This window comes from Heloderma suspectum, chromosome 3 (assembly GCF_057233095.1).
Source record: "Heloderma suspectum isolate Gila_16-S chromosome 3, 16-S_ref, whole genome shotgun sequence".
NCBI lineage: Eukaryota > Metazoa > Chordata > Lepidosauria > Squamata > Helodermatidae > Heloderma > Heloderma suspectum.
The window spans coordinates 60,862,112-60,934,200 of record NC_139460.1 but is presented as its reverse complement, the minus strand read 5'-3'; the positions used below and the strand labels follow the sequence as shown (position 1 = coordinate 60,934,200).

General features: G+C 47.0%; 1 long non-coding RNA gene across 1 annotated transcript; it reads left to right on the top strand.

Moving 5' to 3' along the window:
- The first annotated feature begins 30,825 nt into the window (after nt 1-30,825).
- On the top strand, nt 30,826-48,521 carry LOC146349734 (uncharacterized). Its single transcript, XR_014788816.1, has 3 exons — nt 30,826-30,958; nt 46,571-46,694; nt 46,799-48,521. It is a non-coding gene; the product is annotated as an uncharacterized LOC146349734 (long non-coding RNA).
- Nucleotides 48,522-72,089: the final 23,568 nt, after the last annotated feature.

The window sequence follows — 72,089 nt, the reverse complement described above, 5'->3', positions numbered from 1 at the left end:
TTACTAGAGGGAATTCTACAGGGAGTGCTTCTCATTTCTGCAGTAACTGCTAGTTACGTACTAAAAGACCAACCCTTAATTTTCCTCCCCATGACATTATTCTCAGGAACAAAATAATAATAAAAAAACTTTTAAAACTTATATTCATTAATTAATAAAATCTGCAAATAAGCAAGTTCAGACAAACTAATTAAAAGTGAATATTTCAGAAACAATGTTACATTTACTCAGCATGTCACAAATAATCTTTATTGCAGCTTTAGGAGTGTGTATTTTCATATAGTACATAATTAATAACGAACTGTGCAACTCATTTATCAGAGTTCTTACAAGCATATATAATTGGTATGCGTGTTTGTTGCCTACTTATTAAACCTCACCAAATATTTTGAACTAACAGCTGATACTGAAGTTAACGTAAATGTAGTGTCCTATTAACATGTCTAGGATTAATTAAACCTATTATCATACAAAAAGTAATTTATACAGACTGTTATGGAGTTGTGTACTGAACCAATGTTAAGCATAAGGACATGAAATTTCAGTTCTGTTGTGTGAAGAAAGGGGTGCTGAGAGGAATATCTTGCTCACCCACTTCATAGGAGGTGGAGGTGGGATTCTAGTCTCTCCAATGAATGAAGATTTTCCCATGGACATGTGGGCTGAGCCACACCTTTTAGTCCATATGCACATAGGAGGCTCTATGCCCTGCATGTCTTGACCTTATGTCTCAGCTGGAACAATTTGACAGACAAGAAGCAAGGAGAAAAGTGTAAATGGCCCCTCTCTTCTGGAGGAAACTCCTTCTCCTAATCAGCATGACAGCTTTCTAAGCAGAGTTCCTGAAGCCAGATATCAGAATATATACTGTGGAGGAATTTAAGACACAGTTTTCTGATTTTCTCAAGGTCTGGTTTATTCCCAAAACAACACAGCTGTGTGGTAGTTTCAAGCCTGGGCAAGAGACGACACCCCATTACCACATTCCATGTGGTTATATACTATTCTTTACATAGATGAGTACATCTGCACATGCTCAGAGATTAAAACTACACAGCAATAGCATAAGCAAGTGAAGCAATTCAATATACACTAGCCATTTCTTGTAGATAAGCTTATCAGTGAAAACAAAAGCACATATTCTTAAGCAACTCACTAAAGTGGAGTTTACCAGTTTGGGGTACATCTTGACCCCCCCAAAATTTGTGGTTATCAGTTCTACACACAGAGCAACTCCTTCTGCATTCTCTATGCAGCTCTCACTTGGTCTTCCTGCAGTTCACCATGCTTTGCAACATTTTTATCGCACTCTGCTCTTGAGATACACCTTGGTTCCTGCTTCCTATGACTATACACTTTCTGGTACTTTTCTGCACTTCTCCACAAGCTTCTACTCCAGCTCTCCCCAACCTGGTGCCCTCCACACTTCCCCCCTTTAAGTCTTACTAGACTCTCATTTTTATCTCCAAAATTCTTCGAATTTCTTCATATTCTGCTTGTCCTTCTGTTTCTAAATCAACAGACTCTCTCTAATCTGTCAGAACCACTTGATAGGTAGAACTTTCTTTCTGCTGCATGATGCGCAAAAGCCTGCAAGTTTAGGCAGGCTGAGCAGTGCACATACTCCTTGTTGTGCTAGCATTAAATCTGGCACTAAGGGCACAATCCTATGGCAACTAGACAGCATCTAGACGGCCATAGGATTTTTCATTTTCTGGGAACCGATCATGGAGCCAGCTCTCTAAAGTCAGTTCCCAGAAAACTGACTCCCTGCCCTCTCCCCTGCCGCCTTATAGGTGGTGTGGTTCATGCTCGGCGCCGCACTCACAAGAGCAGCATGGAGACGCAGAAAAGGGGGTGTTCCTGGGGGTGGGGAGGGGAGGGATGATGGAAGTGCCATTATGACACTTCCTATGTGCCGTCTGTCCCTCTCCCGACCCTGCCCTGCTCTGAGGTGCTCTGGCTAAACAGTAGGGATGGCGGAGAATTTCTCCCCGAAACTTCGGGGGGCCGAGCGCCAACGTGTTCGGCCCCCCGAACACGTTTCGGGGAGAAATTCTCCACCCCCCCGCCCCCCACCCCCCCCCCGGGACGGGACTTACCTTCCCTGAATGTCCCTCCCGGCGGCGGGTCCGGCTGGCGGTTCGTCCGGTGTTCGAGCGGGGCGGGAGTGGCAGCCGGTCTTTCGACCGGCTGCCACCCCCGCCATTGCAATGAAAGAAAAAAAAAACACGCCCCCCTGATAGGCTACGTGACGATTCACGTAGCCTATCACGGCAAGATTTGCAAAGTCAGCCGTGATAGGCTACGTGAATCGTCACGTAGCCTATCACGGGTGACTTTAAAAAAAAAAAAGCGCGTACGCGAATGGCGGCCCCCATAGGGAGCCGCCATTCGCGTTCCTTATTTAGTTGCTGTAGTCTACGTCAATGTTTACGTAGACTACGGCGAAAATAAGGGCAACGCTTTGCCCTTATTTTCGCCGTAGTCTACGTAAACATTGACGTAGACTACAGCAACTAAATAAGGAACGCGAATGGCGGCTCCCTATGGGGGCCGCCATTCGCGTACGCGCTTTTTTTTTTTTTTTTTAAAGTCACCCGTGATAGGCTACGTGACGATTCACGTAGCCTATCACGGCTGACTTTCCAGATCTAGCCATGATAGGCTACGTGAATCGTCACGTAGCCTATCAGGGGACGTGTTTTTTGTTTTTGTTTTACTTTCGAGTTCGCGGCCGGGCGAGGCGGGAAGCCTCCTCCCCGGCCTGAATTTCGGCCGGGCGAGGCGGGAAGCCTCCCCCCCCGGCCTGAATTTCGGCCGGGCGAGGCGGGAAGCCTCCCCCCCCCGGCCTGAACTTCGCGGGGGGAGCAGCGAAGCGCTCCCCCCCACCGCGAAAAAGCTTCGGCGAAAGGTAAGGGACTTTCGTCCACCCCTACTAAACAGCTGAAATCGGCCATCTAGCTGCAAATGCAGGGTGGCTGGAGTGTGGAGAAGATCCCCTCTGCTCTCCACCTGCCCTGCATTGGATAGTCGGTTGCCTCTGAGTTCCAAGTAGGGATGTACGAAAGTCACTTACCTGGTCTCGCAGCTTGCTTCGTGGTGGGGGGGAGGCGCTTCGCTTCTCCCCCCGAAGTTCAGGCCAGGGGGGGAGGCTTCCCGCCTCACCTGGCCGAAATTCAGGATGGGGAGAAGCGCCCCGTCTCCCTGGCCGCGAACTTCAAAAGAAAAAAAAGAGAAAAAAAAGCCCCGTGATAGGCTACGTAATGATTTACGTAGCCTATCACGGCTAGATCTGCAAAGTCAGCCATGATAGGCTACGTTAATCGTCACGTAGCCTATCACGGGTGACTTTGAAAAAAAAAAAAGCTCGTACGCAAATGGCAGCCCCCATAGGGAGCCGCCATTCGCGTTCCTTATTTGGTCGCTGTAGTCTACGTAAATCTTTACGTAGACTACGGCGAAAATAAGGGCAACGCTATTTGCCGCCGGGAGCGACATTCGTGAAAGGTAAGTCCCATCCCGGGGGGGGTGGGGGGTGGCGGGGGGGTGGTGGAGAATTTCTCCCCGAACCTTCGGAGGACCGAATGCGTTGGCACTCGGCCCCCCGAAGTTTCGGGGAGAAATTCTCCCCCATCCCTTGTTCCAAGTTGGCCAACTATCCCCATAAGATTGTGCCTGAAATGATTTTATATTAGGGATGGTGGAAAATTCCACCACGGATTTCATTGAGGCCAAATGCACTGGCATTCAGCCCCCCAAAACCCGTGGCAGAATGGCCTCCCACCCCCGCCACCTCGCGGAATAGCCCTGGAATGAAACGTACTTGGGGCGCCGGTGGTGGTGGCGGCGGTGGCTGCGGCTGGTCTTTCGACTGGCTGCTGCAGCCGCCATTTGCGTCCTGTGAGGCTGCCATGATAGGCTACGTAAGTATTTATGTAGCCTATCATGGCAAAGAGCAGGGACGCAAACGGCGGCCGCTACGCCATTTGCGCCACTGCTCTTTCCATGATAGGCTATGTAAATACTTACGTAGCCTATCACGGCAGCCTCGCAGGATGCAAATGGCAGCCGCTACGGTGGCTGCCGTTTGCGTCCGCAGCAGCCCGTCCGCGGACAGAACTCCGGCTGTGGATGGCCCTGGCCAGTGGCTCCATGGAACCGCTGCAGAGCAGAGCCGGCCAGGGAGGATTCCAGGGGGAGGGACGGAGCGCCTCCCCTCCCACCGTGAATCACATCTGAGAAAAGGTAAGTGACTTTCGTACATCCCTATTTTATACTGATATTCCTGCAATGCCATCTACTTGCCTCTGTAGGGCCAATAAAGCATCTGCAGTTGAGTTTCCCAAAATTTCAAGAATGGCTGACATGTTGACAATAGCCTTCTCTAGCTCAGACACACCTAGCCATGGGAGGAATATATGGATAACTTGGTGGTATGCTGAACTAGTATATACATATATTTTGTGCAGGCTGGCTTCTTATGTTACCAGAAAGGCAGTGGTAAGTGATCAAATTTGTGGTTAGGAAAGAAAGAGGGCTTTTTCATAACTAAAACCAGGGCTTCCCATCTCAAGTTTCTTCTAGCACATCTCTTTCCAGACAGCTGATCAGTCCTTGGCACGTTTGCTCAAGTGTCTGGAAAGAAAGGGAACAGAGACATTTGTCAGTCCATAATGGTCTCAGAGCTGGCAGTACACTTCCCTCACAGGCCAAACCCTGTTCTCACAGGGAAGGGCTTCACTCAACTGGTTTGAGTGTTCCTCCTTTGCACCGCTCACCCATCGTACCCTGCTCTTGATGCCCTTCTTGAGAAACTTACAGGGACTCTGATGGATATATCTGTCCTCAGTAGGGATGGACAAATCTGTCAGTTTTTCTTTCTCACACATTCAATTCCTTTAAAAAACAAACAAAAAACTCAAGCGTTACCCATCCAGTTTATGAAGTAATTTGGAAATTTAATTCAGTTCTTATAAGAAAATTAATCACAATTCTCACACATCTGTACCAGCCAGATTCAATAGGCACAACTATTCCCCACATGGGGAATGCCATGTTGTACATACCCACTTGCCATGTAGTTGCTAAAGATGAGGAACCCATCAGAAAAAAAGAGGTGGGACATCTGGTCGGTGCCATGTCGCTCTGGCAAGCGTTCTGTGGAGGCTCCACAGGTCGCCCCCTCGAACAGCTTTTAAAAGGTTGAAAAACCTTTTCATCTTCCCCTGGAATTAAAAGGGGAAGCTAGAGTACCATCTGGATAAGATCTTGGAAGAACAACTCCTTTTGCAAAGTGGCAGAAGGGCTGGACTCTAAGGTCAGTTTTTTCCAGAGTGTCATCTACTCAAAGTTGTTTCGACACTCCTACGTAGTGAGGAGACTTCAGGGCTGACGAGCACCAATTTCAGTTAGTAATTTGGAATTGAAAATAACAACAACATCTGAGGACCTGCAACATCTGAGGACCTGCAACATCTGAGGACTTGCAACATCTGAGGACCTGCAACATCTGAGGACCTGCAAAATGTTTATGTGACTGTCGATGTGACTGTTTGTTTCTAACTATTTCTACCTGCCTTATCTTTGGAAGAGGGGGATGGCAGCATCAAAGGGAAGGAAGAAAACCAGCAGACCACCGACAACCCCCCCAGCCCCCCCCATTGTCACAGGCTTCTAAAGATCCTGCAGATCTAGGGGAGGTACTGGTGGCAATCCCAATTCAGCACTGCAAGCATGGTTGAATACACAGGGCTTCAAAGCCAAGGTGCTTCCAGATGGAGGGCTCCTAGTACTACCAATTAGAAGGCATTGTGCAGGTACCACTAGGGATGGCATGGGTGGGCAGGTCCAAGAACCTGCCAAATCCACCCACATCCATGCCCCCAAACCTGGCTTGGTGAATCCCCCCACTCCCCCCACTCCACGCAAGAGGCCAGGACTTACGGCAACTGTTCAGTCTCCAAGCAAGGCCCATTTAGGCGCAAAGTGTGGACTCTGTTTTTTTCATAGATCTACTGTTGCACATCAGTGGCCATAAAGGGTCATTGCAGCCATATTAGAGGCCTCCAATATGGTTGAAATGGCTCTTCACAGTCACTGTTGTTCACTCCTGTAGATCTACAAAAAATTCAGAGTCCCCATCTTGCTCTAAAATGAGGTCGCATGGAGACTGCATCAACAGCCAAACAAATGGATGCCACATGCTGCTGCTGAGCCCCCCCCCCGACTAGGGATGCTGGGGAAATTTGGATGAGCTCGGATTTCTGAGAATCCAACCAGAGGAATCTGCTGTGGAGAGACCCCTTCAGGCCACGTGGAGTCCATGGGCGTCTGGATTTTTTTAAAAAACTTTCCCAAAATGCACACATATAAATTCATAGGAAAATACATAGGTTTCTGCTGAGGAAATGTTGAATGGAATGGCAGACAATATGCTAAATGTTACGTACGAAGGAAAATTATGTAAATACTTATGTAAATACTTAAATAATTATTTGCGTATTTTTCCTAGGGATGGACGAAAGTCCCTTACCTGTCCTCGAAGCTTGCTTCGCGGTGGGGGGGAGGCGCTTCGCTTCTCCCCCCGAAGTTCATGCGAGGGGGGGGAGGCACCCCGCCTCGCCCGGCCGAAATTCAGGCTGGGCGGGAGGCGCCCCATCCCTCGCCGGCTAAATTCAGGCCAGGTAGAAGCGCCCTGTCTACCCGGCCGTGAAAAAAAAAAAAAAACACCCCCGTGATAGGCTACGTAACGATTAACGTAGCCTATCACGGCTAGATTTCCAAAGTCAGCCATGATAGGCTACGTTAATCGTCACATAGCCTATCACGGGTGACTTTGGGGGAAAAAAAAGCACGTACGCAAATGGCAGCCCCCATAGGGAGCCGCCATTTGAGTTCCTTATTTGGTCGCTGTAGTCTACGTAAAGATTTACATAGACTACAGCGAAAATAAGGGCAACTCAAATAGCGTTGCCCTTATTTTCGCCATAGTCTACGTAAATCTTTATGAAGACTACAGGGACCAAATAAGGAACGCAAATGGCAGCTCCCTATGGGGGCCGCCATTTGCGTACGCGCTTTTTTTTTTTCCAAAGTCACCTGTGATAGGCTACGTGATGATTAACGTAGCCTATCACGGCTGACTTTGGAGATCTAGCCATGATAGGCTACGTTAATTGTTACGTAGCCTATAACGGGGTTTTGTGTTTTTTTTTTACTGCACTTGTAATGGCGGCGGCGGCAGCCTGTCGAAAGACCGGCTGCCACCCCCACCCCTGACGAAGACCCAACGAACCGCTGCCGGGACCCGCCGCCGGGAGGGACATTCGTGAAAGTTAAGTCCCATCCCGGGGGGGCGGGGGGCGGAGAATTTCACCGCCGATTTCGGGGGGCTGAATGCATTGGCATTCGGCCTCACCGAGATTCGTGGAGAAATTCTCAGAAATTCTCCGCCATCCCTAATTTTTCCACATGACGAAAAATATATTCACATTCGTCTGTGGGTGGGTGATGGAACAAAAGGCACCTGACAATCCATGAAACACACATGGAGCAGATTTTACACAGTCCATACATCCCTATCCCTGACAGCCCCACTGGCGCACCCCACATTGCTTACCGGGTTGAGTAAGTAGTGGGATTCAGTGGGCAAAGCACAGGAGGGCATGGAAGGTTCTAGCCATGCTAGTTACTTCTTCTTTTCTCTCTCCTTAACAGATTTTGTGCAGTAAAAAAAAATAGACAGAAGAACCTGTGGGGAAACCCAGGAGAGTTTTCAGTGGCTATTGTCTGGACTTCCCATAGAATTCCAGGAATGAGGCAGGGCAATGGGGCAATAAAAGCTTCATCTGGAAGCAGCTTCAGCCTATTAAGACCTAATCACTCAAAGCCCTCTTCTTGGATGGACTAACCTGTCTGTTCCACTTTCTCCCACATTAGAATTTTTTAAATCTCAAGTTCTTTCTGTTGAGTTTATGAAGAAATTTGCAAATTTTGTTGAGTTCTTCTTGGCATCTCGCTTACCTTGTAAGAAGAGTCAGGATCAGACCAAAAGTCCATCCTGTCCGGGGTCCTGTTCCTTACATTGTCCAGTCAGATGCTGTTGAAAAGCTCACAAACAAGGAGTAAAGACATTAGGCCTCTCCTTTTGCTCCCTAGCAAATCAAATGGTATTTATGACAGTGTTTCCTTTTCTCCAACTTATTTATTTATGCTTTTGTGCTTTTATTTATGCTTTTTATGCTTTTGTGCATACATAGTGGTTTTACTCTTTGCTGCAGGTTTCATTCTGCACTTTTTTATTTTTTTGTTTTAATGTTTATACTTGTTCTTAATGTATTTTACACCATCCAAAGAACTTCAGTTTAGGGGTGGACGAAAGTCCCTTACCTTTCGCCGAAGCTTTTTCGTGGTGGGGGGGAGCGATTCGCTGCTCCCCCCACGAAGTTCAGGCCGGGGGGGGAGGCTTCCCGCCTCGCCCGGCCGAAATTCAGGCCGGGGGGGAGGCTTCCCGCCTCGCCCGGCCGAAATTCAGGCCGGGGAGGAGGCTTCCCGCCTCGCCCGGCCGCGAACTCGAAAGTAAAAAAAAACAAAAAAACACGTCCCCTGATAGGCTACGTGATGATTCACGTAGCCTATCACGGCTAGATCTGGCAAGTCAGCCATGATAGGCTACGTGAATCGTCACGTAGCCTATCACGGGTGACTTTAAAAAAAAAAAAAGCGCGTACGCTTTTTAATAAAGCGTTGCCCTTATTTTCGCCGTAGTCTACGTAAACATTGACGTAGACTACAGCAACTAAATAAGGAACGCGAATGGCGGCTCCCTATGGGGGCCGCCATTCGCGTACACGCTTTTTTTTTTTTTTAAAGTCACCCGTGATAGGCTACGTGACGATTCACGTAGCCTATCACGGCTGACTTTGCAAATCTAGCCGTGATAGGCTACGTGAATCGTCACGTAGCCTATCAGGGGACGTGTTTTTTTTTTTTCTTTCATTGCAATGGCGGGGGCGGCAGCCGGTCGAAAGACCGGCTGCCACTCCCGCCCCGCTCGAACACCGGACGAACCGCCAGCCGGACCCGCCGCCGGGAGGGACATTCAGGGAAGGTAAGTCCCGTCCCGGGGGGGGGCGGGGGGCGGGGGGGAGGATTTCTCCCCGAAACTTGTTCGGGGGGCCGAACACGTTGGCGCTCGGCCCCCCGAAGTTTCGGGGAGAAATTCTCCGCCATCCCTACTTCAGTTATGAGGTGGTTTAAAAATACAGTGAATGAACAAATGATGCACCTCTTCTATGGATGATACTCAGAGAAGGGTCTCATCTGATGTCCTTAATGCATGGACATTTGGGTATGGGAGGAGATGCTCCTTCAGGTATTTGGGTCCCAAACCATTTAGGGCTTTAAAAGTATGCACCTGCACCTTGACCTGGGCTCAGAAGTCAGTAGGCAGCCCATGCAATTATTTCAGAGTTGGTATAATATCACTCTACCGGGTGCAATCCTATGCAAGTTTAGCATGGCTGGCTAGGTAGGGCATGCTGGGAATTGTAGGACTTTTTCTGCCTAAACATGCATAGGATTGCACCCTAAACTCATCAGAATTCTAGACACCAAATTATGCACTAGTTACTGCTATGACAGCAGCTACATATTTATTTTATCTTATGCAATCATATGCTTCCTAGGCTGTATCATGGCAAGCATGGTGGTGGCATAGTCCCTGCACATTTCTTGAGAATTAAAATGTGGTGTTCTATAGATTCAATAGAAATCTAAGAACTTACTCCTGAAATCGATCCTGGAAGATGTTGAAGCAATAATGTATTGCAGCATAATGTTCACAGAATGCCTTCAGAAAAGCAGAATGGATGGTGCTGCTATGATGGGAGTATACTACTAGAGACAGTGTGAAGTTTGTAATCTCCAAAAGAGTGTGTGTGTGTGAAAGAGAAAGAGAGAGAGAGAGAGAGAGAAAGAGAAAGAGAAAGAGAGAGAGAGAGAGAGAGATTTCCAAAGATTTAGCCTGGCTAAGGGCATTTCTACACCAGCCGAAAATCCTGCATTTAAAATGGGGCTTTCTGCTTCCATTTTAAATGCAGGATCACAACTGACTCCCTTACATGCACTTCCTTCCCCCCGCCCCCTTCTCCCCATATCTGAGTCTTCCATTATCTTTCACTGATCTTGCTCCTCTTCTTCCCGCTTTAACTCATTTCACAGAGGAAACTGAAGTGGACCATAACAGGGTAATTTGATAGCTCATTATCTGTGATCTATTTAAAAATGGAACAAAGGGCATTTAGTGCAGGAGGGTCATGGCAGGGTCACGGCATCATGTAAAGAGCCCACAAACTTCTGTGAAGGAACAATCTGAATTGCAGGATAAAAGCCTGGTGTGAAGGAACCCTAAGTGAAGATTCAGTTTGGCTACATGAAGATCATTGTTAGGGTCAATTTACCTAAAAGCAAGTAAAGTGTTTGTCAGTGTGAATGAGATGTGAACTGTTAGGAATCTAAGCAAAATAAAGGAACTGGCAACACGAGATTAAATAGGTAGCTCTTTCAGAATGCTGAAAGGAACTGGAGAAGACTTTTGAGAACAGCGGGATAGAATGAAATGGAAAGTGCTCTGACTTCTGTAAAGGTGGATGGCTGTTTCCTTGGAAATTCATTATTGCTGTTGTTGCTATGTAGACATTTTAAATTAAATAAATAGGGTATCTTCTTTTTACCTCCTACATTCCCCCCTCCTATTTGCTCCTTATTTAAAGGGCCAGAACATGAAGTTGAGTCTTTCCGGTTCACAGATGCCAAACCTGTTACAGGTCACAGTGCAGTCAAGATGAAGATCCAAACAATCCTACAGTTAGCTCTTACTATGTTGAACCAATAAAATCAGATTTACTACCAGCTACTCACAAATTTATTATTTTATTGAGTCACCTTTCAGCAACAAAGAGGTATCACATAACCCATTAAAATTTTCACTGAAGCACATTTTGCTTCTAATTTCAATGTAAGTCAGTTTCCAAAGCCATTCATTTTGGAGAGATACATACTTCCCTTTCAAAAGTTTAAACTTCCCTGTACATCTGGTTCTAGTGCTCTTCTTTGCTACGAGAAATAAATTAATCTTATAACTTATCTGCAAAAAAAAATTTCTATGCTAAAGTAAAAAGAAGATAAAGAAAAAAAAGTAAAATAGTTATACCAGTGTGTGTGTGTGTGTGTGTGTGTGTGTGTGATGGTGGGGGACTTCTGATATTCTATATTTTTACCTTTGTGAGAAGTGAAACATTAGTGATACATAATATATTTTAGTAACCCACTTTGTATCAGAAGGTGCCAATGAAGAAATTGGAGAACGTGTAGAATCACAAAATGAAAAATTGCTACTCTAGACCACAATTTGTCACCCACTGACAGTTGTGCCTGGTGGCAAAAAAGTTCATTATGAAAGATAAGTTGAGAGCTCAACGCACAGAGAGAGAGAGAGAGAGAGAGAGAGAGAGAGAGAGAGAGAGAGAAGATATAACCCTTTAAGGCTGTTGATGTACAATATAATGCCTTCACGTACCTCCATGTGATAGCAGATTTTCCTTTTTGATCAAATTATCAAACTCAAGGAATTATAGCAGATGGGATGCTTGCAAATGCTGATGCTTAAGAACATTCAAACGTTAGATGAAGATAGGGTAGGGATGGTGGAGAATTTCTCCCCGAAACTTCGGGGGGCCGAGCGCCAACGTGTTCGGCCCCCCGAACAAGTTTCAGGGAGAAATTCTCTGCACCCCCCCCGCACCCCCCCCGGGACCGGACTTACCTTTGCCGAATGTCCCTCCCGGCGGCGGGTCCAGCCGGCGGTTTGGCGGGTGTTCGTGCGGAGCGGGAGCAGCAGCCGGTCTTTCGACCGGCTTCCGCCACCGCCATTCCAATAAAAGAAAAAAAAAACACCCCTGTGGTAGGCTACGTGACGATTAACGTAGCCTATCACGGCTAGATTTGCAAAGTCAGCTGTGATAGGCTACGTAAATCGTCACGTAGCCTATCACGGGTGACTTTAAAAAAAAAAGAAAAAAAAAAGAAAGAAAGAAAAAAGCGCGTACGGATAATGGCGGTCCCCATAGGGAGCTGCCATTCCCGTTCCTTATTTGGTCGCTGTAGTCTACGTAAAGATTTACGTAGACTACAGTGACCAAATAAGGAATGCGAATGGCGGCTCCCTATGGGGGCCGCCATTAGCGTACGTGCTTTTTTTTTTTTAAGTCACCCATGATAGGCTACGTGACGATTAACGTAGCCTATCACGGCTGACTTTGCAGATCTAGCCGTGATAGGCTACGTTAATCATCACGTAGCCTATCACGGGGGCATTTTTTTTAAAAAAAAAACAACTTTGGAGTTCGCGGCTGGGCGAGGCGGGAAGCCTCCTCCCCGGCCTGAATTTGGGCCGGGGAGACTAAGACGGCGAAAATAATGGGAACGCAAATAGCGTAGCGTCTACGCTATTTGCGTTCCTCTTATTTTCGCCGTCTTAGTCTACGTAAATGTTTACGTAGTCTAAGATGTGCCAAAATAAGGAACACAAATGGCGGTGCCCATGGGCACTGCCATTTGCGTACGCACATTTTTTTTTCTTTTAAATCAGCCATGATAGGCTACGTAAACATTTCCATAGCCTGTCACGGTGTTTTTTAAAAAATCTAGCCATGATAGACTACATACATCTTTACGTTGCCTATCACTTTTTTTGTTTTTGATTTTTTTTACTGGAAATGGTGCGGCGGCAGCTGGTCAGAAGACCGGCCGCCGCTGCCGCCGCTGAACCGCCACCAAACCGCTGTCGGAGCTGCTGCCGCCAGGAAGATCCGCCCCAGGTAAGTCTCATCCGGGGGGGGGCAGACCGTTCCGCCACCGATTTCAGGGGGCCGAATGCGCTGGCATTCGGCCTCCCCGAGATTTGTGGCAAAATTCTCTGACATCCCTAGATGAAGATTGAAGTGAAATTGAATAAAAGAGTGCCAGTATGAACAAAGAATATTGGTGAAAACATGTTGCTGCTGAATCCTGCTCTGGCCAGTTTTCAGACTTCACCTTAAGCAGGAGTGAGTGGATTTGCTGTTGGTGATGAGAGGCATTTACCAGAAACCGCAGCTGATTCCAGCTCGTTTCCCCAATGTTTTGGACCTGAGCAGAAACTTTAGGAATTTATTTATAATTTATTTCTTTATTAAATATATGTTTAATATGGCCAATAACTAACATTCTCTGGGTGGATTACAAACAGCTAAAAGGCTAAAATGCCATACAAACAGTTACAAATATAAAATACAAATCAAATATTTAAAAGAATAAAGTTAACAATAACTGTAAAGGAGAGTGGTTTGATAATGGATGGAGGATCACTCAACAGTAGCATTTTAAATATACATTGACTAATGGAAATCATAACAGTGGGTTGCATCCAACCCTGACCAGCCATCAGCTGAACAGAAACTGCTGGTGGAATCGTTTCCCCTTCCAGACTCTCCATGTTTTCCCCAAATCTTCTCTTCTGGGTTGGGACACCTTCCAGTGCAGATTTGGAAGGTATATGGGGGGGGGGTCAAGGGGGAGGAGAGCAAGGGGAATTCTAGTTGCATGAGTGGAAATCTATTTACACTACAGAGCATTGGATTTATGGCAAGGTCATATCTATCAAATTCTAATCCTTGGACTGTTGACGCAAGAGTTATGGATGCTTTGCAGTCACAAATTGTTTATTTTTGGAAGTTGTCTTTATTATAAAAAAGTTATTTGCCATCTGGTGATGTATTCTATTTTCAGCATAGTTTTTTGTTTGTTTGTTTACATGTTTCTGTGTGCAGTGTATTGTAAGAATTGTATTTCAGCATGAAAAACTTCAAATGCCATGTTCAGAAGCCACAAAATGTGAAACCAGAATAATGTGACCATTTATTTTGCAGGGGCTTTTGCTGTACTCCTTTTGAAGGAGTTGTCTTAGTAGAAAGAGAGGATTCATGGGATATTTGCAGGGACAATACTATTTGCAGGGACTCAGTGGTTGGAGGCCATGGAGGGGAACAGGAAGATATGAAAAGATGTATAAATTCCATCTCTTGAAGTCTAGAAGGCCATATCTGGTGTAGCAGTTTGTTCCTAAATGTGCCCAGGTTTTCTACACAGTATAACACCCTTCTTCTTTCTTCTTAGCTTCCTACGATTCTGCTCGTCCACTGCATTCTGAACTGTGTAACTCGATTCCAAGCTATGGGCTACAACATACAGGACATTCACACTGGCTATGCATAGTCAAAGCTTTCCTATCAAGTGAAACTTTATTAGATATCGCTTTATGCTTGCCTGAACAAAAATAAGGGTAATCTCTCTTTATAACTGAGGTAAAGAGGACAGCTATCTAAATATAATGGGGTTTTGGTCAATTGATGAAAGACATGGGTACACTTTTTCTTGTACTCTCTGTTCCTCACCATTTTGTTGGCTCCCTTATTCCCTTCTCCTGCATCTGCTCTTGGAAGAGCATCCACCTCTCTCTCTCTCTCGGTTCAAATTTCCATTCTTCAAAGCCTTCTTTGGATTAGTGATGTGAGTGACTGACAAATCTGATTCAGTTCATTTTAGACAGGAATTTACCCAGTTCGCATCTTCTGGACCTGATCGCAATCTGCGGCCAAAGTCCATAAATTGCCGAGATGGTGATGCAATTTGTGGACTAAAGAAAATGCATTTGAAAATGTGTACATTTGAGAAATATGCATGAAAAAGTGCATAATTTTGAAAACTGCACACAAACACACTTTAATCAATGGGAGAAAGAGGCATACTTTTCAGAAAAGCACACACTTGATGCGTATGTTTGGGAAAATGTGCACTGAAATATGCACTAATTTCCATGTGAACAAAAAGGAAAGGTCAACCAGATACGGACATGAGCTGGAATGAGCTTCAAGGTAGAATTTGGAAAACCTTGATGAGCTCAAGTTTTGTCAGTTATCACATCCTTACTTTGGAGCTTTTTTGTGCTTTCTTCTACCACTTCATCCTATCTTACTCATCCAGATATGTTTGTCTAACTTTCTGGGCCTCTGTGTAAGGTAGAAAAATGTCCTTAAAACATTTAAGGTTGTGCATTTATTAATAAAGAGTTTTTATAAAAGTTTTATTTAAAAACACAGAGGACCTGGATCTGATCTCTCCCCATTCCCCCCACATTAATGCACATCCTAGTTCTATTATAGGTCGTGTCTTCTTCTCTCAGATGACTACAAGTGTATTTTGCCTTTTTTTTCTTTAGCCCTTTGTTGTTGTTTATTCGGTCAGTCGCTTCCGACTCTTGGTGACTTCATGGACCAGCCCACGCCAGAACTTCCTGTCGGCCGTCACCACCCCCAGCTCCCCCAAGGTCAAGTCTGTCACCTCCAGAATATCATCCATCCATCTTGCCCTTTGTCGGCCCCTCCTCCTTTTGCCTTCCACTTTCCCTAGCATCAGCATCTTCTCCAGGGTATCCTGTCTTCTCATTATGTGGCCAAAGTACTTCAGTTTTGCCTTTAATATCCTTCCCTCAAGTGAGCAGTCTGGCTTTATTTCCTGGAGTATGGACTGGTTTGATCTTCTTGCAGTCCAAGGCACTCTCAGAATTTTCCTCCAGCACCACAGTTCAAAAGCATCTATCTTCCTTCGCTCAGCCTTCCTTATGGTCCAGCTCTCACAGCCATAGGTTACTATGGGGAATACCATTGCTTTAACTATGTGGACCTTTGTTGTCAGTGTGATGTCTCTGCTCTTAACTATTTTATCAAGATTTGTCATTGCTGTCCTCCCAAGAAGTAAACATCTTCTGATTTCCTGGCTGCAGTCAGCATCTGCAGTAATCTTTGCGCCTAGAAAGACAAAGTCTGTCACTGCCTCCACATTTTCTCCCTCTATTTGCCAGTTATCAATCAGCTGGTTGCCATCATCTTGGTTTTTTTGAGGTTGAACTGCAGCTTTTGCACTTTCTTCTTTCACCTTTGTCATGAGGTTCCTCAGCTCCTCATCGCTTTCAGCCATCAAAGTGGTATCATCTGCATATCTGAGACTGTTAATGTTTCTTCCAGCGATTTTAACTCCAGCCTTGGCATAGGGATGTACGAATGTTCTGCCACGGATCTCGGGGAGGCCGAATGCCAGCGCATTTGGCCCCCCGAAATTGGTGGCGGAATTGCCCCCTGCCCCCCCACCCCCCCCAGGATGGGACTTACCTGGGGCGGATCTTCCTGGTGGCGGCGGCTCCGGCGGCGGTTTGGCGGCGGCGGCAGCAGCTGCAGCGGCCGGTGTTCTGACTAGGGGTAGACGAAAGTCACTTTCCTTTTCTCGCAGCTTGTTTGCGGTGGGTGGGAGCGCTTCACTGCTCCCCCCGTGAAGTTCAGGCCGGGGGGGGAGGCTTCCCGCCTCGCCCGGCCGAAATTCAGGCCGGGGGGGAGGCTTCCCGCCTCGCCCAGCCGAAATTCAGGCCGGGGAGAAGGCTTGCCGCCTCGCCCGGCCGCGAACGCGAAAGTTAAAAAAAAAAAAAAAGCCCCCTGATAGGCTACGTGATGATTCACGTAGCCTATCACGGCGAGATCTGCAAAGTCAGCCGTGATAGGCTACGTGAATCGTCATGTAGCCTATCACAGGTGACTTAAAAAAAAAAAAAAAGCGCGTACGCGAATGGCGGCCCCCATAGGGAGCCGCCATTCGCGTTCCTTATTTAGTTGCTTTTGTCTACGTAAATGTTTACGTAGACTACAGCAAAAATACGGGCAACGCAAATAGCGTTGCCCTTATTTTCGCCGTAGTCTACGTAAACATTTACGTAGACTACAGCGACCAAATAAGGAACGGGAATGGCGGCTCCCTATGGGGGCCGCCATTATCCGTACACACTTTTTTTTTTTTAAGTCACCCGTGATAGGCTACGTGACGATTGACATAGCCTATCACGGCTGACTTTGCAAATCTAGCCGTGATAGGCTACGTGAATCGTCACGTAGCCTATCAGGGGATGTTTTTTTTTTTTCTTTGATTGCAATGGCGGGGGCGGCAGCTGGTCGAAAGACCGGCTGCCGCTCCCGCCCCGTTCGAACACCCGATGAACCGCCAGCCGGACCCGCCGCCGGGAGGGACATTCAGGGAAGGTAAGTCCCGTCCCGAGGGGGGTGTGGGGGGTGGGGGGGTGCGGAGGATTTCTCCCCGAAACTTGTTCGGGGGGCCAAACACGTTGGCGCTCGGCCCCCCGAAGTTTCGGGGAGAAATTCTCCGCCATCCCTACTTCTGACCGGCTGCCGCCACCACCATTTCCAAGTTTAAAAAAACAAAAACAAAAAAACGTGAGAGGCTACGTAAAGATTTACATAGCCTATCATGGCTAAATTTTAAAAAACACTGTGATAGGCTACGTAAATGTTTACGTAGCCTATCACGGCTACGCTATTTGCGTTCCCCTTATTTTCGCTGTAGTCTACGTAAATGTTTACGTAGATTAAGACGTGCCAAAATAAGGAACGCAGCATATGCGCTTTTTTTTTATTTTTTCATCAGCCGTGATAGGCTACGTAAACATTTACATAGCCTATCACGGCTGACTGCAGGGATGCAAACGGCGAAGGCTACAGCCGCCGCTATTTGCGTCCCTGCTAGCCAGTGGCTGGATGTCCGGCTGCTGGCGGAGCCGGCTGGTGGCTCCACAGAATCCCTGCAGAGCGGAGCCGGCTGGCCAGGATTCGGGGAGGGGAGGGACAGAGGGCCTCCCCCCCTGGCCAGAATTTTGGGGGGAGGGACAGAGCGCCTCCCCCCCCAGCATCAGCATAATCCGCGAACAGGTAAGTGACTTTCGTACATCCCTACCTTGGCTTCATCAAGCCCAGCATGTCACATGATGTGTTGTGCGTAGAGGTTGAATAGGTAGGGTGAGAGTATATAGCCCTGCCGTACTCCTTTCCCAATCTTAAACCAGTCCGTTGTTCCGTTGTCTGTTCTTAACATTGCTACTTGGTCATTATTAGGGATGGCAGAGAATTTCTCCCCGAAACTTCGGGGGGCCGAGTGCTAACGTGTTCGGCCCCCCGAAGAAGTTTTGGGGAGAAATTCTCCGCACCCCTCTGCCCCCCGCACACCCCCCCAGGACGGGACTTACCTTTCCCGAATGTCCCTCTCGGCGGCGGGTCCCGGCGGCGGTTCGGCAGGTCTTCGACAGGGGCAGTTGCGGCAGCCGGTCTTTCGACCGGCTGCCGCCGCCGCCATTCCAATAAAAGAAAAAAAAACGCCCCCGTGATAGGCTACATGACGATTAACGTAGCCTATCACGGCTAGATCTGCAAAGTCAGCCGTGATAGGCCACGTTAATCGTCACGTAGCCTATCACGGGTGACTTTAAAAAAAAAAAAAGCGCGTATGGCTAATGGTGGCCCCCATAGGGAGCCGCCATTCACGTTCCTTATAATCGTCACGTAGCCTATCACGGGGGCGGTTTTTTTTAACTTTTTATTTCGCGGCCGGGCGAGGCGAGACGCCTCCTCCCCGGCCTGAATTTCGGCCGGGCGAGGCAGGATGCCTCCCCCCTGGCCTGAATTTCGGCCAGGCGAGGCGGGAAGCCTCCCCCCCCGGCCTGAACTTCAGGGGGAGAGCAGCAAAGCGCCTCCCCCCCACCGCGAACAAGCTGCGAGACCAGGTAAGTGGCTTTCATGCACTCCTAGTCATTATACAGATTCCTCAGGAGGCAGACAAGATGACTTGGTATCCCCATACCACCAAGAAGTTGCCCCAATTTGTCATGAAACAGTCAAAGGCTTTAGAATAGTCAATAAAACAGAAATAGATGTTTTTCTAAAACTCCCTGGCTTTCTCCATTATCCAGCAGATATTGGCAATTTGGTCTCTTGTTCTTCTGCCTTTTCTAAACCCAACTTGTACATCTGGCAATTCTCGTTCCATGAATTGCTGGAGTCTACCTTGCAAGATCTTGAGCATTACCTTACTGGCATGTGAAATAAGTGCCACTGTTCAATAGTTTGAACATTCTTTGGTGCCTCCCTTTTTTGGTATGGGGATATATGGGGATTTTTTGATATGGGGATTTTTTCCCCAATCTGGTGGCCATTCTTGTGTTTTCCAAATTTGCTGGCATATGGCATGCATCACCTTGACAGCATCATCTTGCAAGATTTTAAACAGTTCAGCTGGGATACCGTCATCTCCTGCTGCCTTGTTATTAGCAATGCTTCTTAAGGCCCATTCAACCTCACTCTTCAGGATGTCTGGCTCTAGCTCACTGACCACACCGTCAAATCTATCCCCGATATTATTCTTCCTATACAGATCTTCCATATATTCTTGCCACCTTTTCTTGCTCTCTTCTGCTTCTGTTAGGTCCTTGCCATCTTTGTTTTTGATCATACCCATTTTTGTCTGGAATTTACCTCCGATGTTTCTAATTTTCTGGAAGAGGTCTCTTGTCCTTCCTATTCTATGATCTTCTTCCGCTTCCACGCATTGCTTGTTTAAAAATAATTCCTTATCTCTTCTGGCTAACTTCTGGAATTTTGCATTTAATTGGGCATATCTCCCCCTATCACTGTTGGACAGAAGTTCCTTCTTTCCTTCTTTGCTTTCCTTCTTTCTTGGGCTGCTTCCAGTGTCTTAGCAGACAGCCATCTTGCCTTCTTGGTTTTCTTTTTCTTTGGGATGTTTTTTGTTCCCGCCTCCTGAACAATGTTGTGAACTTCTGTCCATAGTTCTTCCGGAACCCTATCTACTAAATCTAGTCCCTTAAATCTATTCTTCACCTCCACTGCATATTCATGAGGAATATTAGTGAGCTCATATCTCACTGATCTGTGGGTCTTCCCTATTCTCTTTAGTCTGATTTTAAATTGTGCAATAAGAAGTTCGAGATCTGAACTACAGTCAGCTCCAGGTCTTGTTTTTACCGACTGCATAGATGTCCACCACCTTTGGCTACAAAGGATGTAGTCAATCTGATTTTGATGTCAACCGTCTGGTGAAGGCCATGTATAAAGTTGTCTCTTACATTGTTGGAAGAGAGTGTTTGTTATGCACAGTGAGTTGTCTTGGCAAAATTCTATCAGCCTATGTCCTGCTTCATTTTGTTCTCCCAGACCATGCTTGCCTGTAATTCCAGGTGTTGTTTGATTACCCACCTTAGTATTCCAGTCTCCTGTAATGAAAATAATATCTCTTTTTGGCGTATTATCCAATAGGTGCTGCAGATCCTCATAGAACTGATCTACTTCTTCAGCATCTGTGGCTGGAGCATATATTTGGATCACTGTGATGTTAAACGGCTTACCCTTAATTCAAATTGAGATCATTCTGTCATTTTTGGATTGTATCCAAGCACTGCTTTAGCCACTTTATTATTAATTATGAAGGCTACTCCATTTCTTCTGTGGTCCTCTTGTCCACAGTAGTAGATCTGGTGGTCATTTGATGTGAAGTGGCCCATTCCAGTTCACTGACACCCAAAATATCTATATTTAATCTTGCCATCTCCCCAATAACCACATCCAATTTGCCCTGGCTCATAGATCTTACATTCCAGGTTCCTATGGTGTGTTAATCTTTAGAACCTCGGATTCATCATTCACCACCAGCACCATTGGCTGCTAGCCATCCTTTCGGCTTTGAGCTAGCTGCGTCATCACATCTGGGGCTAGTTGAATGTATCCTAGGGATGTATGAAGGTCACTACGTAAACATTTATGTAACCTATCACGGTGTTTTTTTAAAAATCTAGCCGTGATAGGCTACGTAAATCTTTACGTAGCCTATCACGTTTTTTTTTTAACTGGAAATGGTGGCGGTGGCTGCCGGTTGGAAGACCGGCTGCCACAGCCGCCGCCGCCGCCGCACAGCCGCCACACCGCCACCGCCGCAAATAGCGTTGCCCTTATTTTCGCCGTAGTCTACGTAAATCTTTACGTAGACTACAGGGACCAAATAAGGAACGCGAATGGCGGCTCCCTATGGGGGCCGCCATTTGCGTACGTGCTTTTTTTTTTTTTTCAAAGTCACCCATGATAGGCTACGTGACGATTAACGTAGCCTATCATGGCTGACTTTGCAAATCTAGCTGTGATAGGCCACGTTAATCGTTACGTAGCCTATCACGGGGGTGGTGTTTTTTTTTAATTTTCCTTGTAATGGCGGTGGCGGCAGCCAGTCGAAAGACCAGCTGCCACCCCCGCCCCTGACGAAGACCTGACGAACTGCTGCCGGGACCCGCCGCTGGGAGGGACATTCGTGAAAGGTAAGTCCCATCCCGGGGGGGGGTGGCGGGGGGGTGGCAGAGAATTTCACAGCCCATTTTGGGGGGCCGAATGCGTTAGCACTCGGCCCCCTGAAGTTTCGGGGAGAAATTCTCCCCCATCCCTATAATCCTTCCCCAGGGATCCTATTTAGTCTGACCTTTCTGCCATGACCTTCCCATCTTGTGTGTCTCTTCACAGTTTAGCTCCTGATGTCATTGAGGTGCTCAAGCTCCAGCACCACGACAAGGTAATGATCTCCTTTAGTTTAATTAAATTTAAATATCTGAATGCTTCTCCAAGATGGCTACTTTAAACTAGTACTTCTAGTGCACAGTATAGAAGTCTGCTCCCAACCCCATCACAGCTGTTTTAATCTGGTCATGTCCATTGCTCAAATTTATTGTGTTCATTTTGCATATGGCATTCGTGCATACTAGCAAATGTACCAGCATTAACGTGGATGGAGGTGGAGAAAGGCCCTGCATAGTACACAGATATCTGAGATGCATTGCATCTCTGTTCAGTCTCCTGCATTTGTTGACTTTTAGTCTGAGCATGACAGAGCATTATCTTCATGTTGCAAGATGGGCATAAGTAACTTATCCTCACAGTGCAGTGAATGTTCACATTTGAGGACATGAATCTGAATAAGCATATTAAGATGAATGTACTTCTAGGTCTGATCGGCATGCAAGATACCTGACCTTGTTAGATTTGGGTGCCTAATAGTTTGTGCTGGCAGAGATTGCAGTCCATAACCTCAGCATAACTCCACTGTTAACCAGTCATCTTTATCATGATTTGTTGATTTGCCCACTGTTACACTAAAACCTGAGACCGCTGCCTTATTTCAGAAATTATTTCTCCATCACTTTATAGACTTCTTATGCTAAGCATTGCTTGACTTGTATATGCTTTGTTTATTATGCTTCCTACAAGAGGCCTGCATCTTCCTCCCAGTTTTTGAGGTCAAATAATATTTTAGTTCTTGAGCACACTCCAGGAGAGAGCGCAGGACAGAAAGGCCTGGTGTGCTATGGTCCATGGGGTCACGAAGAGTCGGACACGACTGAACGACTGAACAACAACAACAGTATTTTAGTTAATGCCTCTCTAAGTAATAAAGCTTACACTACTATCTTTCCTCTGGATTTTTAGCAAGAAATATTGTAGGATACTAAGTAGTAATAAAATAGGGTTGCCAACTGATTGGCAAACAACATCCTAAGTTGTTTGTGGGTTCTTTCTCCTCACACACACATTTATATGTAAGAGATGGGAAAGTTTTCATATAATTTTCCCATCCCTATTTATTTCTTTATTATTAATTTTAGACATCTGTACATTGTGCACCTATACTGTAACTTCTTCACAGGACCATATTGTATCACCTGTGAGGATAATGCCTATGTCAAGTGGACTATTTTTAACTACAACTCATTATGGTGTTGATCCTGAAGAATAGCAAATACATAAGCTGTCTGTTTCTGAAGAAAATATGGCTTGCATTCTTGTTAAGATCCTAACACTGGGAAGTGAGCATCTTCTCCAAATTCTGGCAGCTTTATGACTCATGTTCATGCTATATCTGTGGCTTAACAATGATAACACATGGACAGATGATAAAAGGATGACATTTTCTCTGAGACTGACTAATATCTGATAAAATATCCATGAAAGGAAAAACTCAAGCAGCTGACATCTCCCTAGTATCTCCCCAAATCCAGCAATACCTTGGAAGCATCCTGCTAACAGACTGACACAGTAAGCCAGCAATATAATGTCATGGCAGAGAGAGACAACAAAATGACAACATCACTGCATATTAGAAGGCCGAAATAAAACACACACTGGGAATGCAGAGAGGTCAGAAGGGAGCTTTGAGGTTAAGCTTTTTAAAATTCTAACATTTTTGTGGGATGACTTATTTATTACCTGTATGAGGGTGTCTGATCTTAATATTAGTGGGCTTTTACAATTTTTTTTATTTATTATTATTAAATTTATTAATCGCCCATCTGGCTGGTCACCCAGCCACTCTGGGCGATGTACAGTGCACAATAAAACAGTTTAAAACAATAAAATTCTACAGTAAAAACATTTTCTAAAATACCCTAACCCACTCCAAATGCCTGCCTGAACAACCACATTTTTAATGCATGACAGAAGCTCATTAAAGAGGGGGCATGGCGGAGTTCCCTAGGGAAGGAGTTCCACAGAGTGGGGGCCACCACAGAAAAGGCCCGCTCCCTCGTCCCCACCAGTCTAGCTGTCCTGGCTGATGGAACAGAGAGAAGGCCATCCAAGGCTGATCTTGTTAAGCGGCCTGTCTGGTGTTGCTGGAGGTGCTCCTTAAGACAGGCTGGGCCGGAACCATATAGGGTTTTAAAGGTCAAAACCAACACCTTGAATTTGGCCTGGAAAACAACTGGTAATCAGTGCAACTCCTTCACCACTGGAGTGATGTGATCTCGCCAGCGGCTGCCTTTGATCAGGCGAGCCGCCACGTTCTGTACCAGGTGCAGCTTCCGAACTGTCTTCAAGGGTAACTCCACGTAGAGCGCATTACAGTAGTCTAAACGAGAGGAGACCAGGGCATGTACTACCGATGGGAGCAGATGGTCGGGAAGGAAGGGGTGCAGCCGCCGTATCAGATGGAGTTGATACAGCACTGTCTGGCTCACAGCTGATACCTGAGCTTCCATGGACAGCTGGGAGTCCAAAATGACCCGCAGGCTGCGGACCTGGTCTTTCAAGGGTAGCCATACTCCATTCAACACCAGGTCAACATCCCCCAGCCTCCTCTTGTCTCCCACCAAAAGTACCTCGGTCTTGTCAGGGTTCAGCTTCAGTTTATTCCTCCCCATCCAGCCACTCACCATCTCCAGACATTTGGACAGGGATTCTGCAGCCAACCTTGGAGAAGATTTGAATGAGAGGTAGAGCTGCGTGTCATCCTCATATTGATGACACTGCACCCCAAACCTCCTGATGATAGCCCCCAGTGGCTTCACATAGATGTTAAATAGCATCGGGGAGAGGATGGAACCCTATGGCACCCCACAAGTGAGTGGCCATGGGTCTGAAACCTCCTCTCCCAGTGCCGGAGAGGAAGGACCAGAACCACTGCAATACGGTGTCTCCAGTGCCCAACCCCTCCAAGAGGATACTGTGGTCAACGGTATCAAAAGCCGCTGAGAGGTTGAGGAGAACAAGGAAGGAGCATTCACCCCTATCCAAAGCCCTCCTCATATCATCTACCAAGGTGACCAAAGCGGTTTCTGTCCCATGCCCAAGCCTGAAGCCCGACTGAAATGGGTCTAGATAATCAGTTTCTTCCAATTGTGCCTTCAACTGCATCACCACTAGGGGTGGACGAAAGTCACTTACCTGTCCTCAAAGCTTGTTCGCAGTGGGGGGGGAGGCACTTCGCTGCTCCCCCTGCGAAGTTCAGGCCGGGGGGGAGGCTTCCCGCCTCGCCCGGCCGAAATTCAGGCTGGGGGGGAGGCGCCTCGCCTTGCCCGGCCGCGAACTCCAAAGTTTTTTTTTTTAAAAAAAAATGCCCCCGTGATAGGCTACGTGACGATTAACGTAGCCTATCACGGCTAGATCTGCAAAGTCAGCCGTGATAGGCTACGTTAATCGTCACGTAGCCTATCACGGGTGACTTAAAAAAACAACAAAAAAAGTTCGTACGCAAATGGCGGCCCCCATAGGGAACCGCCATTCGCGTTCCTTATTTGGTCGCTGTAGTCTATGTAAAGATTTACGTAGACTACAGCGAAAATAAGGGCAACGCAAATAGTGTTGCCCTTATTTTTGCCGTAATCTACGTAAATCGTTACGTAGACTACAGCGACCAAATAAGGAATGGGAATGGCAGCTCCCTATGGGGGCCGCCATTATCCGTACGCGCTTTTTTTTCTTTTTAAAGTCACCCGTGATAGGCTACGTGACGATTAACGTGGCCTATCACGGCTGACTTTGCAGATCTAGCCGTGATAGGCTACGTTAATCATCATGTAGCCTATCACGGGGGCGTTTTTTTTTTCTTTTATTGGAATGGCGGGGGTGGCAGCCGGTCGAAAGACCGGCTGCTGCTCCTGCCCCGGATGAACACCCGCCGAACCGCCGGCCAGACCCGCCGCCGGGGCGGACATTCGGCAAAGGTAAGTCCCGTCCCGGGGGGGGTGCGGGGTGCGGGGGTGTGTGGAGAATTTCTCCCGAAACTTGTTCGGGGGGGTCGAACCCGTTGGCGCTTGGCCCCCCGAAGTTTCGGGGAGAAATTCTCCGCCATCCCTAATCGCCACCATCCGCTCAGTCACCTTGCCCCAAAATGGCAGATTGAAGACTGGGCAAAAGTTGTTCAGAACTTGAGGATCCAAGGAGGGCTTCTTTAAGAGCAGTCTTATCACTGCCTCCTTGAGGGCTGATGGCATCACTCCCTCCTCAAGGGAGGAATTCACCACTGCCCTGATCCCCTCACCCAGTCTCTCTCTGCAGCCCATAATGAGCCAAGATGGGCAAGGATCAAGTAAGCAGGTGGTTGGCCTTTCAGATGAAAGCAACATGTCCACTTCATCAGGAGGAAGAAGCTGGAACCAATCCCACAAAACCGGTTTGTCACAGGCCGCCTCTTGCTCACTAACTGTATCCACAGTGTGCCGAGTAACACACCTAATCTGATCAATTTTATCTGCAAAGTGCCTTGCCAAGGCCTCACAGGAGGCCTTAGAATGCTCCAGTGGTTCCAGAGCCACAGGACCGACCAGGCTCCGGACCACCTGGAACAGCCTCCTTGGACAGCACTCTGCAGATGCGATAGAGGCAGCCTAATATTCCTTTTTTGCTGCCTTCACCACCACGTGACAGGCTGAAGATACAGCTCTAGCCCATGTCTGATCCTCTTTGGAGCGAGACTTCCGCCACCGGCGCTGTAGCCATCTCACCTCCTGTTTCAGAGCTCGTAACCATGGATTGAACCATGGTGCAGTCTGAGCCCTGTTCAGGGGGAGAGAGTGTTTCAAAGCCACCTGATCTAATGCCCCAGTGATTGCAGCATTCCAGCCACCTGCCAGGGTCTCGACCAAGTGGCCATTGGCGTGCCCCAGGGAATCCCCAAGTGCATTCAGGAATCCATTCAGATCCGTAAGATACCTGGGGCGGACCATTTTAATGGGTCCTCCACCCCTGTGGAGGGGTTGTGGAACCGAGAAGACCAACGTCACCAGATAGTGATCTGACCATGACAAGGGGGTGGTGGACATACCCCCGACTTCCAGATCACTCCCCGTTTCTCCAGAAACAAATACAAGGTCTAGTGCATTACCAGCTACATGGGTGGGCCCAGTTAGAATATGGTGCAGCTCCCAGGAAGCCATGGTCTCCATGAAGTCCCGAGGTGCTCCTATGAGGATGGCCTCCGAATGTACGTTGAAGTCCCCCAACACCAATAAGTCAGGGGACTGTACATGCACATCAGAGACCACCTCAAGCACCTCAGCCAGGGAGTCAGTCATGCAGTGGGGTGGACGGTACACGAGCAGAATCCCCAGACTGCCCTTTGGGCCCAACCTCCAGTACATGCACTCAGCAACCTTGGTCTCCCAGAGAGGGGGTCTGGTAAAGACCAAGGACTCTCGGTAGATAACAGCCACTCCCCCTCCCCGATCCCCAGCCCTCGGCTGCTGTGCATACGAAAATTCGGCTGGACACATGGCTGCAAGTTTTGGAGCAGCAGCCTCGGCCAGCCAGGTCTCCGTAATACATGCCAGGTCTGCACCCTCATCCAGGATCATGTCATGGATGAGGGAGGTTTTCTGGGTAACAGACCTGGCATTGCAGAGCAGCAAACGAAGGCCAGAAGATGGAGTCATGCCTCCCCCAGCCATCCTTTGGCTCTGGACAGGCCCGGAGCAGGGGACAGATACTACACAACTCTCCCTTGTTCCCCTTACCTGGCATGGCCTGCCCCTAGTGCTCCGCCAGCACCTGTCGCCCAGCCTCGGTATGTTCTGGCCCCCAACACTCCCCCCACTGCCTCCACCAGGTGGACACATGCCCCCCCGCTCCCACCTATCAGGCAGGCTACCCACCCCTAAAAACACAACAAAATCCGCCAGAAATTAAAAAAACAAAACAACAACAACAAATCAATTAAAAAAAACAATTAAAAATCCCCTTAAAAATAATGCCAGGCAGGAGGCCACAGGGAAGGCCTGGTGGTGGTGGTGGTGGTGGCGGTGGTGGCGGCGGCGGCGGCGGTGGCGGCAGCAGTGGCAGCAGCAGTGGCGGCAGCAGCAGGAGGTCCGCCTCTTCCCTGGTGGTGGCAGCTTCTCCTGCAGGCCCTAGCTCTCCCAGACCACCTCAGCCAGCCAGCTTATGTAGCCCCTCCAGGAAGAGGTAGGTGGAAGCAGCACAGCTGGCTCGGTACCTGTGGGCCTGGTCCTGCAGGGACTGGTGGTCTGCCAGGCAGAAGTCAACAGGGAAGGCCTGGTTTTGGTGGCGGCGGCGACGGCAGCAGCAGCAGGCCCGGCAGTAGCAGGCACGCCTCTTCCCTGGTGGTGGCAGCTTCTCCTGCAGGCCCTGGCTCAGGAGAAACTTCAATGAAATTTGAAACTACAATGAAACTTCAAGCTAAGTTTTGTATTAGAGATGCATTTATGGTTTGTGCACACATTATATTTTTATTGCTAGACCAAGAGGTAACTGCAATGTCAATTCCTAAGTCTCTCTAAGTCCCTACTAGAAGTAATTAGGGGTGGATGAAAGTCCCTTACCTGTCGTCGAAGGACGTTCGCGGTGGGGGGGAGGCGCTTCGCTGCTCCCCCCGCGAAGTTCAGGCCAGGGAGGGAGGCTTCCCGCCTCGCCCCGGCCGAATTTCGTAGCTTCGCAAATAGCGTTGCCCTTATTTTCGCCGTAGTCTACGTAAACATTTACGTAGACTACAGTGACCAAATAAGGAACGGGAATGGCGGCTCCCTATGGGGGCCGCCATTATCCGTACGCACTTCTTTTTTTTTTTTAAGTCACCCGTGATAGGCTACGTGACGATTGACGTAGCCTATCATGGCTGACTTTGCAAATCTAGCCGTGATAGGCTATGTGAATCGTCACGTAGCCTATCAGGGGGCGTTTTTTTTTCTTTGATTGCAATGGCGGCGGCGGCAGCCGGTCGAAAGACTGGCTGCCGCTCCCGCCCCGCTCGAACACCCGCCGAACCACCGGCCGGACCCGCCACCGGGAGGGACATTCGGTGAAGGTAAGTCCCGTCCCGGGGGGGGTGCAGGGGGCGGGGGGGGTTCGGAGGATTTCTCCCCGAAACTTGTTCGGGGGGCCGAACACGTTGGTGCTCGGCCCCCTGAAGTTTCGGGGAGAAATTCTCCGCCAACCCTAGAAGTAATTCACTAAAAAATAAGCAACAATCATCAAGGACCTTTAGCTAGGGATGTCAGAGAAATCCTCAACAGAACCAAACTAGTTCAGATTTTCATGAATCCGACTGGCAGATTCTGCAGCGGAGCGGCTTCTCCCCCTGTCATGCAGATTCTGTGGACCTGTGGACCAGTTTTCTAACTTTCCTAAATGTTGCACAAATTTCATCAAGAAAAATATGTAAAATAAAAAACCCAGCCAAAGTTTTTTAAAAAACCCATAGACTAAAGCATGAAAATGCTCTTTTGGGGGGAATTTGCACATTTTTGCACATGCAGAATTGTGCAAATGTGCATCTGCACAAAGTTAGAAAAAAAAATCTGATTCCAGTGATGGGCTGATGATGGAATTGAAAGGTGCCTGAAAATCTGTGAAACACAGACAGGACAGATTTTACACAATATGTACATCCCTAACTTCACCCTAACCTTGGACACTTGGGAATTTATCCCATGCTAAACTAATTTACTATCAGAAAGCAAGACCCAAACTTAGAAGCACGGGCCAATGCTGGTACCATCAATGATGCCCAAAGTAAATCTGTACATCCTGGACTTCCCAACCAAATCCCAAGAGCCTCAGCAGGCAACCAAGCTAGGATCAGAACTTTAGGCATCTGCCACAGTGATTCCTGCAGTCTGAGGTAGGGCAACCAAGCAGGCTTCCAGCTAGCAAACAGGCAGGCAAGGGCCAAAACCCTGAAGGAACTGAGCATCTAATACAAAGCCAAGCAGGATTTCTCATAACACTAGCTAAATATTCTCTCCAGTCAATCAGACTGCATCTGATAAGGGAGAAACCGATGGAATGGTGACACTAAAATAAAACCAGAGAAATCAAACTCATGGTTTTGATCTTGATGCATACCTTAGATAGTGCATACATGCTAGTTTCACTATCCAATGAATTCAAAAATTTCAAATCTCAAGTTCTTCCCATTCCAGATACGAAAACAATTGGAAATTTTGGTAAATTGCTATACCTGAAATGAAATTCTGACTGATCTGCAGCAGCTAAATTGAATAGGTACAGCTGTTCCCAGCATGGAGAGGACCATGTTGTATGAAAACTGACAATGTTCAATTGCGATTTTCAATAATTCAATGTGGTAGAAAAAAATATTAACAGATCTGCCCATCCCTATTAGAGATGAGGAACTTCTCAGAAAAAAAGAGGTGGTGACCTTAATTCAGCATCACAAAGATGGTTGAATACACAGGGTTTCAAGGCTAAACTTTTAAGAGCTAAGCCTGGTCGGCAATGGACAACTCTCTATTTTGCTTTCTCCTACATTTGATTTTTTAAAAACTCAAATTCTTCCCATCCTGAATATGAATAAATTAGTAGAGTCAATTTCCGCACCTCATTCTGCTGCATGTGTAGTCAATGTGTATACTGGTCACCAAAATTAGACACAAAAGTATATTGGTTGCCAAGGTTCGACACAAAAGTGTGTTTAATCTTTTATGTTATTGCTATTTCAATTTGTGTTGAGGGACTAAGGCTGCAGTCTTATCCACACTTGCTTGGGAATGAGTCCTAAAGAACACAATGAGATTTACATCTGAGTAAACATGCACAGGATTTGGCTGCACACACTCAGTCAAATGCAAACAATGTCCAATCTATTGTCCCTCTCCAGACCACCATGTTTGCTTATGTTCAGCAGCAGCAACAGCAGCAGCTACACATTCAATAACTGTCCAGGAGGAGGTGCACAGTAACTAGGGTTGGCGGAGAATTTCTCCCCGAAACTTCGGGGGGCCGAGCACCAACGTGTTCGGCCCCCCGAACAAGTTTCAGGGAGAAATCCTCCGAACCCCCCCGCACCCCACACACCCCCAGGATGGGACTTACCTTCACCGAATGTCCCTCCCGGCGGCGGGTCCAGCTGGCGGTTCGGCGGGTGTTCGAGCGGGGCGGGAGCGGCAGCCAGTCTTTCGACCGGCTGCCGCCGCCGCCATTGCAATAAAAAAAAAACGCCCCCTGATAGGCTACGTAATGATTCACGTAGCCTATCACGGCTAGATTGCAAAGTCAGCCGTGATAGGCTACGTCAATCGTCACGTAGCCTATCAGGGGGCGTTTAAAAAAAAAAAAAACTTCCGTGTTCGCGGCCGGGCGAGGCGGGAAGCCTCCTCCCCGGCCTGAACTTCGCGGGGGGAGCAGCGAAGCGCCTCCCCCCCACCGCGAACGTCCTTCGAGGACAGGTAAGGGACTTTCGTCCACCCCTAACAGTAACAGAAAGAAACAACAGGAACAGAAATCAAGAAGCTGCAGTAAAAAGGCCAACTCCAATCTTTGTTATTTGGAGCGGAGTGCTGGAAAACAGCATAAAAATCCCAACCCAACAACTGAATGCTCACATCAAGTTTGAAGCAACTTTGTTCGATTTCGTCTGAGTCTCATCCAAAGTTCTGTGCACATTTGTAATGTGGGTTGATCCTTACTCCTTAAATAGAAATAGCAAAGTAATGACAGTGGGATCTCCCATTGGTAAGGATCAACCCACATTACAGATGTACACATAGCTTTGGATGAGTATAATATATATATGCACACACATACACGTATATTGGTATATATATCCCATATATATGGGGTATAAAGGAGATAGATTCTATTTCTGTCACCTGTCAATTAACAATTTACACTAACATTGTATTTTAGGAGCATTATCCCTACACTTTTTAATGTACAGCTTTATAGCAGTATAAAACTTCTACAATTGGAATGACCATTTAGTTCTAATCTCTTTTTAATTGGAAGGATGTGAACCATAAATTAGTAAACATAAAGGCATTTTCATGAAAGAGCTCTTATCTCCTTCTGTGGTTAAAAAGAGAGAAAAGACTATGGATGTTTTACTAATTACTTTTTGTGGCTATCTCTTTAATAGCCATAGGGACACATACAAACCATTTTAATTAAAAAAAAAGAGTTAAGACACTAAGGATAATGCACCAATAACTAAGCTTATTAATACACAGAACTCATTAATTGATAATTATGCTTTGACGTAAGTGTAATTGCATTGATTTACTATAAGCAAGAGATGCCTGCAGGTGTTTCCTGAGAAATGGTCTGGCAGAGCCCATCTGTACACCACTTAGCTCAAGTGGCTTTTATCTTTTTTTTTCGTAAGTAAGTCCTCCATCAAGAAGTCTTCATCTGTGGTTTTATTCTGGTTTATTCTTTAATTTTTGTTGTACTTTTGCCTAATTGACAAATATTCACATATGGACACCATGAAGTGAACTAAATTGATTTTTTAAAGTAACAATGATAAATAAATGTCATTAGCTGGAAGCAAATACATCATGTGCATAAGAACAGAAGAAGAGCCATGCTGGATCAGACCAAGGGTTCATCTAGTCCAACATTCTGTTCACACAGTGGCCAACGAGCTGCCCATAGGAAACCTACAAGCAGGACATGACTGCAAAAGTACCCTCCCACCCATGTTCCCCAGAGGCATACTGCTTGTGATCCTAGAGGTAGCATATAGCCATCAGGACTAGTGCTATTGAGAGCCTTATCCTCCATGAATTCATCCAATTCTCTTCTAAAGCCATCCAAATTGGTGGCCATCACTACATCTTGTGGTAGCAAATATCTTAGTGCAGAATCATCAATAAAATAATCATCAGATGAGACACCACTTGTGCAGATCTGAATTTACTCATAATATTAAAAGTAATGGTGATGGCAGATCCAAGCTGGTGAGGAAGTTGTGATTGGTTTCCAGTGTTGGTCCAAGGACAGCAATTGTCATTTTGTACTGGGAATTGGACTGTCATACCACCAGGCCATGATAGTTGCTGTCTCAGTACACAGGCTTACAAGAGCAGGATATTTGTACCTCCTGCTATTATTGTCACCATTAAGGAAGGGCTGTGGCTCAGTGGTAGAGCACATGCCCTGCATGCCGCAAGTCCTGTGTATGATCCCTCACATATTCAGGCAGGACTGGGGAGGACCCCTGTCTGAAACCCCTCTGCCAGCCAGTGTAGGCAAAACTGAGCTAGAAGCACCAAAGGTCTGACTTATAAGGCAGTCTCCTATTTCCCTATTTACCTTTTATATGAGACAAAATCAATTTGCCTCAGTATGATACTGTCCTATACGAGAGGTAGTTAGATATATGTTGGTGTTTTAGTGACATTTTAATATAGTTTTTGTTCAGGGAGAAGCCATTAGTAATGTCTTTGTGGAACTCATTTGTATCCTCAGAAACATCCATTCCTGGCCATTGCATTGTCAAAGCTGATCTAGATATCTTTATGGGGACCAAATAGAATAGACATAACTTCTTCCACATAGTTCACCTTCCCCAGTAAATCTGTATCACCTAGATGTTAGCAAGTAGTACTAACCCAATTTCCTGTTATTGCAAATGATCACTCCATTTATGTTAGACATTATCAAAATAATTGTCTTCTGCAATCTCATTCTGTATTTTCATACCCTGAACAGATGGTTCTGAACTTTATGTAGGTGATTAATTAAACAGCACGTAACAGGAGTATTTTGTGCATGAACAAATTCCCTTTAACAAGGTTTTAAATTCTTTTAGCAACCAATTTCCTCTAGGGAACTGAAGCGTATTTTTAGCTTTTCTGCCACTTTTTCATATGCACAGTAAATGCTTTGGGCCTAATGTGCCAGTAGCACTCTTTCCAGACTTAAATGCAGGCTCATGACTACTGAATAATGATGAATAAGCAGGTACTAACATCCAGGAAACCAGTGTGGACTGTAAAATAAGTTTATATACAAAGCAAGAGTAGCACTTGTGACTGAAAGAACTTCCTGTGGCAGTAGGAACTAGGGAGTGATTTGCCAGGTATGGATACTTAGAGAACAGATTTTCTGCAGTTACAGGAGAAGTCACTTCTAAGTAATATCTCTAAGGACTGACCTCATAAGATATAGCAGCTGAGAAATTTCAATTGGGCTTGGCCCAGTTGTGTGGAGATTCTCCAGCTATTACCATGGATACTCTCCAAAATGTGCTCTTGAGGCAACCCACGTGGTGAGCAGCTGTCAGATGGTAAGGCCCCATGTGGAGATGCTTCCATGAGGAAACATTTTTCCAGCAGCTTTCTACAAGTGTTCATAACCTATGAGGTAACGTCCAATCACACGGCTATTCAAGACACAAAAGAACACTATCCTCCAGAGTCAGAGAGGGATTAATATGATGGGGACTGGATAAAATGGGATTCAGGAACTTCAATTCACTCTTTAGCAATTGCTTTAATTTCTTCAGTGTATCTCTGTGCAAGAGGCAGATCATGTCTCCTTATTTTTTCCAGAGTAATATAGAAATGATGCCTAAGAAGTTTGCTGAATATAATCCCCTCAAAAAGAGAGTATTTGGGGTAAATGTAGCATTAAAATATTGAAGATCCATGCTAGTTTTTAATACTGAAATGAGGAGAATGGAACCTTGTAGTACCTTAAATGCTAACTCTATTAGAGGCATAAGTATTTATAGAATGTGGCATACTTCAATAAGCATTTGAAAGCCATTATCAGAATTTTTATGATTAATACCCTTAGACTGCAATTCTGTACCCACTTACCTGAGAGTAAGTACCATTGAACTCAGTGAGGCTTACTTCTGTGTAGACATGTATAGGATTGCGCTGTAAATCTCCAAAGAGGCTCCTCTTTATTGGTGTTTTCTATATAGTATATTAGGGGTGTACGAAACCCACTTACCAGTCCACTGAAGGGGTCCATGGGAGGAGGGAAGTGATTCATCCCTCCCCCCAGAATCCTCCCTGGCCAGGTCCACTCTGCAGCAAGTCCACGGAGCCACCAGCCAGGCCTGTCTGCAGCCGGACTTCCATCCGCGGCCACGCAAATATTACATCCGCTACTCCATTTGCATCCCTGCTCTTTGCCGTGATAGGCTACATAAATATTTACGTAGCCTATCATGGCCAAGGGCAGGGATGCAAATGGCATCTGCTACGCCGGAGGCCATTTGTGTCCACAGCCTGGCAGTGGATGGCTGCGGACCGAAGACGAGAGACCTGGATCGGCTGACGCGAGGTAGGGTCCATCCCAACCGGACTTCACGGGGTAGCGGGAGGGGCACTCCATTCCGCCATGGACTCTGGGGGGGCAGATTCATCCATGGTGGATTACTCTGCCATCCCTAGAGTATATAATCTGCTGTGGTAACACATAGTTGCATGTTTCTTCTCACAGAGATCTGTTGTTCACTCGTTAAGTCGTGTCCAACTCTTTGTGACCCCATGGACCATAGCACGCCAGGCCTTCCTGTCCTCCGCTCTCTCCCGGAGTGTGCTCAAGTTCATATTCATTGCATCAGTGATGCTATCTAGCCATCTCATCCTCTGTCATCCCCTTCTCCTTTTGCCTTCAATTTTTCCCAGCATCAGAGTCTTTTCCAGGGAGTTTTCTCTTCACATTAGGTGGCCAAAATATTTGAGCTTCAGCTTCAGTATCTGTCCTTCCAATGAGCACTCAGGGTTGATTTCCTTTAGGATGGACTGATTTGACCTCCTTGCAGGCCAGGGGACTCGTAGAGTCTTCTCCAGCACCACAGTTCAAAAGCATCAATTCTTCGGCGCTCAGCCTTCCTTATAGTCCAGCTCTCGCAGCCATACATTGCTACTGGGAAAACCATAGCATTGATTAGACGGACCTTTGTGGGCAAGGTGATGTCTCTGCTTCTTACTAAGCTGTCTAGGTTTGCCATAGCTTTCCTCCCAAGGAGCAAGCATCTTTTAATTTCATGGCTACAGTCACTGTCTGCGGTGATCTTGGAGCCCAAGAAAATAAAATCTGTCACTGCTTCCATTTCTTCCCCTTATATAAGCCAGGAAGTGATGGGGCCAGATGCCATGATCTTCGTTTTTTTAATGTTGAGTTTCAAACTATCTTTTGCACTCTCCACTTTCACCCTCAACAAGAGGCTCTTTAGATCCTCTTTGCTTTCTGCCATTAGGGTGGTATCGTCTGCGTATCTGAAGTTGTTGATAATTTTCCCAGCAGTCTTAATTCCGACCTGTGATTCATCCAACCCAGCGTTTCTCATGAAGTTCTCTGCATATAAGTTAAATAAGCAGGGCGACAATATGCAGCCTTGTCGTACTCCTTTCCCAATTTTGAACCAAGAGGTTGTTCCATGTCTGGTTCTTATTGTTGCCTCTTGACCCTCGTACAGGTTTCTCAGGAGACAGGTAAGGTGGTCTGGTACTCCCATCTCTTTCAGAATTTGCCACAGTTTGTTGTGATCCACACAATCAAAGGATTTAGCATAGTCAATGAAGTAGAAATAGATGCTTTTCTGGAATTCTCTTGCTTTCCCCATGATCCAGTGAATGTTGGCAATTTGATCTCTAGTTCCTCTGCCTCTTCGAAACCCAGCTTGTACTTCTGGTAGTTCTTGGTTCACGTACAGCTGAAGCCTAGCTTGTAGGATTTTGAGCATCACCTTGCTGGCATGTGAAATGAGCCCAATTGTACGGTAGTTTGAACACTCTTTGGCAATGCCCTTCTTTGGAATTGGAATGTAAACTGACCTTTTCCAGTCTTGTGGCCACTGTTGAGTGTTCCAAATTTGTTGGCATATTGAGTGCAGCACTTTAACAGCATCATCTTTTAGGATTTTAAATAGCTCAGCTGGAATACTGTCATCTCCACTAGCTTTGTTGTTAGTAATGCTTCCTAAGGCCCACTTGACTTCACTCTCTAGAAGTCCGGCTCAAGTTCAGCTCAGGCGGCGGTGCGGCAGTGGCGGCAGCAGCTGGTCTTCTGACCGGCTGCCGCTGCCACCATTTCCAAGTAAAAACAACAACAACAACAACAAACAAACGTGATAGGCTACATAAAGATTTACGTAGCCTATCACGGCTAGATTTTTAAAAAACACCATGATAGGCTACGTAAATGTTTATGTAGCCTGTCACGGCTGACTTTGAAAAAAAAAAAAAAAGCACGTACGCAAATGGCGGTGCCCATGGGCACCACCATTTGTGTTCCTTATTTTGGCACGTGTAGTCTACGTAAACACTATGGCGAAAATAAGGGGAATGCAAATAGCGTTCCCCTTATTTTCACCATAGTCTACGTAAATGTTTACGTAGACTACATGTGCCAAAATAAGGAACGCAAATGTCAGCGCCCATGGGCGCCGCCATTTGCGTACACACTTTTTCTTTTTTTTTTAAGTCAGCCGTGATAGGCTATGTAAACATTTACGTAGCCTATCACAGCTGACTGCAGGGACGCAAATGGCAGCGGGTACCATTTGCATCCCGGCAGGAGATGAGGTTTTGCAGCCGGAGGGATGGGGCGCCTCCCCCCTGCCAGAATTTCAGCAGGGAGGGACAGGGTGCCTCCCCCCTGGCCAGAATTTTGGCGGGGAGGGACGGGGCACCTCCCCCCCGGCCAGAATTTTGGGGGGAGGGACGGAGTGCCTCCCCACCACCACGAAGCAAGCTTCGGGATCAGGTAAGTTACTTTCGTCCATCCCTACCCATGCTTGTCCATTTTAGTTTGCTGATTCCCAAGATGTCGATGTTCAATCTTCCCATCTCATGTTTGACCACCTCCAGCTTACCTTGATTCATTGATCTTACATTCCAGGTTCCTAAACAATATTGTTCTTTCCAGTATCGGATTTTCTTTTCACCACCAGACACATCTACAGCTGAGTGTCCTTTCAGCTTTGGGCCAGCCACTTCACTCTTTCTGGCGCTACTTGGAAATTCCCTTTGTTCTTCCCCAGTAGTATATTCGACACCTTCCGACCTGAGGGGCTCATCTTCCGGTGTCATATCTTTTAGCCTTGTGATACGTCCCATGGGGTTTTCTTGGCAAGAATACTGGAGTGAGTTGCCATTTCCTTCTCCAGTGGATCACATTTTGTCAGAACTCTCTGCCAAGACCTGTTGGTCTTGGGTGGCCCTGCACGGCATAGCTTATGGCTTCACTGAGTTACGCAAGCCTCTTCACCACAACAAGACAGTGATCCATGAAGGGGTACAGAGATCTATGTACACTATAAACCTGAATCAGTTTTATACCATACATCTAGAAGACTGATGTGAAACATTGGATGAATGACAATAACTTTACCACACATCCTACTAAAGATTGTACCATACATTGGCTCCTGACATGAAAACCAAGCTACCTCAGGATGAAAGAGATAATCCCAGGTTAGTTTTGTTATCTGTATTTATTGAGGCCCAAGCTACATGTTTCTTTGAAGATGTAGCTAGCAGCTATGTCTTCCTTCCTTCCTAACTTTCAAGTGAATGCAGGGGGACTCTAGGAAGAGGTTGGTAGGGTTTTTTCCCCCAGTTATTTGCCCCTCATTGTGGTCCTGACATGGCATCAGGGGGAGGGTGACTGTAACTTTCATTGCCAAAAAGAGATCCAAATGAATCACTTTTGGCAATTAAAATTTAGGGATGTACGAAAGTCACCTTTTCGAAGGGTGACATTCGCAGTGGGTGGGAGGCACTCTGTCCCTCCCCCTGAAATTCTCCCCGGCCGGCTCCACTCTGCAGGAACTCCATGGAGCCGCCGGCCAGGACCACCCGCAGCCATACAGCTGGCTGCTGGGCAGCCAGCACAGGGACGCAAATGGCGGCCGCCGTAGCTGCCGCCATTTGCGTCCCTGTATTTGCTGTGATAGACTATGTAAGTATTTACGTAACCTACCACAGCAAAAAAACACAAAAGGGAACACAAATGGCAGTAGCTACGGAGGCCCCCATTTGCGTTCCCTTTTTTTTTTTTGCTGTGATAGGCTACGTGTAAATACTTACATAGCCTATCACGGCCTCTGCAGGGATGCAAATGGTGTCCCTGTGTTAGCCATGATAGGCTACGTAATTATTTATGTAGCCTATCACGCCGATAATGAAGAAGTGAATGGCGGCCACAGACGCCATTCGCAGAGCAGCGCGAGCAGCACCGGGTAAGTGTCCCGTTTCTCACGCCTTTCATTCCGCCACCGATTTCAGGGGGCCGAATGCGCTGGCATTCGCCCTCACTGAGATCTGTGGGGGAATTCTCTGACATCCCTATTAAAATTACAGGCATGGGGAAAGATGATCCAGACTGGGACCACAGCAGGAGGCTAGGATTACACATCCCACTATGCCCCCACCCTCCATGCTAGAGTTCCAATGAGTAAGAGGCCCCTTGAACTTACTTTTGAGAAAGTAAGAATGAACAAAAGAAAGAAAGAAAGAAAGAAAGAAAGAAAGAAAGAAAGAAAGAAAGAAAGAAAGAAAGAACAGTAGCGGCTAATTACATCTTCAAAGTAATATATCATTGGGACCTGAATGATCATGCTGAGAAGTCCACTAATGATTAGGACTGTGCACTGCCTCAATATGAAGCCTGAATAATGAGGTGAAGCAGGCCGATTCGGAGGTGACTTGTTGTGATACAAAGTGGATCAGACCAGTACTGAAGTGCCCTGACACGAAGCGGCTCCTCCATGAAGCACCTTGTCTGCCTCATATATTTGGAGCTCTTCTTATGCCTTCTGAGCAGACCAGACAGGCTGTCTACAAAACGTATCAGCTTCTGAAAGGTCACAGAGGGGCAGGAGGTGGAGGAGGGAGGGGGAAGGCGAGAGGATGTGGCGGTGCCAAATGTATCAATTTAAGAGCGATCCAGCCACTGGGAGAGGCAGGGGAAGGGGAGAGGAGAGGGAGGAGGAGGAGGAGGGAGGGAGTTTTGCTGTGAATCAGCCTCTGTTTGCTCATAGTGAGAGAGGTGGTGTTACTGGAAAGGAGAGGACTGTCTGAATGTTATCTGGCTAGAGCAATGGTCTCCAAAGTGGGGTGCATGCACCCCGGGGGGAGGAGGGGTGCAAGGCAATCCATTGGGATGTGTGAGCTGCCTGATAATTGAATAGCCTCCTGCTGCCCTGATGAGCTACCACTGTGTGTAATGATGGTGGGTGGTGGTGATGGTGGCAGCAGCAGGAGGGGATGGGAGCTGAGAAGGAAGCTCCATGTAAGGATGGATGAAAGTCCCTTACCTGGTCCCGCAGCTTGCTTCGCGGTGGGGGGGAGGTGCTTCGGTTCTCCCCCCAAAGTTCAGGCTGTGGGGGAGGCGCCCCACCTCGCCCGGCCGAAATTCAGGCTGGGGGGGGAGGCGCCCCATCCCTCACTGCCAAAATTCAGGCTGGGGAGAAGCGCCCCGTCTCCCTGGCCGCGAAAGAAAAAAGTAAAACACACACACACACACGTGATAGGCTACGTAATGATTTACATAGCCAATCACGGCTAGATTTCCAAAGTCAGCCGTGATAGGCTGCGTAAATCGTTACGTAGCCTATCACAGGTGACTTTGGGAAAAAAAAGCGCGTATGCAAATGGCGGTGCCGATGGGCGCCGCCATTTGCGTACTAGGGATGGCGGATAATTTCTCTACAAATCTTCAGGAGGCCAAATGCCAACACATTCGGCCCCCCGAAATTAGTGGGAAAATTATCTGCCGGCCCCCCACCCCCCCCGGGATGGGACTTACCGTGGCCGAATGTCCCTCTCAGCGGCGGGTCCCAGCGGCAGTTTGGCGGCGTTTCGTTGGGGGCAGGGGTGGCGGCCGGTCTCCCGACCAGCTGCCGCCGCCGCCATTGCAAAAAAAAAAAGTAAATTAAAAAAAAACACGCACCCGTGATAGGCTACGTAACGATTTACGTAGCCTATCATGGCTAGATTTCCAAAGTCAGCCATGATAGGCTACGTAAATCGTCACGTAGCCTGTTACGGGTGACTTTGAAAAGAAAAAAAAAGCGCGTACGCAAATGGCGGCGCCCATGGGCGCTGCCATTTGCATTCCTTACTTTGGCACGTCTAGTCTACGTAAAGATTTACGTAGACTACGGCGAAAATAAGGGAACACTATTTGCGTTGCCCTTATTTTCGCCGTAGTCTACGTAAATCTTTATGTAGGCTAGACGTGCCAAACTAAGAAACGCAAATGGCGGCGCCTATGGGCCGCCACCATTTGCGTACACACTTTTTTTTTCCCCCAAAGTCACCCGTGATAGGCTACATGATGATTAACGTAGCCTATCACAGCTGACTTTGGAAATCTAGCCGTGATAGGCTACGTAAATCGTTACATAGCCTATCACAGGTGTGTGTGTGTTTGGGGTTTTTTTTACTTTCTTTTTTGTGGCCTGGTAGACGGGGCGCTCCTACCCGGCCTGAATTTCGCCGGTGAGGGATGGGGCGCCTCCCCCCCGGCCTGAATTTCGGGGGGAGAACCAAAGCACCTCCCCCCCACCGTGAAGCAAGCTTCGAGAACAGGTAAGGGACTTTCGTCCATCCCTGTTGCGTACGGGCTTTTTTTTTTCCCCCAAAGTCACCCGTGATAGGCTACGTAACGATTTACGTAGCCTATCACAGCTGACTTTGGAAATCTAGCCGTGATAGGCTACGTAAATCATTACATAGCATATCACGTGTGTGTGTGTGTTTACATTTACTTTGTAATGGTGGCAGCGGCAGCCATCCGCCACCCCCGCCCCCGCCGAAACGCCGCCAAGACGCCGCCAGGACCCTCCGCCGAGAGGGACATTCAAGGGAGGTAAGTCCCATCCCGGGGGGGGCGGGGGGGTGGAGAATTTCACTGCCAATTTCGGGGAGCCGAATGCGTTGGCATTCGGCCTCCCTGAGATTCGTGGAGAAATTCTCCGACCTCCCTAGCTCCATGGTATTGTTCTCTCCACTCCAGTCCTATCCTGCCTATGCTGCAGCCACTGCATCAGTCTCTGCCAGGCATGGCAGAGGAAGCCTTAGCCCTTCCCACTCTCCTTTGGCAGAACAAAGCTGAGAAGAAAGTGTGTGCTATGGGTCTGGGTGAAATGGTGATCTATAACATCAAAAAGGGATCCTCATGATTTCATATGATTTTTTAAAAGGGTGACCCACAAAACCATCATCCAATCACAGAGCACATCTGCCTCCATGGACTAAACCAGAAAGATTTTGGTCTGCCACTTGTGGGTGCAGCCACAGTGCAAAAACATGGATCCTTGGCAGGGATCCTCTTGATTTCATATGACTTTTGCAGAGCAAAACCCCCAAACTGCCATCCAATCACAGAGCACATCTGCCTCCATGGACTGAACCAGAAAAATCACAGATCTGCCACTTGCAGGCACAGCCATGGTGCAAAAACAGGGAAAAGTGGCTCCCCCCATTCTAGGGATGTACGAATCCCTTACCTGACTCTGCGCTGGGGCATCCACAGTGGGGGGGAGGCTCTTCGTCCCTCCCCCCAGAATCCTCCCCGCTCCGTGGTGGCTCCACAGAGCCACCAGCCGGGGCCGGCTACAGCTGGAGTTCCAGCCACGGCTGGGCTGCTGCAGCCGCAAATGGAGGCCATCTGCGTAAGTATTTACATAGCCTATGACAGCAAACAGCAGGGATGCAAATGGCAGCCACTACGCCATTTGCGCCCCTGCTCTTTGCTGTGATAGGCTACGTAAGTATTTATGTAGCCTATCACAGTAAAGGCAGCCACGCAAATGGCGGCCGCTACTCCATTTGCGTGGCTGTCTTTACCGTGATAGGCTATGTAAATACTTACATAGCCTATCACGGCAAAGAGCAGGGGCACAAATGGTGTAGCAGCCACCATTTGTGTCCCTGCTCTTTGCCGTGATAGGCTATGTAAATACTTATGTAGCCTATCACAGCTGCAAGAATGCAAATGGCGGCTGCAGCAGCCCAGCTGCAGCCGGCCGGGAGACCAGCCAGAGCTGCTGCCGCCGCATCCGCCCCAGGTACGTTCTGTCCCGGGGGGATTCCGCGGGATGGCGGTGGGGAGGAGGCCGTTCCACCACGGATTCTGGGGGGCTGGATTCTCACTGGAATCCATGGTGGAATTCTCTGACATCCCTACCCCATTCTCTGGAACAAGACGGCCTGCCCTTCTTATAAGCTGCCACCTCTGGCCTCACTCAAATCTTCATGGGCTCCTCGCAAGCAAGGAACCCATGAAGGCTTGAGCAAAGGCAGGAGTCATCCTCCAACTGAGCACCCTCCCTTCCTTCCAAGGAAGGGAGAGAGCGCAGTTGGAGTGCAACTCCTGCCTTCATGTCTGTCGGCAGTTGGTAGGCTGCGACAGGCAGTAGTCCGAATCTTGCTTCAGTTTTGTAGACTGGGGTGGGTTGGGGCGGGGGGCTGAATCAGCTTGAGCTGAATCAGGCCTGCCTTCCTTGGAAGCCCTGAAGTGGCTTCTGAATCAGATTGGGGGGTCCATGCACAGCCCTACTAATAATCCTTCCCAGCAGCAACACCACCACCTTCACAAAACTGTTCTTAGGGTTCCTGGGAAGGGGTGACAATGACTGTTAAATAAAATGTGTAGTATAACTACACCTCTAGTTCCTGTTTAGATTTTGTTTTATACAGTCATACTTCTGGATGTAAATCATTTCATTTGCATTGTTTTAAGAAAAAAAATTCCCTACTTTACTATGCATGTTCATTATTACAAACTTTCCAGAGAATTGCCTCTCGCTCTTTCTGTTGCAATCACAGTTTGTTTGTGAGCCAAGAATGAAGAAATGAGGCATACACACTGGAAAAGCTCTTGAAAATCCTCAGCATCCTCCACAATATAAGAGAAAATATTAAAAAGACAACCTATTTTCATAGGAAAAAGGTTATCCCTGAGAGCTGACTGATTTTCTTCTCTGACACTCTGAAGACATGCAACCATACTTGACAAACTTCTCATTTTTCCTTTGGTTCCACTGCATGAGCATTAAATAGAGATCTTAGGAGATCCAACAATTAGCACCCATGTGCTGAACTAAATTTAAACTCCACTGGGTTAATCTCTTAAATATTATAACTAAAACAGTTGCTAGCTTTTCTTCCAAAATATATGAAACCACAGGAGATTCTCATGCCTTATTTCTTTCAGTTCTGATAAATCTTAGCAAAAAGGGGAAGCTTTGTGGAGGAAAACCCTTTGGGGCGATCTCCCTTTATTCCAAATATCTGAAAGTTCTTGCCACTTGTATAATATTATGGCAGAGGTGTTTATGAAAAGAATGTGTGTATGTGTTTGTCCGTCTGTCAGCACCATTTAATTTTCATTTCATTTATTACATTTCTATACCACCCAATAGCCGAAGCTCTCTGGGCAGTTTACAAAGATTAAAAACCACTAAAATACCTTATACATAATATAAAAACCCATTTACATACAAATTTATAAACACAGAGAGAAAAACACATATATCTAAACTCTTTTTTTTTAATCAATAAGAAAAATCCAGGACCTGATTAAAAACATAGCACCAAGACCATGAAACCTAGACACTTGAAACTTGGCAAGCATACTAGGAGGACCCTAAGAGATGTGCACTTCAGGGGTATGTAGTTTTTAAGAAATATCAGTTAATTTTAAAGTGCCCATGTGCTTGCAGTACTATCTTCAGTCACTAGGTAGCAGACTTCCCTAATCAACAGATAGGTTGCTGTGCTGTCTATAACATTTGAAGCTGGAGGGAGTAGTCTACAGAACAGTTATACCCCCCCCCCAAGAGAATGGAATGGGGAGACCCATGTTTAATAAATATACAAAGGGAACACCTGAGTAGGGCTACAATTTATCTACTGACTGAAACCTCCAAATGCATAGTTTTACTTGTATAAAGCTATAAATACTTAATTGTTTATTAACATTTAAAGAAGTTATTTGATAGTTCTTAACAGGGAGATGGATAGATTATAAAGGAACCATCCAGCCCAGTAAGAAAGACATGTTTTAATTTTACATCTTCTGTAGCAGTCTCATAGTGATGGTTGCAGCTTTACTGCTTTAGAAGCCGTGATGATGACGACGATAATACTAGGGATGTACGAAAGTCACTTACCGTTTTGCGGATCTGCTTCGTGGGGGGGGGGAGGCGCTCCGTCCCTCCCCCCGGAGTCCTGCCCGGCCGGCTGCGCTCCACGGGGATTCTGCGGAGCCGCTGGCCGCCTCCGCCAGCAGCCGAACATCCGGCCACTAGGTAGCAGGGATGCAAATGGCAGCTGCCGTAGCCACGGCTCTTTGCATCCCTGTATTCAACCGTGATAGGCTACGTAAATATTTACATAGCCTATCACGTCTGGGTTAAACAAACAAACAAAAACCGCGTACGCAAATGGCGGCGGCTATGGCCGCCACCATTTGTGTTCCTTATTTTTGGCTGTCTTAGTCTACGTAAATATTTTCGTAAACTATTACAGTGAAAATAAAGGGGAACGCAAATAGCGTATTGGGCGCTATTTGCGTTCCTTGTTGATTCGCCATTTTAGCCTACGTAAATATTTACGTAGGCTAAAACAGCGAATCAAAAAGGAATGCAAATAGCACCCACTACGCTATTTGCGTTCCCCTTTATTTTCGCTGTAATACTAAGTGAGTAGTCTTATCTATGTTCCATGTCAAGACTTATGGGGGCATGATTTCCTCTCCCCAGCACTACAACCACCTTTGGGGAAACTGCTCCTTCACTGAGCAACCCCACCTATGAGGTTTCTTATTTATAGCAAATGCTAATATTTTAGGGCCTAAGGAAGTCTCTGAAACTATAACTCAGACTTCTACAACCTCAACCTGACTCTTTTTCACTGCCAACACTTCACTTACAATACCTTAAAAACCCCTAGTAGCTGGTATAAGAGGCTTAGGCATGAGATGAGCACCAATGCTAGAAACAAGATGAACTATTAAACAAGTAATCTATTAAGGGGTTATTTTGTACATAAGAGATTACTAATATTTACTTTGGGGTTTTCAAAAGACTGTTTAATGACAATTCTTAAGGACTCAAGAGATACTGTTGCTATTACAAGCCTCTACTGGCTTCTTTTACCTCAGGTCAAATTCCCTAAACCTCCACCCCAGCCAAATACATTTACAAGCAGGTCTAGCTTTGGGGTACAGTCTTCCTCTGACATCCAAGCTTCTCCAGTTGTATTACTGGCCGCTGGACAGTTTATCTGTTTTCAATTGCCTGCTTGTATAACCTTCCTCTGGGAAGATTTTAGGACAGCCTCTTGGCATAACACAGCCACCTGCTCCCTACTCCTGATCTTCACCAGCCACCTAAGGTTATCTCACAGAGAAAGAATAGCTATTTCCTTTCTCCTCAGCTTTCTTTTAGTCTTTCTCAAACATCACACACCAACCAGCAGACCTTCTCTCTCCATCTCCTCTCCACAGACTAATTCTGACTAAAATGCCTGTCAACTACCGTAACTGTCATTTCCAAACTGCTCTTTTCCACCTAGCTAGAATCCCCAGCCAATCCAAATTGAATTTACCTGATCCAGGCTTCATCTAACAATATTCAAAGCGATTCTCCCTCTCTTCCCCTTCCGAATGTCCAACTATTACACAGGCCCCTGGTAGTAACCAAACAAGGCCTCAAGCCTACTCAGATACATTGCTGCTTCACAGAGGCCACCTGGAAAATCTGCAAACTGGCCAAAATCGATGCAGATTGAACACCTTGAGCAGTGTTTTGCACTTCATGATACCACCAGTATGCAGGATAGAATAGAATAAATAATGAGAACAAGAAAAGGCTGGAAGTATTGTATGTGTATGAGTGTCTTACATAAGAGATGGAGGTAAAGAACTTATGTTATGCTAACATCTAGAATGTTCCCATTGCCGGCTATGGAAAACTGACCAGTGTAAAGCTTTGCTTTCCATAGCTGTCAATGGCTCATAAATAAGCTCAGTGACATTCCAAACTGCCTGTTTCCCTTTCCCCAAAATTTACATCCTGGTAGGAATAAGAAGTGGGCAGGAGATGGCTGTCCTTGGGATGCTTATTAGATCTCACTCTCAGACCTTACCGATTTAGCCCTTGGACTGAAAGAAGGTTGACACCCCTGGCTTATGTGTATGCCTAAGGTAAGCAACATCTTAACAAAAATGTTAATTTGGCTGCTAGATTTTCAGTTTTCAGACAGTGCTGAATTGGTAAGCTGTTAAAAGGCATTTTGTTTTATTTTCAGATTCAGTTCCATTGACTTCTTCATCGTCCTTTTTTAAATAAAGCGGCAGAGTTAAGCTGCTTTTGAACCGCAACAGTAGCATTTCAATCCTAATACACCTGGCAACATGAGGCTACAACCAAGGAACATATTGCTTAGTTTAAATGGTTCATGAAGAAGCACTTAAGTGGTTAATATCAATTCCCCTGCATTGTAGTGGAAGTGGCCCAAATCTACTGAAATTCTGACTGCCAAGGTTTCAACTTTCAGGATGCAGTGGTCACACTGGTCTTTCTGACTGATCGGTATGGGAAAATGGAACAGCACTGTCCTTTTATCTCAAGGGTATTGTCAGAACAATTCATTTGTCTCAATTTCTTTGAAGCAAGCGTTCTTAAGCAACCCTGGGAAAGCAACACATTGTACTGTATCTTAACAGAATTGGACACTTAATATTTTTACCTGATAGCTTTTATAGCTCTAATACCACCTGTTGTTTGGTGTACCCAGCATCTTGTCTTACAATGGCTGGTAATAATGCCCTTGCAAGAGTGAGCAGTATTGTGTGAAACTCTTTACTAATGTTGCTTGAATCTATCAACAACAAAACCTATGGTCTTTAACATCTTTGGTTTGTCAATGTGTAGTTTTTTAAAGAATTATAATTTGCTTAATTTATGAGTTATATTTTACAGTACAGTGCAATCCTATATATGTGAACTTAGTCTCACTGAGTTCAGTGGGGCATACTCCAAATAAGTAGATATAAGTATGCAGCTGTAATTGCTTAATTGGTTGAGTGCAGCTTTTGTTTTTGTTTCACTGATTATAATGCATCCCAGACTGAGTAGGTAGCATAGGCAGTGTGGAGAACCTGGTTGCAGGGTAGGACCCTCTACTCTAGGACATTCCCACTGCTGACACCAAATGCAAATTCTTTCAAATAACCACAGAGGTCCATCAATGGGAAGGGGGAACAGATACTTAGGGGAAGTGCATTTGCCCTCCTTCCCCCCCCCCCGGCACCATCTATGTCCCTTGCATCCCTTACCTGCCATCCCTACCCCTGTATCCCCAAACCCAACTGTAAGAGACAGAGGTCTGGTATTCCATATCATAAGCTCAACCTCTAAGTTGCCAGTCCTTAACAGCTATATAACATAATGCTTTGCTAAAATCAAAGATTAGGTTAAGGGTGCCTTCTATACTGTACTTCTTCGCTGATGAAGTGCAAGATAAATATTAAATAATACTGGATGGATGTTTGAAAAGTTATGAACATATTTTTTTCAAGAATAATAAGCTTATTATAATTTATAAAATGCTACCAGCAGACAATTTGGCTTCAGGAGCTGAGGATTTCATTCATCTACATGCTCCATGTTAAATAATCATGAGTAATTTCCCTGGAAAAATGTACTATTATGTCAGCAATTATCAATAGCATATGTTTCACGCTAAGGATATATAGCCTCTTTATTGTTGTACATCACAAATGAGAAAATGGGCCAAAATGGAATATAAATTGCGTATGGAAATAGGTACATAGCAACTAAATTTTTCTGACAGTTACTCAGAGTAATAAACTGATCATTGTCATCAGGAAGCTTGTGCTGAAAGGCAAAACTAGGCTACAGAGACAAATCTCTTTTTTTAATAATGTAAATATGATCAGAGCAAAGCAATAATTTTGAATAAAAATGCTAGGGTTGGATTTGTGCATCATAACTCTGGCTATTTACATATATCTTTGTATATCATTCTGAGTGTCTGGAATATTGGCAAATATGTTGTGAATGGGAGTGAGGAGAAAGATAGAAAAGTAACATTTGTTACCCCTTCACAAATCATTATATATAAAATAGTAAATACTGTGTCATCAACTATCAAATGTGAAATAAGCTTGCATGTCAGCTAACAAATTTATTAATTTACTCTTAGCATTTTCTGATATAGTAAAAAAAACTATGATAAACCTTAGAGGAACAATCCAGTCAACATCTGTATCCTCTCCTACTGCCACTCCATGAAATAGAGTTTCCTGTAGCTACCCCCCCCCCTTTATTTTCAGGTCATGGGACAGTTTTCCCTTCCTAATAATAGCGCAACACCAACTGGATCATGCTCTATATAACTTGAGACACACTAGATTGGATCCACATTAAGTTCAGTCACATTTAGGTTCCATTTAGATCCAGGGATGTCTGTCGCTGGGAAATCTGTTTCTGTTTTGACTAGGGATGTCAGAGAATTCCGCCACAGATCTCGGTGAGGCCGAATGCCAGTGCATTCGCCCCCCCGAACTCTGTGGCGGAATGGCCTGCCCCCCGCCCCCCCCTGCAGATCCCACCCGGGACGAGACTTACCTGGGGCAGATGTTCCGGACGGCGGCGGCTCCAGCGGTGGCAGCAGTGGCTGGTCTTCCGAACGGCTGCTGCCACTGCTGCCATTTGCAGTCTGTTCCCCCCGCCATTCGTGATAGACTACGTAAAGACTTATGTAGCCTATCACGTCTGGGTTAAAAAAAAAAAGCGTACGCAAATGGCGGCAGCTATGGCCGCCACCATTTGCGTTCCTTATTTTTGGCCGTCTTAGTCTATGTAAATATTTATGTAGACTAAGGTGGCAAAAATAAAGGGGAACGCAAATAGCGCCCACTACGCTATTTGCGTTCCCCCTTATTTTCGCCGTCTTAGTCTATGTAAATTTTTACGTAGACTAAGACGGACAAAAATAAAGAATGCAAATGGCGGCGGCTGTAGCCGCCACCATTTGCGTACGCGGTTTTGTTTTGTTTTTTAACCCAGATGTGATAGGCTATGTAAGTCTTTACGTAGCCTATCATGGCTGAATACACGGACGCAAATGGTGGCGGCTACGGCAGCCACCATTCGCGTCCCTGCTAGCCAGCGGCCGGATGTCCGGCTGCTGGCGGAGCTGGCCGGCAGCTCCGCGGAATCCCCATGAAGCGGAGCCAGCTGGCCAGGATTGTGGGGGGAGGGATGGAGCGCCTCCCCCCCGCAGCGGAACCCGGCAGAGCCACATAAGCGGGGTTTTGTACACCCCTAGTTTTGACTCGACAGAGTTCTGCGGTGTGTACAACTGAATTTACATTTGTGAGCCCAGCTGTGGACTTTTCCCCAAACTCTGGGAACTTTTTTCACACAGGTTCCACAATTTGCATAAATTTCTGGGCAATTTGCACACATTTCTGGGCAATTTGCACACATTTCTGGGCAATTTGCACAAATTATGGCCGAAAATTGTGCAAAATGCCCAGAAAATCCACGAACTGTTGGACTCTCTGCAGACCAAAATGAAGTCCATGTGTGTTTGTGTGTGTGGCAAACCTAGGAAAACGCTTTGAACTCCACCCCCCAATGGATTTCTCTGACATCCCTATTTAAATCAGTTTGTGCAAAGTTCTTAGTTCCTTAGAACCTAGTTCTTAGTTCTTAATGACTTAGTCCCCATCAATTTCAAAGGGACCTGAGTGCAGCTGATGGGTAGAACAATCCTGAATGGAGTTGAGGAGGAGTGGAGTCTGCTCTGGCCAGGGGACAAGGTGTGTGTGTGGGGGGGGGGGGGCTGTTGAGCTTTCCAGGCTTTCCAGTATTGTATTTCCAATTCCCCTCCATTGACAGCAGCTGCTGCTGCTGCTGCTGCTGGTGGTGGTGATTTTACTATGCCGGCTCCAGGCCTAGTATAGCTGGCAGGTCTGGATCAAGCCCATCAGGGGAAATGGAGTGGCTTTGGATCTAGTACATCCAAAGTTGGCTCCTCCTCACCCCTGCCCACACATGAAATGCCTCATTTGGGGCTGTTACACCTACTAGAGCCAAAAGGAGAACTGCAAGTGGCAGTTTTCAGCCCACAGGGGTGTAGTAGGCATCCCAGCAGAGCCCTCCCTCCAGTGACATTCTTCTGTGCAGGTGGAGGGGCACTTGCCACCATCCTAACCCCCTCTAACCATTAACACTCAACACTCTTAGTCTGGAGCCAAGTCATTTTTCTTACGCAGAAGTAAAATAAAATAATTTGTATCCTTCAGCATCATAGTAATGTTGATGAAATTCTTCTGACAAGTCTTCAATGCTCCTTGCAAAGCAGTATGCACCTGAATAGGCTCCATCTAAGGGCCAAACTACACATTACACTTACTGCATAGCATGTAGCTATATCTTTTATTATTGTTTATTAAATTATAGATGTGGGGGGACTGGAATTCCTCTCTTAGAGGAGACTTACCTCATTAGCCCCAACCAGAATGAAAATTGCTCCACCTCAGCAGCTAAAGGCTTAAAAAAAAAACATCAACAACACTTCCTATTTGCATTACACAAAATTGTATGATTTATATTATTTGTTGATTTGAAGAGTTGACACTACTCTGATGATTCATCAGATGCCCCCAACTTGCTTTCCACCCCCACTTCAATCCCTAAAAGCTAGGATGGTCAGATGCAAAAGAGAACAGATGCATTGCAAGCTGCACCTGCTGAAATTCCTTCTTCTACAACTGTTATGCATGTAGGAGCAGTATCATAGGATCATAAGATCATAGAATAGTAGGGTTGGAAGGGGCCTACAAGGCCATCGCCTCCAACCCCCTGCTCAGTGCAGGAATCCAAGTCAGATCACCCCTGACAGATGGCTGTCCAGCCTCATCTTGAATGCCTCCAGTGTGAGAGAGCCCACTACCTCCCTAGGTCATTGGTTCCATTCTCATATTGCTCTAACAGTCAGGAAGCTTTTCCTGATGTTCAGCCAGTATCTGGCTTCCTGTAAATTGAGCCCATTATTCCGTGTCCTGCACTCTGGGTTGACCGAGAAGAGATCCTGGCCTTCCTCTCTGTGACAACCTTTCAAGTACTTGAAGAGCACTATCATATCTCCCCTCAGTCTTCTCTTCTCAAGGCTAAACATGCCCAGTTCTTTCAGTCTCTCTTCATAGGGCTTTGTTTCCAGTCCCCTGATCATCTTTGTTGCCCTCCTCTGAACCCTCTCCAGTTTGTCTGCATCCTTCTTAAAGTGGGGTGCCCAGAACTGGACACAGTACTCCAGATGAGGCCTAACCAGTGCTGAGCAGAGGGGAACTAGTACTTCCTGGGATTTGGAAGCTATGCTTCTATTAATGCAGCCCAAAATAGCATTGGCCTTTTTTGCAGCCACATCACATTGTTGGCTCATATTCAGCTTGTGATTGACAACAATTCTAAGATCCTTCTCGCTTGTAGTGTTGTTGAGCCACATACCCCCATCTTGTCACTGTGCATTTGTTTTCTTTTTCCTAGATGCAGAACTTGGCATTTATCCCTATTAAATTTCATTCTGTTGTTTTCTGCCCAGCTCTTAGGAGTTGGGCTCCATAGGATAATAGGAACATAGGAAGCTGCCTTATACTGAGTCAGACCATTGGCCCATCTAGCCCAGTATTGTTTACACTGACTGGCAGTGGATCTCCAGGGTTTCCGGCAGGATTCTTTCCTAGTCCTACCTGGAGAAGCCGGGGATCAAACCTGGCATCTTCTGGATGCAAAGCATGTGCTCTGTCACACTGAGCTATGGCCCCTCCCTGTCCTCTTTCAACTTTATGCATCTCAGAGTGTAGACCAGTTCAAGTGATAGAGCAAGGGGTATGGTGTCCCCTTCCATTGCATCTAGGGACATATAACACCCAACCTTCTCTACAACAAAGAATGGACAGTAAATATGATACTGAGGACATGTTTGTCTGCCTCTTTGCTCCCTATGCCCAGAGTTCTGTTTACCAAGCTACTTCCCTCTCCTTCCAATCCTGTCTCAAAATATGAAGCATTCTAGCCTTGCTTTTAAGAAGAAGTGTTCTGTTACATTTAGGGTTGGCGGAGAATTTCTCCCCGAAACTTCGGGGGGCCGAGTGCCAACGTGTTCAGCCCCCCGAACAGGTTTCGGGGAGAAATCCTCCACACACACCCCACACCCCGCACACACACCCCGGGATGGGACTTACCTTCACCGAATGTCCCTCCCGGTGGCTGGTCCAGCCGGCGGTTCAGCGGGTCTTTCGATCGGCTGCCGCCACCGCCATTGCAATGAAAGAAAAAAAAAACGCCCCCTGATAGGCTACGTGACGATACACGTAGCCTATCATGGCTAGATTTGCAAAGTCAGCCGTGATAGGCTACGTGAATCATCACGTAGCCTATCACGGGTGACTTAAAAAAAAAAAAGTGTGTACGGATAATGGCGGCCCCCATAGGGAGCCGCCATTCCCCTTCCTTATTTGGTCGCTGTAGTCTACGTAAAGATTTATGTAGACTATTGCGAAAATAAGGGCAACGCTATTTGCGTTGCCCTTATTTTCGCCGTAGTCTACGTAAACATTTACGTAGACTACAGTGACTAAATAAGGAACGCGAATGGCGGCTCCCTATGGGGGCCGCCATTAGCGTACGCGCTTTTTTTTTTTTTTAAAGTCACCCGTGATAGGCTACGTGACGATTGACGTAGCCTATCACGGCTGACTTTGCAGATCTAGCTGTGATAGGCTACGTGAATTGTCACGTAGCCTATCAGGGGGCGTTTTTTTGTTTTTTTTTTAACTTTTGCATTCGCGGCCGGGCGAGGCGGGAAGCCTCCTCCCCGGCCTGAATTTCGGCCGGGGCGAGGCGGGAAGCCTCCCCTCTGGCCTGAATTTCGGCCTGGCCGAGGCGGGAAGCCTCCCCCCCTGGCCTGAACTTCGCGGGGGGACCAGCGAAGTGCCTCCCCCCCACCGCGAACGTCCTTCGAGGACAGGTAAGTGACTTTCGTCCACCCCTAGTTACATTCTTCTGCTACATATTCCCAATTCCTTTATCCTTCCTTTTTTCTTGCATGCTTCTCCTGGTGCATTAATTTCACCTGGGAGGTGGAAGAGAGAAGCTGAATTATATACACTGATTTGAACTGGCCAATCATATGAGAGGACAATACCTGATCCTCTCATATGCATCAGGAACAAGCATTTTCCTCCCCAGGGAAAAAGATGGAAAGAGACCTCCAGGTGCAAGAAGAAGAAAAAAATGTATTGAGCTCAACACATTTCAAACTACATTCTTTCTTGAGGGGTGCTGTGAATAAAAACACTTTGTGTCCACTTTAAAAGAGTACTTAAAACATCACTCATATGCTTTACCAGGAGGAGGAAACCAAACAATGGAAACAGACTTACCATATACCTGCAATATTAAAACATGAATGCAAAATTAGAAATACTTTTATGTAAACAACATCAATAACAATAAACTGTGAAACAAACTATGTGGTGGGAACTGTTGGGAAATAGGAAAAAAACCACACCAAGACTTAAAATTAAAACCTAATTATGTGGTCCCAAACAAACAGATGCTGCTTGCAACCAAAACCTATTCTCCCACTATTTTTCCCCTTTCTTTCTTCTGCATCTGGTCTCCTCCAAATTTCCTAGACAACCATGATGGAGCTTAACATTTAGATAGTAAAATCCAGTGTGTTGAATCCAAATGTGCTCTTTTGTTTGTGAAAGGGCTTTTGACCCAGCAGACACCTCTGCTAATGGAAAAGTTGGGGAAGTGCTTTTTACCATTCCCCCTCCTCCTTGCCCCCCACTAAATCTGCTTGAGTGTGTTGGGGGACCTTCAGAATAGCATGGAAGGAGGCATAGGAAGCTGCAGGTAGAAACAAAAAAAATGCCTCCCCTCCACTTCTGTTAGGGACCCTGCCTCTAGATCAAATAGTTTCCCATGGATGGAAGGGATGCAATGCAATGTGCATACTCCTAGACAATTGTCCACATGATCTAGGATGAAACACATTAAATTCTATGCACAGTCATGCTGGATGGGTGACAACAGAGGCATCAACTGATCACCCCACTGTAGAAGCAAATGTTGTGTGAAACATTAGACATTGGAATGGTGGGTCGTCATATTGCTTCACTTTGATTGGATTTGGACAATCAGTGAGGGAAACAATGCAGTATGGGTTGTTTTCCCCACCTCTGTGCATGCCGGTCACATGACTGACATGTCCCTAATTACTCAAGCCACGTTGCATGTTGCTATGTCATCCGAACATGGTGTGCGGCACGGCAGGGGTGGCTTCTTACCCACCCTACAACCCATGGCTTGTAGTAAGGGTTGTGGGGTGGGTGAGAAGCTACCCCCGCCATGCTGCATGCCTGGTTCAGACAACACAGCAACCCACAATGGGGCACAGGTAATTAAGGAATGCCAGTCGTACGACCAGCATGCGCAGTGGCAGAGGAAACAACCCATATTGTGTCGTTTCCTCCACTGATTGTCCAAATGCAGCCATTGTCTTCTTTCCACCAGGGCAGTGGCTGGTTTGCCTTTGGAGAGGCACAACTGAGGATGGCGACTGAGAAGAAGGGTAACCTAGGTCTCCCCCCCCCTTCAGACTCAGAGCCTATGCAAAAGCCTCAGTGGAGAATGGCAGCCTTCAGTCTGCAGTCAAGAGAGTAAAGTTACACGAACAATTGCAGGTATGTGTAGCAAGGCAGCTTTCTTTCTTTAGGCTGCAGAACAGAATTACATCAGACACTTTATTCATGAGAATTTCTATTGTATTCTGTTTTCTATTTTGATCCGTTTAAAGCTTCTGGGTCTGCACTGCCCTTGATTATGTGGAAGTAGTGATTCTAATTGTACGATTTCACTGATTTGCATTCCCATTTTCACTTGTCAGAAACCCAGTCTTTCTACTCTTACACATTTATAAAATGCCATTACAAGGATAAAAGTAGAGGATCAGATTGTCAGTTCTCATTGTAATTCATGATTATAGCCTATTGTCACTTGCACCAAGAATTTTAAAAACAATGTTTTTTACAAAAATGCATGTATATCCTTAAAGTTCCAAAGCAATTAAGCAACAGTGCTATTTCAATGGTTGTTGTTGCTGTTGTTTCAGAATGGAATTATAGGGCAGGCTTTCTTAGCTATAAGCAGAACTGAGGCAGCACTGAGAAATGATCCAAACAGCCTTGCAACATGACTTGCTAATTCAGATTCAGCAGTGGTTGCCTACCACTTGTGCCAGTTGGTCCCTGAGTCCATTGCCTGGGGCCCCCATAAAGCACACAGCTTAACTAGAAATTAGGCATAGTGCCATATGAGTGACTTGTGCAGTTTTCATGTTCTCCCTTATGCCTTAATGGCTTGGCTAGTAGATCTGCAACGCAGAAGAGAAAACAGAGGTTTGCACAGTAGGCACCAGGGATGGGGCAATTGTTACTTTCTATTGATTGTCAGTTTGCTGGTTACAGATTTAGCAGAACCCCACCAATGCAGTAGCTGTATCTTTTGGGCTATAAGACCAATTTTATAAGTTCAGCTCTGCCTATAGATGTGAATTAGTGGCAGCCATTCCATCAGACTGCAGAACAGAGGGAGAAAAGAGTAGCAAGGCTATTAAAAATCCTGTGATAAAAGACCAGCTATTTCTGGCCTCCCAACTAGGGATGTATGGATTTTGTTGAATCTATTCCATCTGTGTTTCACAGATTGTCAGGCATCTTTCATTCCATCATCTGCTCATTGATGGAATTGATTTTTTTTTAATCTAAGATTTCATTCTACTTGCACTAATTCACATCAGCACTAGTGTGCACTTGTGCAAATGCACTGATGCACATTAGTTCATACAAATTAGCATGAATGTGCATTAACTAATACACATTTGTACAAGTGTGCACTAGTGGTAATGTGCACTTGCAAAGAGGGATGTCAGAGAATTTCTCCACGAATCTCGGGGAGGCCGAATGCCAGCTCATTCGGCCCCCCGAAATTGGTGGAGAAACGGTCTGCCCCCCCGCCCCCCCCCCCGGGATGGGACTTACCTTGTTTGAATGTTCTTGGCGGCGGCAGCTCCGGCGGCGGTTCGGCGGTGGCGGCCGGTCTTCCGACTGGCTCCTACCGCCGCCATTTCAAAATAAACAAAAAAACCACACAAACAAACGTGATAGGCTACATAAAGATTTATGTAGCCTATCATGGCTGACTGCAGGGACGCAAACGGTGGCGGCTACGGCCGCCGCCATTTACGTCCTGGCAGGAGAGGAGGTTTCGCAGCCGGAGGAACGGGGCTCCTCCCGCCTGGCCAGAATTTCAGGGGGAGGAATGGAGCACCTCCCCCCCACCATGAAGCAACCTTTGGGATCAGGTAAGGGACTTTCGTCCATCCCTACTTGCAAATTAGCACAAATCTCCAAAGTGAAAAAGCAGTCTGCAGGGTTTGCCCTTGCAAGCCGACCCGGGAATCTGCTCCCAAAATCAGGGAATTTGCAGCATAATCTGCAGGTTGGATGCATAGAAATCTGAACTCATTGGAATCCCTTGTGGATGTCTCTGACATCCCTACCCTCAGCTGTCACTAAGGAGCAGCCATTCCATCAGGCTACTTGCTTCCATCCCAGATATTTGCTATAAGAAATGTAACTTAAAGAACTGGTGCCTGAGCTTGCTTCACCTGCTCCTCTCTCCCTATCCATTTTTTCCTTGTGTGACATACCATTTCGATGGTAAATCTGAGGATAGGGCCTGTTTTTTGTAAGCCACTATGGGAACCTTTGGGGCTAAAGAGAGGGATAAAAATGCTTTAAATAAATAAATACTCTCTAAATCAGTATATCACACACAGGCAATTGGCAGAGTTGTTCCACTCATGCTGCCTCTAGACATGTAACATATGTCTTTGGATAATGATGGTATCCAACCTATATTCTTCCTTCAGTCTGTTAATGATCTACAAGCAGCTGTAATGGTTGTCACAGAGAGGAAGGCCAGGATCTCTCTTCTTGATCATCCCAGAGTGCAGAACACGGAATAATGGGTGCAAGTTACAGGAAGTCAGATTCCAGCTGAACATCAGGAAAAGCTTCCTGACTGTTAGAGCAATACAACAATGGAACCAATGACCTAGGGAGGTGGTGGGCTCTCCCACACTGGAGGCATTCAAGATGAGGCTGGACAGCCATCTGTCAGGGATGTTCTGACTTGGATTCCTGCACTGAGTAGGGGGTTGGCCTCGATGGCCTTGTAGTAGGGATGTACGAAACACCTACCTGGCTCTGCGCCGGGAAATCCGCGGTGGGGGGAAGGTGCTCCGTCCCTCCCCCGGAATCCTCGATGGGGGGAGGCAATCTGGTCCTCCCCCCCGGAATCCTGCCAAGCCGCGGAGCTGCCGGCTGGCTCCAGCCGCCCGCAGCTGGACATCTGGCTGCTAGGCAGCCCTGCAGGGATGCAAATGGCGGCTGTCGTAGCCGCCCCCATTTGCGTCCCTGTATTGAGCCGTGATAGGCTATGTAAATATTTACATAGCCTATCACGGCAGGGGGAAAAAAACCCAGCGTACACAAATGGCAGTAGCCGCCACCATTTGCGTACGCTGGGTTTTTTCCCCCCCTGCTGTGATAAGCTACGTAAGTATTTATGTAGCCTATCATGGCTATGAAGACGAAGCAAATGGCAGCTGCAGGACGGCCGCCATTCACAAAGCAGCACGGACAGAAGCAGGTAAGTGCTCTGTTTCACGTGCCTTTCATCAGGTGAGGGCAGCGGGGACTTTGTCCTGCATGCCTTTCGTGGGTTGGGGGGGTGGGGGCTTCATTCCACGACGGATTTGGGGGGGGCCGAATGCACTGGCATTCAGCCTCACCGGGATCCGTCATGGAATTCTCTGACAACCCCACCTTGTAGGCCCCTTCCAACCCTACTATTCTATGATTCTATAATCTATGATTCTATGATGGCTGCCTTTAGGTTCAGGCCTGCCTTATTGACTGAGCAGACTTGCACAATGTCATCAGAACCCACATTTCAGTTTAAAGTTGCAGATAATTTAGACATTCACAAAAGGCACACTGTCCGGATGAAACACATAATTTAGGAAGTCCCTTAAAGCTACTGACATGTAGGCATCCAGTTGCCTGGGTCAGGAAACACATTTCCTTGGTCATGGCATATGATCAGTGAGCTCCCCTCAGCTTGCCTTGTAATTAGCTCAGTTTTTCTGAGGTTCTCAAAGACTAGAGAAACCTAAAGCATTGAATGACTCAGTTTCTCTCCAGTCCATGTCTGTTTCACATACGTCTCATTTCTACACTACTACAGTTAAACAAAAATGTGCACAGAAATCCACATTCATGTACATATTTTAAGGTATTTTCTCTAAAAAATGCACTTCTAACCATATTTTCTCTCAAAATATGCATTTTTCAAATGCTTATTTTGATACGTTTTGGGGTGTTTTGAGAAATACCCTAACCCTGGCGCTAGCTTGTCTGGCTGAAAGTGGGGGTAGTGCGGGTGGATGGGGTGAGATGACGTGGGTGCTTGTCATTGGCACCCCCAAGCAGGGAGGGGCAGGCAGAGTTGCCTTAAGCTCTGCCCCCCTCCCAGCCAAAGCTCTCTCACTCACGCAGCTCTTGAGCAAGGGACACCCAACTGTGGCTGCCGGCATGCGCTGCGCCTCCTAGGGCGCTGGCACTCTCCTTTCAGCGCACGCGCCCCTCACCTGCCTCACACCACTGCTGGACTCATGCCACGGCGGACTCTGCCACCGGCCCAGCTGGTTCCCAGTGGCGGCGCTGCATCGCCGTTCTGGTGGCGACGCTCGCTTTGGTGGCACATGCCCCCTTGCCTGCTTACCGGCGGCAGCTAGGGATGTATGAAAGTCACTTACCGTTTCGCGGATCTGCTTCACGGTGGGGGGGAAGGCGCTCCATCCCTCCCCCCGGAGTCCTGCCTGGCCGGCTCTGTTCCACGGAGATTCCGTGGAGCTGCCGGCTGGCTCCGCCAGCAGTTGGACATCCGGCCGCTGGGTAGCAGGGATGCAAATGCTTCCGTCTGCGTCCCTGTATTCAACCTTGATAGGCTACATAAATATTTACGTAGCCTATCACGTCTGGGTTAAAAAAAAAAACATGTACGCAATTGGCGGCGCCTACGGCAGCCGCCATTTGCGTTCCTTATTTTTCGCCGTCTTAGTCTACGTAAATATTTACATAGACTATTACGGTGAAAGGGGAATGCAAATAGTGTAGTGGGCACTGTTTGCATTCCTTTTTGATTCGCCGTTTTATCCTACGTAAATATTGATGTAGGCTTTTATGGCAAAAGAAAGAAAGAAACGCAAATAGCGCCCACTACGCTATTTGCAGTTCCCTTTTTTTTTTGCCGTAATTGCCTACATAAATATTTACGTAGGATAAAATGGTGAAAAAGAGGGAATGCAAATGGTGGCCGCTGTAGCCACCGCCATTTGCATACGCCATTTTTTTTTGTTTTGGGGGGGCATGCCGTGATAAGCTATGTAAATATGTACATAGCGTATCATGGCAGCCTGGAAGGACGCCTGCTGCGGCTGCCATTTGCGTATGCAGCAGCCTGTCTGCGGCCAGAACTCTGCGGAGCAGAGCTGTCCAGGCAGGATTCCAGGGGGGAGGACCGGATTGCCTCCCCCTCATCGTGGATTCCAGGGGGAGGGACGGAGTGCCTTCCCCCGGCCAGCGGATGCCCCAACCGGAACCAGGTAAGGGATTTGTACATCCCTAGTACCAAGTTTCTCCAATCCTGAATGATGGCACTCATAGAGATCATAATGGGAGGCTTTGGTCGAGTATTAGGTATGAACTGGTTAAGTCATGCTGCAGTCATGCCTTCCAGGGCAATGGGCCTCCCATACTTGGGTTGATAGTGAGCCTGGGGATTCGCTCTCACTTTCGGCCACAGCAGCTGCAGCCTTCCCAGTAAACTTACAGTCAGGGTCTTTTGTCCATTCCTGGAGTGGGGTTGCAGAGCTGAGCATTTCCTTTTGTCTTTACTGTTATCTTCCTTTTGATTAAAGGAATGGACGTGAACCCGTGCGTGCACATGCTCATGTCTGGACTCAGCATGGTGGTAGGAGCTGGTCAGCAGGCCCAAGGGTCAGGCTGCGGATCCTAGAGCAGACTGTGCCAGTCGCAAATGTTAGTGGCTTGACATGCGCAACGTGTCAGGTGTAGGGATTGTGGAGAATTTCTCCCCGAAACTTCGGGGGGCCGAGCGCCAACGTGTTCAGCCCCCCGAACAAGTTTCGGGGAGAAATCCTCCGCACCCCCCGCACCCCCCCCCGGGACGGGACTTACCTTCGCCGAATGTCCCTCCCGGCAGCAGGTCCGGCCGGCGGTTCGGTGGCTGTTCGTGCAGGGTGGGAGCGGCAGCCGGTCTTTCGACCGGCTGCCGCCGCCACCATTCCAATAAAAGAAAAAAAAATGCCCCCGTGATAGCCTACGTGACGATTAACGTAGCCTATCACGGCTAGATTTGCAAAGTCAGCCATGATAGGCTACGTCGATCGTCACGTAGCCTATCACGGGTGACTTAAAAAAAAAAAAAAAGCGTGTACGGATAATGGCGGCCCCCATAGGGAGCCGCCATTTGCGTTCCTTATTTGGTCGCTGTAGTCTACGTAAATCTTTACGTAGACTACAGCGACCAAATAAGGAACAGGAATGGCGGCTCCCTATGGGGGCCGCCATTAGCGTACGCGCTTTTTTTTTTTAAAGTCACCCGTGATAGGCTGCGTGACGACTGACGTAGCCTATGACGGCTGACTTCGCAAATCTAGCTGTGATAGGCTACGTTAATCGTCACGTAGCCTATCACGGGGGAATTTAAAGAAAATAAATAAAAACTTTCGAGTTCGCGGCCAGGCGAGGCGGGAAGCCTCCCCCCCGGCCTGAATTTCGGCCGGGGTGAGGCGGGAAGCCTCCCCCCGACCTGAACTTCGTGGGGGGAGCAGCGAAGCGCCTCCCCCCACTGCGAACAAGCTTCGACGACAGGTAAGTGACTTTCGTCCACCCCTAGTCAGGAGCACCTGCTTCCCATGCCATTCCATTTTGAGCAGGTGCAAGTTCTCTCGCAGGTCCTGGCACTCCATCCAGGAGGGAACAATCTGGTGCTGATCTCATGGCACAGTTCATCTGTGATAATGATCTTGGTCCTGCCTGTGTGCTCTAATTGTAGGGATGGCGGAGAATTCTACCACAGATTTCAGTGAGGCCGAATGCACTGGCATTCAGCCCCTCGAAATCTGTGGCGGAATGGTCTGCCACTCCCCTGCCACCCCAGGGATTCCCCTCGGGATGAGGCTTACCTGAGGCGGATGTTCCAGACGGCGGCAGCTCCGGCGGCGGCTGGTCTTTTGACCGGCTGCCGCGGCCGCCATTTGCATCTTGGTCTTTGCCGTGATAGGGATGTATGAAATTCACTTACTAAATACTTATATAGCCTATCTCGGCAACCAAAAAAAAAAAGCCAGCGTACGCAAATGGCGGCGGCTATGGCGGCCACCATTTGTGTTCCCTATTTTTTGCCGATTTTGTCTACGTAAATATTTATGTAGGCTATTATGGCAAAAAAAAAAGGGAATGCAAATAGCGTAGTGGGCGCTATTTGCATTCCTTTTTTCCCCACCGTTTTAGCTATTTAAATATTTACGTAAGCTATTACGGCCAAAGGAAAAAGGAACGCAAATAGCGCCCACTACGCTATTTGCGTTCCCCTTTCTTTTTGCCATAATAGCCTACATAAATATTTACGTAGGCTAAAATGGCGAAAAATAGGGAACGTAAATGGTGGCCGCCGTAGCTGCCACCATTTGAGTATGCTGTTTTATTATTATTATTATTATTATTATTATTATTATTAAATTTATTAATCGCCCATCTGGCTGGTCACCCAGCCACTCTGGGCGATGTAGAACATACAATAAAACAATTTAAAACCATAAAATTCTACAATAAAAACATTTTCTAAAATACCCTAAACCACCCCAAATGCCTGCCTGAACAACCACATTTTTAATGCATGACGGAAGCTCATTAAAGAGGGGGCATGACGGAGTTCCCTAGGGAGGGAGTTCCACAGAGTGGGGGCCACCACAGAAAAGGCCCTCTCCCTCGTCCCCACCAGTCTAGCTGTCCTGGCTGATAGGACAGAGAGAAAGCCATCCGAGGCTGATCTTGTTAAGCAGCCTGTCTGGTGCTGCTGGAGGCGCTCCTTAAGATAGGCTGGGCAGGAACCATATAGGGTTTTAAAGGTCAAAGCCAACACCTTGAATTTGGCCCGCCACATTCTGTACCAGGTGCAACTTCCGAACCGTCTTCAAGGGTAACCCCACGTAGAGCGCATTACAGTAGTCTAAACGAGAGGAGACCAGGGCATGTACTACTGATGGGAGCAGATGGTCGGGAAGGAAGGGGCACAGCCGCCGTATCAGATGGAGTTGATACAGTGCTGTCCGGCTCACAGCTGACACCTGAGCCTCCATGGACAGCTGGGAGTTCAAAATGACCCCCAGGCTGCAGACCTGGTCTTTCAAGGGTAGCCGTACCCCATTCAACACCAGGTCAACATCCCCCAACCTCCTCTTGTCTCCCACCAAAAGTACCTCGGTCTTGTCAGGGTTCAGCTTCAGCTTTTTTTTGGGGGGGGGGGGTTGCCGTGATAAGCTACGTAAATACTTACATAGCCTATCACAGCAGCCTGGCTGGATGCAAATGGCAGCCACTACGGCAGTCACCATTTGTGTCCTCACCAGCCTGTCCGCGACTGGAAATCTGGCTGCAGACGGCCCTGGCCAGCTGCTCTGCAGAGCCGCCACAGAGTGGAGCCGGCCGGGCAGGATTCTGGGGGGGAGGACCGGATCGCTTCCTCCTCTGTCGAGGATTCCGGGGGGAGGGACAGAGCGCCTCCCCCACACACGGTGAAAAATTCGACAAAAAGGTAAGTGACTTTCGTACATCCCTAATTAATTGGGGAATGTATGTTAGCCAGGGGCAAGGAACGGACCCACCAGTAAGTGGAATAGGCAACGGCATCCAGTTTTATCAGAATAGCAATCAGACCTTCTCTTGGGGAATTACTTGAATAGGGGCCAGGCCTTTCAGACAGGACCTGCCCGACCTTGTAGCAACAAGTGGACCGGTGGAGGGCCAGCAAGTAGTCCTCTTAGCACACTATGGGGGAGTGCGTCTCAGCACGGGCTCATCATTCCCAGTGGCCGTTAGTGCATGAGTTTCCGGGCATGGCATACCATCCCCTGTACGGCAAAGTTGTCACATGCATCTGCAGACTCTTGGCATTCCCCCTTCTCAAATATCCATCCTTACACCAGAGATGGTCAACATTAATCTCCACAACTGCTACTAAGCCAGCACTGAGTACTCTCAGGCACGGATATTCGCTTAAGACACATCCTTTGCACTGGGGCGGCTCCTGCAGCCCAGCCATTTAGCACCGGCTTAGAAAGGATGGCAGGAGGGCACTCCAAGGCTTCAAGTCTTTCGTATGGGTCTTCCTCTATACCACGGTACTGCCACCCCCCTTTTTTTTTTGCCTCTTACTCCTCTCTTTTTATCTCCTTAGATAATGGAATGGATGTGAACCTTTGTGGGTACACATGGTGTCACATCACGGTGTTTGGGATGGTCGGTGGTCCCACATCAAGCCGTAGTTCCCAGCTCCGACTGCCCCAGTCCCCTGTTTGCAAGGGCATGGCTGACGTGGTATGTGGTTGGAGTTTTTTCTCCATCCCACTCCATCAACGTGACATGCAGGTTCCCCTGCAGGCCTGGCACCACATCTTTGGGGATACAACCTGACTGTGAATGGCAAGGAACTCATTGTAGGCCTTGGTCCGATTCTGAGATATCTGGCACCGTTTACTGGGAATAACTATGGTGGTTCTCATGTGTTCACAAGAAGGAAGTGTGGAACATTCTGACCAAGCCATGGAAGGGCTCATCAGATATAGTGGCTTGGCAAAAGAGGTATGTGGTGGGACTCCCTCCTTCCCACCCTGTTTCATCAAGTTTTGGTCAGTCTTCCTCCGCAGGTCCTGCTGCTGCACCGGGGAGGGAACAGCTTGGGCTCCAAGCCAGGAAAGGGCCTGATTGAGCAGGCATTGGTCGATTTGCAGGTGGTCTGGCAGCGTTGGCTTGAAGTAACCATAGTGTGGTCCTTGATGCTCCAAGAATCAATTGGAGGGTGCTGAGTAATGCTGCCATTGAACAGGCACATCAGAAGGTGAACAGAAAAGTGGCATGAGGGCTATTGGAACACGGTGATGGGTGCGCCGCCCATCAGGAAATTCTGTGGACAAAGAGGGAGCTTTACATGCAGGATGGTGTCCACCTGTCCAACAGAGGAAACAACATATTTCTGTCTGATCCGCAAAGGGACCTGCAGGAAATTCTTCTTCGCAGGTGGGGGGAGTTCCACAAGCAATAGGCTTGTGACTCCTGTGGTGTCTATGATGGGCAAAAGCAGAAAGAGATTAGGGATGGTGTGCATGCAGAGGCACCTTAAGGTGACAGGTGATGCCTGAGGCCCCCCAAACAGGTTGTGTGGCTTGGCGGGGGATAAGGGTTGCCTGGGAGACCAACCTTCCTCACTCACCCAGGTGTTGTGCAGCACTGGGAGGGGGTGACAGGGAAAGGTTTACCTCCCCCAGAAGGGGCAGTCCAGAGGGACGGCGAGATCACCACCACCCCTCAGGTTAGGTGTGTTTTCACTAGGGATGTCAGAGAATTTCTCCACGAATTTCGGGGATGCCGAATGCCAGCGCATTCGGCCCCCTGAAATTGGTGGAGAAATAGTCTGCCCCCCCGCCCCCCCCGAGACGGGACTTACCTTGTGCGAATCTCCCTGGCGGCGGCAGCTCCGGCGGCGGTGCGGTGGCGGCGGCGGCTGCTTCCAACCGGCTGCTGCCGCCACCATTTCCAAGGTAAAAAAAAAAGAAGTGATAGGCTATGTAAAGATTTACGTAGCCTATTACGGCTAGATTTTTTCAAAAACATCATCATAGGCTATGTAAATGTTTACTTAGCCTATCACGGCTGAGTCGGGGGAAAAACCCCCCACGTGTATGCAAATGGCAGTGCCCATGGGTGCCACCATTTGCGTTCCTTATTTTGGCATGTGTAGTCTACATAAACATTTATGTAGACTACGGCGAAAATAAGGGGAACGCAAATAGCGTTGCCCTTATTTTCGCCGTAGTCTACATAAATGGTTACGTAGACTACACGTGCCAAAATAAGGAACACAAATGGCAGTGCCCATGGGCGCCGCCATTTGCGTACGCACGGTGTTTTTTTTTTCTTCACTCAGCCGTGATAGGCTACATAAACATTTACGTAGCCTATCACGGCTGACTGCAGGGACGCAAATGGCGGCGGCTACGGCCACCACCATTTGCGTCCCAGCAGGTCAGGATTCGTGGCGGGAGGGACGGGGCGCCTCCCCCCTGGCCAGAATTTTTGGGGGGAGGGACAGGGCCCCTCCCCCCCTGGCCAGACTTTCGGGGGGAGGGACGGAGCGCCTCCCCCCCACCGCGAATCAAGCTTTGGGTTCAGGTAAGGGACTTTCATACATCCTTAGTTTTCGCCCAAGAGGTGCCAGCTAGTTGCTGACACAGTCAGGTGCCCGTCCTAGGTACCCGTTTGCAGATATTTTCAATAATTGTGGCCCAATTTTCAACCCAAACTTTGTTGTCTGCGTCTTCTTTAACCCATCTCCGCTCGCAATTGCTTCAGAGACTCAAGAAGTGCAAAATTCAGGGGATAAATATGTTCCAGTTTTCATTTTGGTCCAGGAGGTGCAGATGAGGTCTGTTCAAATCAGAAATCACAAAGAGTGAATTTCTCAAGCATCCCTATTCAAGGTGATCACAAAACCTCTCAGAGAATGTTCAGAGAGATGATGCCCAACAAAGAAGTTACAGGCAGGAAATGAAGCATTGGATCTCCTTTTAAAAGCAAAGGCATGTGCCTTTTTAAAAAATCCCCTCTAAAATGGGAAGCTTTTATCCCATCTGTCTGAAATTTGTCAGTTCTGATTCCTTGAAGGAGTGAAAGAAGGCCTGAAAATGTCATGTCATTTGGATATAAAACTGCAAAGTTAAAGGCAGTAAAATACTGGATGGCTCCTGTTCAAAACAATGCAAACAGAAATGAATTGGGGTTACAGAACTTAGAATGCAATCCTATGAAAACAGTTGCCAGCCTCCAAATTTGGAGGCTGGTGACTATCCTATGCAGGACAGCTGGAGCTCGGAGGGGAACCTCTCCTGCATGCTCTGGTGCCCTGCATTTTCACCTAGATGCACAATTTCACACATCTAGCTGGGGACGTCAAAGCGGGTGGGGGATTTGGGGGAGGGAACTATGCCATTATGAGATCCCCACTGAAAGCCTGAGCTTTTGATATATCACTGTTGTGTGGCTTTGTCACCTGCTAGGGATGGACAAAAGTCCCTTACCTGTTCTCGAAGCTTGCTTCGCGGTGGGGGGGGGAGGCGCTTCAGTTCTCCCCCCAAAGTTCAGGCGAGGGGGGGGAGGTGCCCCGCCTCGCCCAGCTGAAATTCAGGCGGGGAGGGAGGTGCCCCATCCCTCGCTGGTGAAATTCAGGCCAGGTAGGAGCGCCCCATCTACCCAGCCACGAAAAAAAAAGTAAAACACACACACACACACACCCGTGATAGGCTACGTAACGATTTACGTAGCCTATCACAGCTAGATTTCCAAAGTCAGCCATGACAGGCTATGTAAATCGTCACATAGCCTATCACGGGTGACTTTGAAAAAAAAAAAAAAAAAGCACATACGCAAATGACAGCTCCCATGGGGACTGCCATTTGCGTTCCTTATTTTGACACGTCTAGTCTACGTAAAGATTTACGTAGACTACGGCGAAAATAAGGGCAACGCAAATAGCGTGCCCTTATTTTCGCTGCAGTCTATGTAAATCTTTACGTAGACTAGACATGCCAAAATAAGGAACGCAAATGGCGGTGCCCATGGGCCACCGCCATTTGTGTACATGCTTTTTTTTTTTTTCAGTCACCCGTGATAAGCTACGTGATGATTTATGTAGCCTATCACGGCTGACTTTGGAAATTTAGCCGTGATAGGCTACGTAAATCGTCACGTAGCCTATCACGGGTGTGTGGGGTTTTTTTAATTTACTTTTTTTTTTGCAATGGCAGCGGTGGCAGCCGGTCGGGAGACCGGCCACCGCCCCCGCCCCCAACGAACTGCCAATGAACCGCTGCCGGGACCCGCCGCCAAGAGGGACATTCGGCCACGGTAAGTCCCATCCCGTGGGGGGGCGGGAGGCTGGCGGAGAATTTCCCCACCAATTTCGGGGGGCCGAATGTGTTGGCATTCGTCCTCCCGAAGATTCATGGAGAAATTCTCCGCCATCCCTATCACCTGCTCATACCATCCTTTGACTGTTTTGCCATCTGGTTGGCACATTCACAGTGTTGCTAAAATAATCATGTATTGTTTTTAACCATTCCTGCCTTGAACGTCTTCCTCCTGCCTGCTGTTTTGAACAAATGTAATCAAAATGTGTCAATCTACACAGGTTAGAATTCCAGCTGTGCTGAATATTTCTCTCCCCCCTTTCACAGGACCATTTGTCGTGTGTGTGTGTGTGTGTGTGTGTGTGTATTCAGCTGCTTTCAGGAAGTAAGCACACTTCATTGAAATTTCATGGAGGAGGTAGGCTTACCTTACCTTAGGCAAGGTGGCTAAGTGGATCCCCCTCCCTTTAAAAAAAATGTAGAAAAAAGCTTTGTTACCCTGCAGAGCCCATGGGAGCAGCTATCTCTTTATCACAAGAAAGTCGCTGAAAATGATGCACTGTCATCATATAGCATGGTTCCTATGGGAACTCTTGTCTCAGGAATGGCAGCCAGGAAGTCAGCAGAGAGCTCACCACTGCTACACATGCCAAACCTTTTATTTTTTTTAGTGAAAGAAAAAAGAAAAACCAACTTGGTTACTTTGTATAAAATAAGGTAAGTCTAACCCCTCCCCCCACATTTCTACAAATCAGTATATGTGTGGGGCTCACTTTTGTGCAACCGTATATATGAATAAAAGACCACATTTCAGGCGTCAGATAAACTTCCCTGGGGAGGGAAATTCCATAACCAGGGCACCAACCAATGAAAAACCCTGTAGCTCCCACTAACACATTTGGGCTATACCAAAATCCCCCAAAAAGGTAAAAAATAAGGTCAGTGATTTATAGGGCCTGGGATTGTCCCTGTTAAATAGCAGCCATGGAAGCATGTGCTGTGTGCATTTGCCAGACTACTAATGCAAAATCAGTATGAACTAATAGTAACGGTCATCTTACATTACAATAAAAAAGTTGTTTTCAAATTGCTGAAGAAAAAGGGTGGTGGTGGTGGTGGTTTTTGATTTCATGAAATGATTGTCCAGCAGTTATGGTGATATAAAGACTGAACACTGGAAGGCTGCAGTTGCTTTCAGATGTGAATGTTTTAAAATTGTGCATGCCAAAATCTATATATTATGTTGTGCTTTTGGCGGTGAAGCCTCTGATAACTGAGCTCATGACACTGTGTCATGGAATGTTCATGACAGTGGCTCAGGAAACTAAACTGTTTGCTGTCCATCTTCCGTGAGGAAAGGGAACATTGTCCATTTGGGAGTAAATCTCATCAAAAAGGCAGGATGAAGACTGGGAGGAAAGAAGTCTCCAGCTGCAGATTCACCAAGGGACAGGTAAGTAACCCAGAGACTATGAGGCTGAATGGGCATGATGAATAGACTGAGAAAGAGAAAATAAGATAGGGAAGATAGCTTGCAGAAAAGGGCAGAGAAGACACAGAACAATACAGGGAGAGAGAATATAAAAGAAAATTCCCCATGCTTACAGACAGCACAAGTGGGTAAGTTGAGTTGGGAGACAGAAGAACTTGGGAAGCTAGCCAAGAGACCAAATGGCTAAAGGATATGGTTGCTAGATCTGGACTGCAGACCTGTCAGGAAAATTCTACTAGCTGTGGCATCTACTGTCACTACAGCATTAAACTTAAAGAACTAACAGTCAAAAGCAGTATGTGAGGTGAGAGTCTGATTTCTGCATACTGAATGAACCAGAAAATTCTTTGGCTGAAAGTTTCTAGTCTGCGTCTATTCACATGAAAAAATAAGAAAACCATGCTGCATTTCATTATTTACCTACTGAATATACAGTTTATTTGACAGGATATAGCTCAAATGTTTATAGTCAAAATAAACTGTACCAGACCTGATGTTCCAGGTTTTCTTATTTTGTTGCATTTGCTAATTTAGGAATACAATTTTAAGTCTTATCAACAATAGCCATCACAAACCCATTCAGAATAATCTGTATTGATACATTTGGTAGCTGTTGCCACATGAACATTTTTATCTATGCATCTATCTAGTTCTGTCTCTTACTCCTGCAAAATTACTACATGACCTTTGAGTATATTAGGAAAAATGAGTACTCTCCCTGAGCCAATATGAATTGTCAAACACAGTGCTCTAGCCTGTGAAAATATTATCACAGGCTTTGGACTTTTTTGAATGCTGATGTGACATACTCTATATCCCTAATACAATTTCAGAGACACAAAAGATCATTTGGGAGATATTCCTACTCTGTTGTTGTTGTTGTTGTTGTTGTTGTTGTTGTTGTTGAACGTCTAGTAGTTCAAGATAATTGGTGGAAATATTTTGATTTTGGATGGCATTGTTAGAAAAAAGTTGTCTCTAATCTTAAGAAGCCAGAAAACCTGATGACTAGAGCATAAATGCTGAAAGATTTGGAGAGATTACAAATGAACACAGTTAAGAATCCATATTAAATCTTGTTGTTGTTGTTCAGTCATTAAGTCGTGACCGACTCTTTGTGACCCCATGAACCATAGCACACCAGGCCTTCCTGTCCTCTGCTCTCTCCTGGAGTGCGCTGAAATTCATATTCATTGCATCTAGCCATCTCATCCTCTGCCGTCCCCTTCTCCTTTTGCCTTCAATCTTTCCCAGCATCAGGCTCTTTTCCGGGGTGTTTTCTCTTCGCATTAGGTGGCCAAAATATTTGAGCTTCAGCTTCACTATCTGTCCTTCCAATGAGCAGTCAGGGTTGATTTCCTTTAGGATTGACTGATTTGACCTCCTTGAAGTCCAGGGGACTTATCCTGTGGAATATGTAAGAATAAGAATGAAATCTTACTCTTTTGATAGTGACTGGGTATTTGGACCTCAGAGGTGATTATTGCCTCCATGAGGGAAGGGGTTTGTCCCTGATATCTTAAAAGAAGCAGTGGTGAGCCCACTAGTGAAAAAATATAGTTTCTATCTATTGGTTTCTGATCTAAAAGTTACTGCCCATTATCAAATCTGCCATTTGGGGGCAAAGTATTAGAGCATGTGGTGGCTTCTCAACTCCAGGTAATGTTGGGCAATACTGAATATTTGGATCCATTCCAATCTGGGTTCAGGCCTGGCTTAGTGACAGAAGCAGCCTTGATAGCCCTAGTAGATGACTTATGCCAGGGAATGGAGTGGGGGGGGCATGTGGCCCTTTTGGTTCTCCTGGACCTCTCAGCAGTTGTCAGTATCATTGACCATTGTATCCTTCTTGATCATTTGTCTGGGTTGTGTGCATAGGAAGCATGGTTAATGGTGGTTTCAGTGCTTCCCTGGTTAATGGTCTCACAAGGTGGTGCTGAGGGACTTTAACCCCATGGCTATTGACCAATAGGGGGCTGCAAGGTTCCATCTTGTCCCTTATGCTTCTCAGTATTGATATGAAACTGCTGGGGGAAGTCATTCAGAGATTTGGGCTGAAGTACCATCAATATGTGGATGACACTTGGCTCTCTCCTTCTCATTTCTATCTAATGATCCTAGGGAGGCTGTTGAAGCCCTGAAATGGTATCTGGTGGTGATCTGAGGAGGGATAAGATAGGGATGTCAGAGAATTTCTCCACGAATCTCCGGGAGGCCGAATGCCAACGCATTTGGCCCCCCGAAATTGGTGGAGAAATTTTCCCCAAAGTCAGCTGTGATAGGCTACGTAAGGATTTACATAGCCTATCATGGCTGACTGCAGGGACACAAACGGCGGCAGCTACGGCTGCCGCCATCTGCGTCCCGGCCGGCCAGGAGGATTCGCGGCCGGAGGGATGGGGCGCCTCCCCCCCAGCCAGAATTCAGCAGGAAGGAACTGAGCGCCTCCGCCCCACCGCGACACAAGCTGTGGGACCAGGTAAGTGACTTTTGTCCATCCCTAGATAAGAATAAGATACTTAATCCAGACAAGATGGGGTAGTGTGTGGATAGGGAAACCAACCAATTTTGTTAAAGGAATATTTTTGTTCTTGGATGGGGTGTAGGGATGGACAAAAGTCACTTACCTTATCCCGCAGCTTGCTTCGTGGTAGGGGGAAGGTGCTC